Source organism: Juglans microcarpa x Juglans regia, chromosome 3S (genome assembly GCF_004785595.1).
Source record: "Juglans microcarpa x Juglans regia isolate MS1-56 chromosome 3S, Jm3101_v1.0, whole genome shotgun sequence".
In the NCBI taxonomy this organism is placed as follows: Eukaryota; Viridiplantae; Streptophyta; class Magnoliopsida; order Fagales; family Juglandaceae; genus Juglans; species Juglans microcarpa x Juglans regia.
In genome coordinates, this window is record NC_054599.1 from 6,035,020 (window position 1) to 6,093,468 (window position 58,449).

At 33.1% G+C, this 58,449-nt stretch overlaps 4 protein-coding genes across 4 annotated transcripts; 2 read left to right on the forward strand and 2 right to left on the reverse strand.

The window, feature by feature from the left end:
- Positions 1-1,980: 1,980 nt before the first annotated feature.
- LOC121257079 lies at positions 1,981-2,950 on the reverse strand. Its single transcript, XM_041157955.1, has 3 exons — positions 2,713-2,950; positions 2,181-2,575; positions 1,981-2,150 (listed from the first exon to the last, which is right to left on the reverse strand). Exons 1-2 carry the CDS (start codon positions 2,827-2,829, stop codon positions 2,246-2,248), a joined length of 447 nt encoding a protein of 148 aa, XP_041013889.1. The 5' UTR covers positions 2,830-2,950; the 3' UTR covers positions 1,981-2,150; positions 2,181-2,245.
- Positions 2,951-18,134: 15,184 nt separating this feature from the next.
- On the forward strand, positions 18,135-18,949 carry LOC121257806. Its single transcript, XM_041159046.1, has one exon. It carries the CDS (start codon positions 18,342-18,344, stop codon positions 18,732-18,734), a length of 393 nt encoding a protein of 130 aa, XP_041014980.1. The 5' UTR covers positions 18,135-18,341; the 3' UTR covers positions 18,735-18,949.
- Positions 18,950-19,821: 872 nt separating this feature from the next.
- LOC121257805 (stomatin-like protein 2, mitochondrial) lies at positions 19,822-27,720 on the reverse strand. Its single transcript, XM_041159045.1, has 9 exons — positions 27,274-27,720; positions 26,929-27,172; positions 26,624-26,773; positions 22,506-22,563; positions 22,319-22,411; positions 22,025-22,123; positions 21,434-21,525; positions 20,577-20,636; positions 19,822-20,434 (listed from the first exon to the last, which is right to left on the reverse strand). The coding sequence occupies exons 1-9, from the start codon at positions 27,498-27,500 to the stop codon at positions 20,168-20,170; spliced, it is 1,290 nt and encodes a 429-aa protein (XP_041014979.1). The 5' UTR covers positions 27,501-27,720; the 3' UTR covers positions 19,822-20,167.
- Positions 27,721-39,838: 12,118 nt separating this feature from the next.
- LOC121258641 (WAT1-related protein At5g64700-like) lies at positions 39,839-41,205 on the forward strand. Its single transcript, XM_041160184.1, has 5 exons — positions 39,839-39,942; positions 40,106-40,343; positions 40,514-40,672; positions 40,821-40,972; positions 41,067-41,205. Exons 1-5 carry the CDS (start codon positions 39,839-39,841, stop codon positions 41,203-41,205), a joined length of 792 nt encoding a protein of 263 aa, XP_041016118.1.
- Positions 41,206-58,449: the final 17,244 nt, after the last annotated feature.

Below are 58,449 nucleotides of genomic sequence, written 5' to 3' on the forward strand. Positions count from 1 at the left end.
ATAGTGCCATAAACATAACCATACAACTGATGGCTTTTGAGGAAGGGAGTGATCTGTGCTTGCCATAGAAGGTAGTTGTTGATGGTGAGCTTGAGAGTGACAAAATGAGAGGCATATGTGGCTATGGAGGTGTTGAGGGGCAGTGGGAAAGAAAGTGATGATGTTTCTAAGTTTTGACCGTTGAAATCTATTTTGTATTGAGAAGGAAGAATGAGCGTGAACTTTACTAGATCTGTGATACCATAAAGAGTAAAAGAATGAAAATGCAGAGCAGGTATTTGAGGAAAGGTCTGAAAGACATATTTCTATTGAAAAGAATTTACAAGTATACGAAGAGCTGGCTTTACAATAGTCCAGTGGACTTATTTATACAAGCTACTCAAAATGAAGATGAATCTCATTTGTATAGAATTCCATTGTAATTTAGTAATTAATTTTGGGACCACTAGTATCAATTCTGTTAGTGCAGAGGGTGTTCAGATGCTTCCAAAATTCCATTGCAAGATTCCTTTTGAGGAGATGAGTCAGCTGCCTTAGTACAAGGAAGTCAAGGTATGTATCTTCTCTAGATTATATAAAATTTTCTATTGCATACAAAACAAGATATAATCTTAGATAATTTGAACACAAGCAATTAATATAAATGGTATAGCATTTCTTTAACATTTGAATGCCCTGTGATATAGTATTAGAGCATTGACATTGGCTTAATCAAATGTCAGTTCATTTTCAAAATTTGAAGAAATAGAGATGAAATCATCTGCATTGGAGTAGTCAAATATTAGTGGTTTCAAATATGAGCTATAGTATTTCTAAGTGTTTCTTCATATTTGAAGATATACTCATGTTCATCTTCAAAAGTGAAATTTTATTCTAAAATATTATCAGACCCGGCCAACTGTTTATAACTGTTTCGATATATTAAGATCTGCTTCTATATTATACTTGGTCTTGTATATTATACTTGGTCTTGTATATTAGGTTCACATATCAGGTTCACATGATATCTGTTTTCAAGAATAAGTTGGTTTTGTAAATTAGGTTGAGGAAAAAAATTAGTTGGAAAACTATAATTCAAGTAAAAATTAAATTATTAATTAAAATATGGTTAGTGTAGTTGTAAAATGTGAAAAAAAGTTATAAATATTATTATTAAAAAAATAATGTTATATTATTATTTTGACTAATCCAATGTGGGGTTATGACTTAAATGTTTTTGAATTTATGGAAAACACGTACTTTTAGCTAAATTTTAGATATGATTTTGATGAAACCAATACTAATACTTTTAGAACGTCAACTACTTGACGTACAATTGTAAATTAATAAAAATTTGAACATATATATATATATATATATTAATGTGTGAATGAAATTAATTTTTGTTTCAAAGTCATTATTTCATTTACAAAAATAACAACTGTCATAGTGGTAGGCATTAATAGTCGTAAAGTACTGAAAAACAAAATCGTCATATGTATGCTAAACAACATGATCTATATAAGGTCATCATAATCCATTTGATATGTAATTGAAATATATACCATATATAGATGTGCACGTATTCTAAATTTTTTCATATTGATCATGATTTGCTGTTTGTATGGCTCAAATGACTCTTATCTTTTCTGCATGCCTTTTATACTTGAGACGATTGCTAGCTAGCTAATAGCCTTGCTATCAAAAGTTTAAACAAGTCTAGCCTAGTATAAGACACCTCATCAGCATATAAACAAGCTGTAAGCTGGATAAATATTTAATTATACTAGTCAAGGTAATCAATCATATATAGGATATGATTTGAATATTGGGGTTTTTCTTAAAATAATTATTCTTTATACAATTTTTTAATATATATTATGACCTTAATTTCTTCTCTTCCATATATGCTCATCTCTCTTTATCTTTAGAAGATAACATTCTCTTTATTGTCTAATATTGCGGCGATGGCAATATTTGAAGGAAGGGAAGCTGGATCGATGGTAATTGTCCAAATATTTTTGCATAGCATATTTGATTTCTAAAACTAGATACATGGATTAGAAGTAGAAACATGAACAAATTACGAAGAACAAATACATTATCTAAACGATCGATAAAAAATAATGTCAATTCCATGTCCTTGCATCATGCACTCCCAACAATCCAGGTTTAAACCAGTCAACCATCATCATCACCCTGATAAATTAAAGCTTGATGGCAACTTATAGCTAGCTTTATTTTTTTTGTTAGCTTTGAGGCGTTATCATGCGGTAGTAAGAGGTGCATCACTTTTTTCTCCAGAGAGCGGAGCAACAACATCTGATTTGTCAATCTTGGCCTCAGCTTGCTCCTCCTTTGCCGGCTCATTAGTCTCAATATTATTAGCCTCAACCTTGACGTCCTTCAATTCATTGGTAGGGTCTTCAACTGTGTCTTCTGCTATCTTGGCGGTTTCTTCATGTGCCTCAATAGAAACTGGTGCTGCTTTGACAATAGTATTCTTTTGTTCAGAGGATGAGTCTTCATCCTCCTCCTTGGAGAGGTCTATCAAAGGTGCTTCGTTCTGAATCTCATCTACATTGTTAATGGTCCCCTACAATCGCATATAAGAGAAAGGAAGAGAAAAAAAAGAATAAGATACCATTAAACATTATCATAAAAAAACCCAGTTTTTCTGTAATGAAACTCAAGACTGTGCAACAGGATCAGAATCGTAATGCATATATGTACTTGATCAGCATGAACAGTCTCGCCCTCGGCCTTCTCAGGGGCAACAACATCATCGGTAGGGAGTGACACCTTAAGGATATCAGACTCCTCCTTGGGCTTGCTCGCACAGCCTCCCATTTATTGATAAAGGTGGGTGGCTGAAAGACCGAAATAAGATTGAGAATGCTTGAGGATGAGAGCGTTTGAAGTTTGTAAAGGACAAAGGGGAGGAAGTGGTAGCTATTAGGGTAATATAGCCAACAAGTGCATATATTTAGGAGCTATATATGGTTATGCAATAGCACGTTAATGTAGCAAATCATAGGCCAACAATCTGTGTGTGACTTATTCATACCGACAACAATGTTTGCTTTAGGGCCTCTCATGATCGTTGCGTAGTAACTGTTGTTTTTGGTTAATTATAACAGTCATGAATTTCATGGTTGGCAGCCTAGCTAGACTAAGATGGTTAATGCTCTAAACTTAGAACCTTTTTCTCGAAAATAAGGGAAAATGGTTTTTCTAAAAGTAATTATTAGTTGGTCTTAGAATACAAATATATTGTCCTTTTTTTTATTTTTTATTTCTTTTATTTTTAATGTTGAAAACAATTTCATTAAGCAAATTCAAAAAATATTACAAATAATTATCAATCCAGATGACTTGCCAAATAAAATATGGGATTGATTCCCACCATACATTGATATCATCCACATTCTAAACATATATAGCAAGCTTATGAGCTGCTTAATTGCACATTCTGTTAACATGTTGAGTCTTGCATCTCGAGAATGATATATATTATATACTCTTTTAATATTATAGGATATTACTCAATTAGTCATGCTTATAATATAAAAGATTTTAATTATATTGATATATTGTACATGTGAGAGAATGATAATACGGAATAATCTATAATCTAATAGTACCTCGTGATCTTCTATGTAGAATTAAAAGATTTTATTAGTTCTATTTGTAAGTATCATTAATATTGGATCAATTTCTTTTTTTTTTTTTTTTTGATTTGATTTGATTTGATTTTCAAGACTAGCCAAAAATAAAGCTCGGGATCGAGCTAAATATTTAGTTTTAGTTTGTTTATTTTTCCATCAACTTACTCAAATTTGGTACATTTATAATGTGCATGATTAACTTTATAAAATAATTTTTTTCGAACCATCATATAAAATATATTTAGTGGCTAAATTTTGACTAAATAATTTGTACCGTTTCATAAATTTATACTAATGTTTAGTTATTTTTATTGTAGCCCATTCTATTATTATTAGAAAAATTCTACTCATCATCTGTACACCACACACTACCTATGATTTTTTATTTTTATTTTTTCCCTTATCTAATATGTGGTGTATGAATAATGAGGAGAATAATTTATTTAGTTTAACAGGAATAAAAATATAAAAATAAAAAATAAAGTATGGTGTAAAGATGATAGTAGAAAAACTCTTATTATTATTATTATTATTAATAGGGGTGTAACCGGTTCAGTTTTAGATAAAATTTAGGACCGAACTAGTAAGTACCGGTTTTGTATTTTTAAAAACCGATTACACACCGGTTACCCTCCTAAACCGGTACTTCCGGTTTTATTGGTTTCCGGTCCGGTCTAGTTCGATTTTCTGGTATTTTTTTAAAAAAATATTTGAGTATTTTTTTTTTTTTTTGGTTCTTACTTCTTATGATAAAATGTTATTAACAATTTAATATATATACATATATATATATATATTTTATGTTTAAAGCACATGATCAATTAAATTTCATCTTTAAGATTAAACTTTTATTTTATAAATTATAATAACATTATCTTATATATAATTATATTAATAACATATGATCAAAAAAATTACAAATGTTCATGTTTAAGATTAACATTTTATGCTATAAATTATAAATTATAATATGAAATTATTTCATATATGATATATAATTATATATAAAAATTTAATATATAATTATATATTATACTTAAAACTTATATAAAAAATATTTTGTATAATATATAAAATTAATTTTTATATATATATTTTTCCCAACCGGTCCGGTCCGATCCTGGAAACTATGGAACTGAAACCGAACCTGGTCCGGCCGATTTTCATAATATAAGAATTGGTCTCGGACCGGACCGGTTCAAAACCGGACCAACCGGTCCGGTCCAATTTTCCGGTTTATATTTATACCCCTAATTAATTTACTAGGAAAATTTGGCCAATAACCTCCTTGTGCTTTATTTAGGAATAACTTCTTGTACTACAACAAACTTGAAATCTAATCCCTTTTATTACAAATCTCATCCATTTGGCTTAACAAATACACATGGCAACATATAAGATTGCCAAGTGGAGAATTCTATCTTTTAAAACATTAAACTATACTATAATTTTTTGAAAACAACTTTTTTTTAAGAAACCAAAATCAAAAGGGAAAAAAGTTATTGTTTCTCTAAAAAACAAAGAGAGGGTGGCGCAGAGGCAATTCCTCCACGTTGTTCAGCACCCAATGGTGGCCCTGGCACAAATCCGTGGGTGGTCAAGAAAAGGGCCACCTCCATGGTATTTTTTGGCCCATTGGTGGCCTGAAACGACCACTACTTTTTTGGGCCACCCCATGGGGGCCCGAGGTGCTGGGTTCGGCCCCAAGGTGGGTAAATAAGAAGAAAGATATTCTTCTTCATTTCAAGTGTCATGTTTTGTGAAACTTCATAGCAATAAAATCAAGTATGAAGTTATATTGTACAATTAATATTTGGGTCATAATTAGGAGTGTAAATAAGTCGAGTTTAAGTAGGAGTCAGTTGTCAAAATACTTTTAATTAATTTTTATTCGAACAGGAGTCAAGCTCAATTTGTTATCGAGATGCATTTTAAATTCACAAATAGCTTATTTATTATTCGAGCAATCTCCAACTTGTTCATGAATTATTTACTTTTTACAAAATGAATTCTTGATATTATATATTACAACTTTATCTTCAAATTTTAACAAATAAACATTGAGTTTTCATGAATATCTTCACCTAATTTGTATTATACATACATACATACTAGTAAGGGCAACATGCACTGTACGTATGCCTAGATGATAGAAATAAAAAAAATAAACATGAACTTTACATACAAGTCAACGTCCTATTTAACTATATAATGACAATAGTTAGAAGTTTATATGAACTTAAAAGTAAAGAAACAAACTTAAACTTTACATACAAGTTAGCGTCCTATTTAAGCATATAATTACAACAGTGAAAAGTTTAACAAAAAGAGATTTAGAGTGTTTATGATGTAGCTTGATTTATAGATTCGGCGGATAGCATGTTGAGCTTATTCTGGCATAATTGACCATGTTGATTCATTTCTACGCGCAAGTGTATAATCCATTTATTTTCTGAAATTGTACTTGCAATGTTTGCTGAATATGGTAGGTGCTCCTGCAATAATGAAAAAAATATAAAACATAATGCAATAAGTTTTTTTGAATAAATTTATAAACATATATTTTACCTCGCCTGAGTGTTCGAAGAGATCAACAGGTGTAGAATTCAGTATTTTTTCTGTAATCGGTCCAAAGACAACAACTGCTATGCAGTATCATCCTTTATTTTTAGATAGACTCGACAACTATAATTAATGAGAATATTATTATTGCGTAATTTTGATAATTACTATGTTATATTTATTATGTAAAAAATGATCATTTAAAATGATGAGATAAAATGCTTACCGTGGCTGTCTGATGCTCATATTTTTGCAATTATAACACAAGAGTTTTTCATTATAATCATATCCAATTGCTTTATTACAATTTGCACATGACATGTAGCAGAATGACTGATATAAGTTGAGTAATAAAAATTTTCCTTTAACTGTGAATGTTGATTTCTGCATTAAAAAGTGAGAAATAAATGTATAATATGAATGTAGTAGTAAGGTGAATTTAAATAGAAAGAAATAATTTAGTTTTAAAAAAGAAAGTTACATCGTCATTGGTTCTATGGAATCAATAATCTCAGCAATCTCAGAAATTTTTGTTATCGTCTGCATGACACTGGTTGAAGTTGATTCTCTTGATGTATCTAAATTCTTGGCAATGATTTCTACTAACAATGCACCATTTTGTGTTGCCCTAAAAAAATTGAATTAATAATTAAAGTGACGTAAGTAGTAAAAAAAGCGATAATATATAAATGTATATGATATTATGTTATAATGAATGAAGCAATAAATAATTTATATTTTATAAAATTAATTACTGAAAGAAATTCTTTTAAACAAATGATTTACCATGTACATAATGAAACTGCAAGTGCTAGAAGAGGATCGATGATAAAAACACTTGTGGTTTTGAAGATAAAGAAAGACCTACATTATAAATATGTGTTAAAAAATATATAAATATATGATAAATAATTAAGAAGATTATTATTTTCAATGAGAAGTACCATTATAAGAACCAAATTTAATTCATCTTCCAAGAATTATTGGTTTTGCTACAATAATATTTGAAATTTGTTTACACTCGTCATGAACAAATCGAGCCCACATTATTAAACGCAAAGGCTTCCGGCTATACAAGTTGGAAATAAAATTAAATTTGTAATAATAAAAGTATTATAACCTATTAAATAAAAAATGCTATAAATGTAATTGGGGATGTGTTTAAACCTTTCATCAATAACTTGTATATCTTGAACTGTTATCTTTCCATGGATAGTGTTGACTTCGCTTGGTGGGATAATTTGGATTGCAACAGCTAAAATATCTATTTCATCAAAATGTTTGTTGTTAGTTCATAAGGAAACAAAAGTATATAAATATATATAATAGTTACCTATATAACAATGACCTATTTCAGAATCAGTATCCTTATAAGCGTCAATCTCATTGAAAGAGATGATATTGTACTCTGGAAGTTTTAGCGCTGGTTCATCATCTTCAATATTTTCAATAATTGTCCCCGAATTGATTATCCATTGATATTGATGTGCTTTTATCTTGTGTCTTGGATCTATTGCTTTCACATATGCATTGCCTATATAATAAGATTGAAAAACATACACTGTATCGTTGCGTAGATCAATGTCTTTATCAAATATTACTGTCTGCAATCGATTTGCCTGCAAGAAAATAAATGAAAGAGCTAATCATTTAAATTTAAATAATTAAATATTTATGTATCAATAGTAAATACAATATAATAAATACAATAGAATAAAATATTTATAGAACGAAATGTATAAAATATAACAAATACAAAATGATTGATACCTGATGATCTATCAGTGTGAGGTTCTGATTTTTTGTTGGCGAGTTCTGTGCTATTTGTTTTGGTATTTTTTTTGCAACGAGCATCTTTATTTTCCAATTTTTGGTAAATGGAGTGATGTGTTTGATTGATGCATAAATAGTTTGCATGTTTGCTGTATTTACAAATTAGAAGACAAAGAAATATTACTATATCTATTACAAACTCTATAATATAATTAAAAAAAAGCAATAAAACACATAAATAATAACAACATTTGAAGAAAATTAATTGAGTAGAATAAAAAAAATATTAAATTCGACTATTTATATAGCATCGTAATGAGTTTGTTAATTTTAAAAAATTTTTATACACAATATTTTTTGTGCAATTTCTTTCGTAATTATCAATTGTAGTTGGTCTTATAAGAATATTTACTGAATTAACAGTTTTGACTTTTGATAATGCCACATATAATTGTCCATGAGAAAATATTGGTTCAGGTAAATATATTCCAATAGAATTTAATGCTTTCTTTGTGATTTATTTATTGTCATTGTAAAACTTAATTTGATGGAGAATTGCATTCGTTTAAATAGAAAACCATTATTCTCATTTGCATATGATAAGAATGGAATTCTTGGTATAAAAACCATTTTTCCTTTGTGATGACCAACTGAAATTTTGCATGAATGACATTACGATTAAAATTGCAACAAATCAATCGTGTGCCATTGCATAAACTTTCTGAAGGATTTATATTTCTAAGTAACATGATGAGACAATTCTTTTTAAGCAATAATTCATGTGGTGACAATCCATTTAGTGTTAAAGTATTTAAAAAATATTCCATAACACATTGTTCAGATGTATCAATTGTTTCATCAAAACTGTAATATCGCACCATGTCACAAGGAAATTTTTCAATGACTATGACATTTATTTCGTCAATTGATTGATTTTTTTGTATTAATATAGCTCAATTTTTCATTTCAACTAAATTATTTGAATAATTTGATATATCTCCAAAAATAACTTCTAATAAAGAATTTAAAAATTCAATATCATTGTTGTAAGGAATAAACATTTTTGTTGGACTTTTGATTATTTCATTAACAGTAATTGGTTCACTACCATTACCAACTTCAATCAAATAACGGGAAAAATCAAGATCTAATCTAGCTCTCATATTTTCTGTTAATTTAATTTTAATTAAAGAAGACCATAAATATGAACATGCTAAGCTTGTATCAAATTGTTCTTCTCTTTTGTTTTTACGAATTACAGGTAATACTTGACGAAAATCTCTAAAAAAAATAATAACTTTTCCACCGAAAGGGAGGCCTGTATCATTTATATCTCGCAACATTTTATCTACTACCTCTATAGAATGTTTTCCCAACATAGACGCTTCATCCCATATAATTAATTTTGCAAGACATAATAATTTAGCAAGATTTTCTTGTTTGCTAACATTGCATATGCTATTTTCTCTACATTTAATGGAATCTTAAAGCGTGAATGTGTTGTTCGGCGTCAAGGTAAAATTGATACAGCAACACTAGATGATACAATTACAAGTGCTACTATATGTTTCGATCTAATTTTAGCAAAAACCGCTTTATATAAAAATGTTTTTCCAGTGCCAGTAGGACCATCAATGAAGAATGTAGAAAATATGTCGAGAAGTAAAGTTTTGAGAATCAAATTATATGTGTGTTTTTGTTCAAAATTTAGATGGTTTGATGCAAAGAGATCTTCTTTTGGAATTGTAACAGTTAATTTATCATCAATTTCTTGATATGTAAATTATTTATCATCAGAGAACATATCAATGAGAGCAAAATGATACATATTTATATTTTTCCCCATTGATTCGAGCTAAAATAGATGTTTTGTAATACCATTGTTTTAATATTTGTTGTTGTTGTACTTGTTAAATGAAAATCTGCAGATATTTCTTTTTCAAATTGTTCCCAAAGTTCTTTTGGACTTGTAAGATTACAGTACACCAAAATTATTGCAAAAAAAAAACGCTTTAAGCTGTTTGGCATTTGGTATAAATATGGTTATTCTAAATATTCTTCTAAACTACTATCTTTGTTCAATAGACCAGTAAATAACTGCTTCATGAAATGTTGGTACAGTAATACCATTAATTATTTTTAAATCTTCAAATGATTTTAGTTCTCTAATGTGATTCAGTAATATTTGTAAGTAATATATTTCACATTCAATTGGATTTGCAGTGACAATTCGGCCTATAACATTTTTTTTTCTTGGAGTTCAAATTTTATATTGTTGATTCCAACAAAATTTTTAGGAAATTCTCTATACAATAAATTACGTGCATTTTGATCAATTTGATTTGTTAAAAAAAATTTAGTTAACATCAATTTTCCTGATAAATCTAAATTTAAAATATTTTTTATATTTTCGCGTGCACGAAAAGCTACTAAATGTTGATATTCAAAATGAAGATGTAAAATATAAACTGATGGATACATTTCATTAAGTGTAAAACTATATATTCTCCACATAGTTTCAGATGGAGTAATTCATCTATCTGATTAAAATTGTTCGATTTCATCAATTTGTTGATTATTTTCGTCGTTAATTAAATTGAAAGTAATATGATCATATCCTTTGTAAATGTATTTATACAGATATTTAACAGTTTTAATTGTAGAACAAATTTTAACATTTATATGACAATTAAATTTTGAAAGAAGGTATGAATTATATCGTACAACCCAACGGTTATTTAAATTTTGTTTTCTAACTTTCACAATTACTCCATCATTAGAACGTTTATATAATGAAAAACAATCGATTCTAACAGTTGTTTTAGATGTAAATTCTTTGGGATGTTGATTTTTGCAAGTTCCATTTTTCTTCATACATATATTAGTTGGATTTAATATTCCACAAGGACCATGCATCATATATTTAACAACAGTTTTATATAAATGTAAGTTTTTTGTTTTATCAGGTATTTCTGTTGAAACAATTTCATCGAAAGATTCAAGGGTATAAATTCGTCAATCTTTTTGTAGTATTATTAAGAAATGAACATGTGGTAAGCCCATTTTCTGATGCTCAATTGTGTAAACATATGTTTGAACTTTATCAAAAATTTCTCGCTTGAATAACTCATTTTTTAAATCTTCTAATTTTACTCTAAGGATTCGCGCGATTAAATTAGAACAATTTTGAACTTCTTCATGTGGCTTTAATTCATTTAAAATTTCTTCCCAATTTGGATTACATATCATAGTTAAGAAAATGTCAGGTTTGCTAAAACGTTGAATTAATGCCTTTGCTTTCATATGTCTTTTGCTTATATCTCTTGGGCCTTCGATAAAAGATGGAGGTAAGATAATACGTCTTCCAATTTTAGAGGCGTTAGTTTCTCCAATTGAAATACTATCGACAATGCCTTGATATACATCTGATCTAATTTCCTGTTGTTTTGAACGGAAATAATTTAATCTTGAAGTTTCAATTTAAATGTACATATCAACAACAAATTGTTGTAATAAACGACCAGATAATAATAGAATTGATTTATTGTGTTGTCTAATTTGTAATTTGAAATAATAATATTCACGGCACAAAACTATTGGTTGTTTCCTCTTCTTCTTCAAAACTACAAAAATTATGGGAAGAGATTTAGAAATATAAACATATGAAAGTTTATGATATAGAAGTTAGAAGAGTTAAAGTTATTGCTACCTTCTTCTTCAGTTCGAAATAGTTCTTCTACATTATTTGACTGTTGGAGATCAGTTAGTGTTACGTTTGATTGTTTAATAATATTGTTCATTTTTAAAATTTTTCAATTCCTTCATGCCAACCAGAATCACCAAGAGGAAATAATAATGATATTGAAGTGGATCATAACAACCAAAATAATATTGAACAATATGATTTCCACCTGTATGACTAAAAACAATAATGTTTCGACCTATTTCTTTTGTATAATTGCCAGATTTAGTCCAAATAGCTGCAACTTGTGATACTGATAGGGCATTATAAACACGTTGATTCAACCAAACACATGATCTTATGTGAATTATATGATTTTCGAGATTTGAAATGTTGCTCAAACTTCAAAAGAAACGACTATATGGATTAACCCTGAGTATAGACATAAGTTGACTAATAATAGAAGGATCTAATATTTCTACATCATTAACACAATTTTCTAATTCGTGTTCAGTATCATAGAAGTATAGCTGCAAATATGAAGGACATCCATCTTCAGTAATTAAATCATTAATGTAATGATAAATCTGTCTTTAAACTTTAAATGTGTAAATTCATTTGTTTCTTCTATACAAATTTGTATCGAACTTAACTCCAAACAATATGAAGGCGAATTTATTATTATATGTACGCACATATGTACGAAAATTTTCAGATTCACTTGAATTAGAAGCAAATAACTGATAAAGTTGATCAAGAATTTGACTAAAAGCTAACGATATGGTTCCATCAAAACAACAAAAACTGATTGGTTCATGATAAATTTTTTTTTACTCCATAATATTTACATGACGGTACTAATGATAAATAATTTGGTTCAAGAATTGTAGTGTGTAATATTTGTTTAAAATAAGGAGATTTACCTTGTCATTTTCCTATGTAAAAATAACAATAAAATAATTGAGGATAAAGTATTAAATATTGATGTAGGAATTAATGAAAGAAGGTGTTAATTTGTACACTACCAAAATCGAACTCTGACGTGCTTTCAGAATTGAATTCCTCTTCATTTAGATAATTAATCTATGGAAGAATTTTTTTTTAATATTTATTGAATAGAATGAGAAAAAAAATGAAGGAAATGTTTTTTTTATAAGAAGTGGTTATGAATAAATCTAATCGCTCTACATTGAAGTAGAGGTATCGTTATGTACGTTAGTTTCAGAAGAATTGATATTCGAAGACGATCTAATTTCTCTTATACAAATGACTTCATTGTCGTTTGAACAAAAAGAGAGAGCATGTTGGGACTGTGTTTGCCTTTGCATTTTATTATTTGGAAGTTTTTTCAACTCATTATATCTCTCTCTTCTTTTTTTTTTTGATGGATCTCTTCTTTTTTCTCTTTTGATTGAGCATTATACCAATTTCTTCTTGCTGGATGTTTTTCATGCTCTTCAAGGTTTATTCATAGAAGAAGTTAGATACAATTGAAAAGATTTGGTGTTAATAATGTTTAAATATATTTTTACATTTAATAATGTCATCTTATCAGTTGGCATAAAGTTATCGAAGATTATAAATTATTCTGTGTCGATTTCATAGCGTAATCTAAAAAACATTTAAAAACATATCAAAGATGTGAGTAGATATGTATATATGATGACATATATGCATAACAAATATTATAAGCATTTATAATAAAAGAGAAAGAAGAAAATAATTAATTCAAAATAATTTCATACAAATCATATTAAGTGAACCAAATGCGATAGTAGATCTTAGAATAGAACAAATCTATTAAAAGAAATCAATATCATGAGGAAATGAAATATTCATACAACAAACATATAATGTTAACAATTTATCTTGACTACAGGTGCATTTATATAAATATAAAACAATTGAATAACATTTTTTCAGATGAGATATAAGAGAACATACCAGAAAGTAGAGGACGAACAAAAAAACAGTGCAAATAGAGGAAATTGATAACAGCCAGATTGACGAACAGTAAAGTAAGAGCAAAAGCAGCAAATCTGTAAAACGAAAAATACATTAGAAAAAAATAATCTAACAATAATAACAGATGAAATAAATAAATTTAGTAGTTATAGGAAAAAAAAAATTGGAAGGAAAAAAATAATACATTAAATGAAATTTATTATCAATACTATTTTTAATAAAACATATAAGAAAAAAAAAAAACAAATAAAAGGTTGTAAAAGAACAACAAAAATGAAAAACATTGGAAATGCTACTTTATTTTTTATTTTTTTGGTTTTCGTTATAGTCTTTGTACTAATAAGCTACTGTTTATCAAGCTTTTGGAATTTTGCCACCAAAGTTTGGAAACAATGGTACTAAGTACTGGACTCGTGTACGCAAAGAAATGTGTTTTATGTCTACGTCGACCTTTGGTTATTTATTACTAAACTTACTAATTAAAGCAGCTTGTGATCATATAATACTGTACTTACAACGGTAAACATGCATGCATGTACTTCCTCATACTTCAGTGGCTAGTTTGGACCAAAACCATAAATTTATATATCATTTTTCTTGGAAAAGTTAACACGAAGATGCTTGATTGATCGGTTTTATACTCTGCACTTACAATTTATTAAACACAAGGTATTATAATATTTCAATTAATTATTTTTTTTTAAATATAACTTTCATGTTACCATATATATATATATATATATACGTCTTATTATTAATTTTTTCTCACGGAAGTTATTATCAATCATTCTTGATGATAATCAATATTTGACTGTTGATAATATAAAAAAAAATCATTTTATTTTAAATATGTAGAGGTTTTCCTTCTAAAAAACATAAATAAACATATTATTAAAATAAAAAAGGCAGGTGTGCTGGTTCGCTTATTTTTCTTTTGAATTTGTCCCAAGGCAAATACAGAACACAAGATGAAAGAGGTAATAACAACATCCAATCAAATCATCCAGAAACAATTCATGGCATTATTATTTTTTTTTTTTTAGATCGAACTACTACATGCAACCAAAAAATTGAATACACGATCAGAAGTATTTAATTCAGGAGAAACAATACGAAAACTTTTATACTAAATCGCAGCTAGAATGTAGGATAAATATGCCAGAAGATATTGTCAACAATAATGTGAATAATCAAAATAATTATTAAAAAACATAAACACCAGACTTTTTTTTATATTAAAAGGGATCAGGACATCCCGAAAAGTAGGGGACCAATAAAAGGCAGATGAAAATGCAGGATGCCAATGACTGCAATGGGCACAACTGAAATAAAGATATAATCAATAGATATGTTTTAAAAAATATATAAAAAATAGAATATAATAAAAATATAATTATATTTATTCAGCTTAATTATATTAACATATTAGGGATAATAATCAATACAATAAATTGGAACATATTATTTACTTTGTAATAGATATATGAATTGATTTGAATTATCAATAAACTATATTTCCATGTGTTATTAGGTTCCATGTACAATTCATATACTAAGTGAAAAAATTTAATAAATCATGTGCTAGTAGCTAGGTCCACAAACATGTAACAATGTGTTTTTTTCTCATTTCAAACCCAAAAAAAAAAAAAAAAAAAAAGATTTCTTGTCCTCCAAGCCTAGCAGACGCCTTCATCTCCTTCCTTCCTCCTCTCTTTTCTTCTCAAGAGATCAAAGCTTCCTCTTCCATTTTTCAAGCCGTGCGACCCACAAGCAAGAGAGGAAATGGTTTCCTTCATTCCTAGCCAAATGATGCTCACTTCTCTTTACCCATTTTCAGTTTGTTTCCAAGTTTGAATCCAAAGTTTTGTTCACATCTTTCCAAAGTGAAATCTTTGGAGGTAAGACCCTTTTGATTCACTTTCTATTATGGTTTTGAATGAGTTTCAATTTTCTCCAAGTAAGGTTACCTATTGATGTTCGGTTTGGTTTTTTTTTTTTTTTTTTTTTTTTTTTTGTTGTCAGTACATCGGTTCGTTGCTTGTCTCCCTCTCTCTTAAACTGCGAGCAAATCGGAAGAGTTCCCTACTGAAGTTATGAAAATCAAAAGATTTTATTCACTGTGATTGAGTTGTTTTTTGGTGTCATGTATATCCATATGGATTTGTTTGATTTTGTTGGGTTTATTTTCTAAGAAATACTAATTCACCTGATCAGATGCGAATATGCAAATATGATTTTTATTCTATTTAAGTTTTTTTTTTGTCATGCATATGCATATGATGTAATTATAGTGTAAGAAATTCACTCATGCAGCACTGAGAGAAGAAAGAATAAGAAGCATACCCAGCACTACCAAGATTCAGGAGGAGGAGCAATTCGAAGCACACAGAGATTTTTTTTTTTTTTTTAAGAAAGCGAGAGTAGAGAGAGCACAAGCGGAAGGAAAATATTAAGTTTCATATTTGAGTCGATTTCAGCCTGTCAGAGGAAGTGATAAGATCGTAAATGTAAAAAGACAATAATATTTAGGCGGTGAAGTAAAATGAGAAACAAAAGTGGTTGAATTTGGATATAAAATTAGGGATAAAACTAGAAAGAATTCAGCAGCAAAAACACACGCAGAACATAATTTAAGAATATAAGTGAGGGCAAAATTGAAAACAAAAATGTTAGACGAAAATACTGTTCCTCTAACATTTACATTTATATATATAGTAGATATATCTAGTGGTGGAGCCATTTTTCTTTTTTATTTTGGTAGTGGAGGCTATGTGTATGATATATTTCTTTTCTTATATGAGAATGTAAAAAGGGACATGTAATGATGATATAATATAGATAAAAAAGAAAAAGAAAAAGAAGAGTAACTTTAACTTAAGAAAATGCTTTAGCTATAAATGAATTTTACAAAAGTAAACTAACAAATTGATGTGGCTTAATATAGTACGTTAGATTGTAAAGTTATTTTTATTATAAAATAGATCTAACGAATTTCATGAAGTACATCAATTTGTGGGTTTGTTTTGTGCAATCTCTTTGTGTCTGTTAAAGGCACATTATGACTATAATATATTATAAATCATAAATTATTCTCTATAACAAAAAAAAAAAAAAAAAATCAATATTTCCATTCAAAATCATAAGCATAAAGGAGACGCCCTCCCCCCTCGTAAAAAATAAGGGCTCCAGATTTTATTTTTGTTTGAGGGGTCCCCCTCCTCCTCCCTCTTCTTCACTCCTTCATCCATTCACCTACCTTGTCTATCAAGATTTTTTTTTGTTTAGTTTTTTTTTGTTTTTTTCAAGGCCAAAAAGGAAGATCTGTAGCTTTCCGGCAACTCCAGAGTAACATGCGTGACACAAGTAAATTCATAAGCTGAAAATCGTTCGGTGGAAAATGGTGATTTTGTAAAAAACACCACTTACAAAACACCACGCGTGGTTCTCACACGCCATCGACATCTGCGCATGGTCTTCATGCGCCATCCATTTCAACTGCTTTTTTTGACACACACGCCAGATTACCTAACTCGCCACACCAGACCTTTGACTTTTGTAGTTGAAAAGAGACATGTGTGTTGCCTTCATGGGCTGTCACAGATTTCAAAATCTGCTGGAGTTGGTTCAAACTGTAATCCATTATTTTTCGCATCTATTTTACTATTTTTTTCCTTATTGTTAATTAAAATAAAAAAAAAAGTTTGTCTCTCGGACGTTTGTCTGTAGAGGATGAGTCTCTGTTTAGGTAGAGAGTGTTGTCTCTTATATATTTGTTTATAAAGAATATCAGTAATAGTGAAGACTAGACCAGTGACAAAAGGAAATAGTGTACTGGTGGAGCTCCAAATGCATTATTTTGATTTATGATGTCATGTTTGATATATAGACATCCTATAATATATCCTGTCATGGATGTAAGTTTTTTTGATAAATGAATGATGACAATTTCTCTTAAAAAAAAATCATAGGCATAGAGATAAGAGAAGAACAATAATAAGGTTGAATGGGAACAATAAGTGATAGAAAAAAAAAAAAATTTGTGCGTTGGTTGTTGGTTTAAAAAAAAAAAAAATACATCTTTTGACTTTTAGAAACTTACTAAAATCAAATTTTGAGTTAAAAGATGATGATTTATTAAAAATTTAAAACCTTAAGCTGAAATATTCGTTTTTATATAAAACGTCTTAATAAGAATTTTTGAAAAGACTTGTGAGTGTTAGATTTTTTGAAAAAAATCTTATTTCCTTTTAAACAAATTTGTAAGAAAATATTTTTAGACAAAAGTAATTTCTTAGTTAGAAAATTACTTACTTTGAATTTGCTAAAGGCATTTTGTTAATTTTAAATTATCTTTACAGATATCTTTTTCTAAAAGGAATGTATCTTAATTTTCTGAAAATAATTGTCAAAATTAATAATTTCATAATTTGACTGGTAATTTTAAGGGATTTTTTAAATATATATTTTATTTTTAAAAAGAATGGACCGAGTCAGGACCCAAAGAAGTGACGAGCCAGGCCTCAGGACCTTTTCTTTTCTTTTCCTAATAATTGCACGTACCCTAATTTGGTCAATTAGGGTTCATCTTTGGGTTTCAGCTAATTTCGGATTCGAATAATTTTCCAGTCAGCTTCAAAATCCATTGGCTTCTCATCTTTGGGCTCTCAATTCCCTAAGGCGCGCCCTCCGAAGGGAGCTCGCCTTTCCGAATCATGGCCCCATTCGCCAAATCCAGATCCTCTCTCATCGTCGTCATGATCACCTTAGTCTTCACCATCGCCTCCTTCCCCACCGTCGGATCCGAGCACCACTCCTCGGCCATCCGATTACCATCCGAAGATGACGGAAATAACTGCGCCGGAGGATCCATGCCTGCCTCCTGCCCCATCAAGTGCTTCCGGCCCGACCCAGTTTGTGGCGTCGACGGCGTCACCTACTGGTGCGGCTGCCACGAAGCTCTGTGCGCCGGCGTCAAGGTCGCCAAGTTCGGATTCTGCGAGGTGGGCAATGGCGGGCCGGGCCCTCTCTCCGGCCAGGCCCTCCTTCTGGTCCATATCGTATGGCTGATTGTGCTCGGCTTTTCCGTCTTGTTCGGGCTTTTCTGATGGGTTTTGGGCTCTTTAGGGACTTCATATCATGGATTGATTGCTCAGGTTTTTCTTTTTAGTAATTCTTTTGTGAGAGTTCGTGGGTGAGAGGAGCGGCATTCGGTGCAACTTTTTTTTTTTTTCTGTATGATAGAGGCGCATATACGGCTATTGTTTGTCTTCTCCTCAATATTCTTTTTGTTATATATAAGCTCCATTCTTTTCTTTCGTGATGGATGTGGGTTTGATTTTCCTTCTGTGTTTCTTATTATTAAATTCGTAGGAGTTATTGAGATTATCAAAACGTTCTTATTATGGATTAACGGTGAAGAATTGAAGTTAATTGACCCAGTCTAAGATTGCTTTTTTGTTGGCAAAATAAGGAAAATTATTAGTTTCCGGCAATGGAGTATTCTTAGTTCTATCCTATCTATTAGAGGAAACTACAGAGCATATTTTATGGGGCTGTCCTTCAGCTGCAGATGTATGGAACGTTTGTTCAAAGGCAATACAGAAATGTAGGTAGATGTTTCTTTGATGTTTTCTCACAATGTAGTGAAGAGGAGAGATGGCACTGATGGCACTGATGATGGTAATCTGTAGGTTATGACATAATAGATTCATATTTGAAGGTGTTTTTTAGCATCCAAGTACGCTTGTTAAAATGGCAAGAGAGTTCCTTAAAGATTTCCATAAGAGCATTGCAAGAAGAACTGCGTAAGGGCCCTGACAGACAGACTACCCCACAGATGTTTTCTTTGCTGTCACGAAGGAACAAAACATGGTCCACAATTGATATCTAATGAGTGACTTGCAGTAGATCGAACATGCGTCCCAGTTATGATGCGCTTGAGGCTTGCTTATAATTTAATGTTTTTATATGGACAACGACATCAGTTGTGTACCACGTAGAACATAGGCATTACGGGAGATGATTAGAACTTGGGAATGCAGCAGAAAGGTAGCAATTCATAGCAATTCAGGAAACTGAGCATCAAGAAGAAGAAACTGCGACTGTTACTACTCAAAAGGGTTTGACTTTGATCCTCCCGTACTACATTTTGCGTGCCATGTGAAACAAATTAGACTCAACCAATTTCAATCATGTTGAATAGGAACTTTTATAGTCAGAATCAATAAAACATAATCCATTTGCAGGCACATGCACAGACTGACGCAGAAACGACAATGCGAAATGCATGTTCCACAGCTTCTGACCAAAAAATTTTGAAATCCTTTGATTTCACCAAGGAAATTTTATCCTAATTGGCCACATGGCATGGCAAGTGATCTGCCTAATGAGTAGGCATCCTAGAATCAGTCTATATAATAGACTTTCCTCTCCTCAAATCATTTAGAAACTTCGCCAAACAGATTAGGGGAACAACCACAAAATTGACAAAACCAAGTATAACACAGTTTGGTTTAATTCCACAAGAAGTTTGGTGGGATCAACTATGTGCTCCTTTATCAGGGTTCTGAAGTGAGAATGTTGGTTTGCTATCGCCAAGATGACCTTTATCAGCAGTTTTAGCAGTGACGGCACTCTCATCTCCAGAGGAAGCATCGCTTTTTACACCTATTGTCAACGCAGGGGAAGATGTTTCGTTTGACCCGTCACTGGAAACATTTCCGATCAAGCTTTTGTACATGGTGAGTGCTTGAGCCATCATGCTGGAAGGATTGGCAACTCCACTAGGAAGCAACATTGTTGTGCCCTGTTAAAACAGAGGAAAACAACAAAAAAGGAGAGAGAGAGAGAGAGAGAGAGAGAGCCAGAGGAAGGGAGAGAGAGAGGTTTAGTAAAAGAATTGAGCATATCAAAGAATATACTTGCATATTATGAAGTATGTACATCACCTCCTTGGCAATATTACTGAATGCATGAATATATTGTTCAGCAATTCTTAAACTCGCTGCCTGCAAACCACACCATAGCATTAGTTGCCAACCGTCTTTATAATATATTTTCATGTGCCACAGACCAGCACTTTCATTTATGAGCCAAATATGCCATCATTGGAAGACACTATTTGGAACATGCAAGCAGATCTTCATCCCAATTGGTGTCACTTGAAAGCTATTGAAAATACAAATGAACATTGCTATCTATCTCAAAGAAGTTCTGAATGCAGCCAATGAACATTGAAGAAATCAAGATCTTATGCATCTCGAATCGATTTGGATAGAGAAGAAAGTTAAGACTTGTCAGAAACATTTTTCTCGCCAAAAAATGAAAAGAAAACCCACAACGCCTTGCCAATTTAGCTCATATGCTGAGCGCACAGGCAGGCACCTTAAAAATGTAGCATGGGACTTTACAACTACTACGCAAATAAGTTCTTTCCGAACCACAGCAAATGCCAGGACAAGCAAAGGTATGAGATATTCAGTTGTAAAGCTGTATCTCGCTCAAAGAGTAGAATGAATTAATTGCTCTAAAATTTAAAACATTCAAAATGAAGCATTGTAACCTGAATGCACCATAACTAAGTGCAAACCAACATATTGGCAGAACTAGCATCCATTGGTGGAAACCCAATTAAATAAAAATTCAAATGGAATGGGCAGTGCCTTTTGAACTCTCAAACATATATGAGTTCCACTTTTTCCATTTGGAAGAAAACAATATCAAACAATGTAGTTGGCATGCATTAGGTACAATGTCTAGAATACCACCCGAAAGGCAAGAACTCAAGATCATCTAAGGACCTCACCTCTACTCCTCCATTTTCCTTGAGTGCCTGTGACACCATGGCAAGTCCTTCAGCTGTTGCTCTGGCTTTAGCAAGGATGGCTTCTGCTTCACCTGATATAGAAGTATTGTTGGTAAGAAGACTGAAAAATGTCTATGGGGAAAGTAAAGAAGGTTCATCATCAAGATTTAGGGTGTCCCTTCAATTTGTGCTGCCTACATTAGACAAGTAGATAGGTCAAGATAACAATGACATCAGCATAGCACTTCAAAAAATTGATATTGACAAGCTATACAAGAGCACATGAACAATCCCCTTCAGTCAGAAATGGTTCAACACATCCATAACTTCCTTTCACAATGAAATACATGGCATAATGTTTTTTAATACACAGCATACACGTGTTTGTGACAACCTCTAGTAACTAAAACTCTCTAATATAAACCAAAAATCTTCTTATTTAAGAATCCTATTATAGGACATGCTAAAATTATATACTTGTACATAATAGCAGATAATGTTTTGGAGACATCAGAACTAACACTATTGGGGTGTAAGGAAACAATATTTTTATATTGTTGTAAATAAATATGTATTGAAATAATGAATAACCTAGTGCTCTGTTAATTTGATCCATCTTTGCTGCCTCTGATTGTAAGATTACAGAACTCTTCTTTCCATCAGCAATATTGATGTTGGCCTGCCTTTCTCCTGTAAATCATAAAGAGGGATTAATCTCCAAGTACGCATCAGGCTACCTACTTCAGTGGTGAATGGTGCTAAGCTAAATCAAACTCACGAATAGGGAAGGAAAAAAGGGCTAATAACTTGTCAGCACACCCCTAGAGGTTAAGTAAATTATTTAACCACGCAGAAAAAATTTACACATCAAACTGAATCTATTACCTTCAGATTCAAGAACTTGGGCTCTCTTTTTGCGTTCTGCTTCTGCTTGCATCTCCATAGCTACCCTCACTCCACGAGGAGGGGATATATCTCCTGAAAAGAAGAATGAGTGAAGCATTTACAAAAGAATCCATAGACATATTAGCACAAAGGTCTGATACAATAACAAAAGCCAAACATGACTTACGTATTTCATAACGGAGGCACTGCAGGCCCCAGTCTTTTGCAGCCACATTTATAGATTCCTGCAATAGTTTTACCATTACAAAGAGCTATTACTCTTTTCTCCGAAGTAATCCATGAAATTATAAGAAAATATAGAAGCTCCAGAAAACCCAAATTTAATTCAAATCTAATTTAAGATAATAACTGTGATAAAACATATTAGAAAGCACTAACACCTCTACTTAAGTAAGGGAGAAAGCAAACTGAAGGGAAAAACCACCATATTGTTGAATAACTTGTTCTAGCTTTCTCCCCTCAGTTTGCTTTCTCCCTTACTTAATTCAGGTCAAAACAATGTTGAATTACCATGTCTATGCCAGGCATATCCATGGTTATTAAAATCTCAATTCATATCTGAAGATTTAATTGTTGTATCAAACTAGAAACTCAATATGAGGTAACCTTTTAGGATGAGAATTGATAGGAATCCTATTAGAATCATGGGATATATTGGGATGGGTACCCACCCATTCTACCAATGATCTTGTTAGTGCACAAATGTTCTTGAGTTGTTTTTCATTTATTTTTGGAGAAGGGGATAAGAGGTTGGGGTAGTAAAAAATTAATTTGAACTTGATCAGGATAATTGCCTTCATCCATATATCAATTTGTTAAAACATAGAAGATATTTCATCATCGTAAACCCACTTTAGGTTTTTCCTAGTATAACTTCAACCATATTTCCACCATACATTGTGATTGATAACCAATGATGTTTTATAACACATGTTTGGACATGTTTGGTTTGCGGAACGGGCATTCCTATTCTTTTGTTTGGTGACAAAATATGAATATCTCAATGCAATTGAAGTGGAATTCCTAAAATATCCAACTTTTCTCACAAAAATACCATTGTTTTCTTACTTTAAAGTTTACATTTAAAATTTGATTTAAAAAAGGTTTAAAAACATAATAAAAAAAATTAGTGATTATAAAAATAGATGGTGGCCGGCCACCCCAAACAGCCACAATGGCGGCCACCAAAAATGGCGGCCACCAAAAATGGTGGCCCAGTTCGCCAATGAAGTTTTTCTAAAAAAAATTATGAAAATATTTAAAAAAATTTCACTAATACTCTGGAATAGTCATTCATTCCATCTTTGGGAGGAACAACTATTCCTCATGTTGAGGAATGTCTATTTATTATTCTAGAAAGAAAACCGAACAAAAGAAATAGCTATTCCTTTCCAGCACCCTATTTCATCAACCAAACGCACCCTAAAAGGTATGAGTTCGAACAAAATACATTCATAAATTATTTGCAAAAGATAAATAATTTATCTTCCAGCGCCCTATTTCATCACCTTCCCACAAAAGAAATATCATGCAATCTGAAAGGAAAATGGGGAGAAAAGATAAAGGGAGAATGTTAATTACGTCTCTTTACATCTCTTGTATCATATGATTAAATGAAATATTTTTCTACAATCTTTGTGTATTATTCACAAGTACATAACAAAACTAGGAATGGGCATGAACTGTTGAGTTTGCTCCTTTAGAGTCCCACATCGGTGGAAGAGAATTAAGGAGCAGGCCTCAAGGCCTATAAATAGGGTGCTTGGCCTCTTAGTTAATTACACCAAGTCATAAGCTTAATTAGTAACTTGTGACTCTAAGAAAAATCCTCTATTAGCTTTTTCTTGTAAAAAAGAAAAGAGGTGAGAGTTAAAGTTTTACTAGTGGGAAAGCTTTGCGGGTGTCATTTGGGGTGAGGAGAAAAATTGTGTGATTATAATAATTTTTCACATAGTGTATTTTCTTCTCTGGGTCTGGTGGTTTTTCTCCTGTTTTTGGGAGTTTCCACGTAAATTCTTGTGTTGTTATTATTTCTCTGGTTTTCTTCATATTTCACCAAAAAGTGGATCCTGGGAGTGAATTTGGTAGGTCCAAATTCCTAACAAGTGGTATCAGAGCTACTAGGTTCTTTTTGGTGGGTGGAGCTTTGGTGTGGTAGTGTGAATACGTACAGTCTAAGGAGGTTCTGTCTAGGAGATTGGTATTTAAGTGGTCTAGTGTGACCCTCCAATCTTTCCTGGGAACCTTGAAGTTCTGTCTAGGAAAGAATAATCTTTCCTGGGAACTTACTTAGTGAGTACTATTCATTTCTACGGTAAAAATTCATCGAAGCAATGTCAGGAAGTAAGGCTTCAAATTCTATCAGATATGAGGTGGAGAAATTTGATGGAAGAATCAATTTTGGCTTGTGGCAAGTTCAAGTCAAGGATATTTTGATTCAATCAGGATTACACAAGGCGTTGAAAGGCAGACCAATCCCTGAAGTCAGCAGTGATACTAGCGTGACTGATGAAACAAAGAGCAGATCTGTAATGAGCGATGAAGATTGTGAGGATCTGGATTTGAGAGCAGCAAGTACGATACGTCTGTGCTTGGCCAAGAATGTTCTTGCAAATATTCATGGAATATCTACGGCAAAAGAACTCTTGGAAAAGCTCGAAGAATTGTATCAAACAAAGGGCGTCTCAAATCGAGTGTACCTGAAGGAGCAGTTTCATACACTGCAGATGAGTGAAGGTATGACTATTTCAGATCATTTAAGTGTTCTCAATGGCATTGTCTCTGAGCTAGAATCTATTGAAGTTAAAATTGATGATGAGGATCAAGCCTTGAGGCTCATCTGGTCTCTTCCATCTTCCTATGAACATATGAAGCCTATTTTGATACATGGGAAGGAGAAAATGATTTTTTCAGAAGTTACCAGTAAACTCTTTTCTGAAGAGAGAAGACTAGGTGGTGGAAGAAATGGTTCACCTGGAAACTTAGCATTGGAAGTAGCTGGTAATAGGAAGAGGAAGAACTCCATGAAGATGAAAGTAGTCTGCTGGGGGTGTGGACAATCTGGGCACGTCAAGAAAAATTATCCAAGAGCAGGAGCAGGTTCGGCAAGTGCCTCCAAGTCAGTAAATGGAGATATTGGTAATGAAACTAACGTTGTGTCTCTCTCCATGGAAGACGATGTCTGTTAAAGGGACATGTACATCCTCATGGCATGCCGCTAATTCCCAAAGTTGCCATGATAGAGGATGTGTTAATGTTAGTGGGTCCACAAGTTTGCACACATGCATTGGTTTGGTATTAATGCAGGATGTGTGGTGGAAATTTATGTCGATGGCTGATGAACTTCCAGGAAAGCCAAACGTGGAAGTTGCACCATAATTTTTCAGCAAGGTTATTTTCGACATGGGCCGAAATTGAAATGCTTGGAATTAGTTTATTCTGAGTGGGTATGCTTTTATGGTGGAGCATGATAGCAAAAGCTATGAAGATCTTCATTGTAGTGGAGCGTGGCTGTGGGACCAGCCAAAGTCGCAAGGTGGAGATTGTTGAGTTTGCTCCTTTGGAATCCCACATCGGTGGGAGAGAATTGAGGAACAGGCCTCAAGGCCTATAAATAGGGTGCTTGGCCTCTTAGTTAATTACACCAAGTCATAAGCTTAATTAGTAACTTGTGACTCTAAGAAAAGTCCTCTATTAGCTTTTTCTTGTAAAAAAGAAAAGAGGTAAGAGTTAAAGTTTTACTAGTGGGAAAGCTTTGTGGGTGTCATTTGGGGTGAGGAGAAAAATTGTGTAATTGTAATAATTTTTCACATAGTGTATTTTTTTCTCTGGGTCTGGTGGTTTTTCTCCTGTTTTTGGTAGTTTCCACGTAAATTCTTGTGTTGTTATTATTTCTCTGGTTTTCTTCATATTTCACCAAAAAGTGGATCCTGGGGGTGAATTTGGAAATTCCTAACATGAACTAGGTACTTGCTTCCTTCATTCCTCCTCCCTCCTAATTTTGTTCCCTAATAGAATATCAGTCATAAGATCCAAACTGCAATGTGTCCTCAGATTGACTGGGGGTATCAGAAGGAAGTGTTGTTAGATCTCTGTATATGTCGTACTTGGCAATTGAATCAGCAGGTATTCTTTGCACGTTTGATTCCATTTGAATCAAAAGTTATAAACCAAAAAGACGGAAAAATAGGGAAACCAAATTAGAATATTTGGTCTAAATACAAAGTAGAAAAATGCTAGTTTTCATGATAAATCTACGGAACAACTTGAGCAAATCAAACTAACCACTATCTTTTCATTCAGCGTGTCTCTTTCCTCAAACGTCTTGTCGAGAGTGATCTTACCAAGTTCACTACGCATTGTTGTTTGTGCAAGCTGAATCACAGCAAATATGGGATTCTCAACACCATAAGAGGCCAGCTTAGGGTCCACAATCTGCATCAAAAGCATTTGAACCGGGAAACCCATTAATCAACAAACAAAACAACACAAAATCGGATAAAATATTCAACACTGATACACTAAAGCCAGTAACCCGTTGACTGAAACACATATGAAAAAGACCCAGTCAAGAAAATCTCAACAGGTACCTTGATGTAGAGAACCCCGTCAATCAAAATATTGACATTATCCTTAGTGATAGCAGATTGGTCGGGAATAGGAATAGCCTCCTCCTTCAAGGAATGCACGTAGGCAATCCGATCAACCAACGGAATCAAGAAATGGATTCCCGAAGGCAGAGTCTTCACATATTTGCCGAACCTCTCGATGACGTACGCCTTCTTCTCCGGCACTATCCGGATCCCCCAATTCACCGGCGGCGTAATCTCATAACTTCATCCCCCAAAAAATAATAACCCAATTAAGCAAAAAAAAAAAAAAAAAAATCCAAAATCCAACAAGTAGATATACACACATGTATGTATACGCGTTACCTGATGCCTGGGTCGCGACCAGTGCGGAAAAAGCGGACTGGAATAGCGGAGGAGAAAGGGGATTGGGGAATCGGAAAAGACCTTACAGAAGAAAGATTGGTTTGTTTGAGAATCAAATATGGGGAAGATGAAGTAGAGAGAGGTCTAGAGATGGAGTCACTAACGTTAATGGCGGACTGGCGGAGGTATCTAAGGGATCTCAGTGAATTTGCTTTCCACAAACTCATTTTCTACCTTTCTGGGTTCTCAGGGTCCTTGGGATTTTTGGTGTTTTCCTTTGGTGGGGGGAATGGAAGGCGTTGAGGGTTTTTTCCCTGGGAATGTAAATTGTAAAGCCCTAGTAAAACCTTTCCTCGTGGTTTTCTTCTTGCTCTCACTGGCCACCCTCTGCAAAGTCGTGCTAATCTTGTTGTCCAAGCAGTTTTGAGCCGAAGAACTGTACACGTGCGAGGTGTGGGTGGGCTGGCTTTTTGTTAAATAAGGTGGGCTGGGCTGCCTTCGGCATTTGATTTCAGGCCCAAATCCTGTCAAGTTCTGTTCTATGGACAATTCTTAATTGATAAGTGCCGTTCTTATAGTGAATTGAGATGAAAATTAAAAAATTAAATAAAATATTATTTTTTAATATTATTATTATTTTAAAAATTAAAAAAGTTAAATTTTTTATTATATTTTATTTGAGAATTTAGAAAAGTTATAATGATGAGATGAGATGAAGAAACACTTTCACTATCTAAACAGGGCCAGAGATAAGGTTTTCAGTCTTCCCATAGAAAAATTGTATTTATCATTCTCACACTACACATAATTTTTTATTCTTTTATTTTTTTCTTACCAAATGTGTAGTGTTGGGTGATGAGTAGAAGAACTCAATTAGTTTAAGAAGAATAAAACAAAAAAATAAAATAAAAATAGATGTAGTGTATGGTGTCATGTGGAGATGACGAGTATCAAATCTCTTTTCCACATGCATTTTGGATTTTTTATTGGCTGGGAGAATGAAAAGTCTTGTTGAAGATATCTCTTATTTGTTTTTTTTTTTTTTTTTTTTTTTTTTTTTTTTTTTTTTTTTTTTTTTAAGAATTAAGAAATCTTACTTGGAGTTAGCCTCACAAATTCATACAAACCAAGGCGTTTGTTTCTTCGGCATCATTCGCATATAAAATTGACAAGTGTTAGATCTACAAATAATTAAAATTATAGAAAGAAAATTCACAAATTAGCTTGGTTTAATGCAATAGGTTAAGAACTACTTTAGGGAATGTTCTAATTCAGGTGAATGTATAAATTTTTTTTTTATTTATTTACAAAAGGACATATATCATTTATCATAAAAATTCAATTATAATCAAAAGTAATTACATTAGTGCATCTATTAAACTTTAGCAAGAATAATATTTGGACATTGATATTTTCATTGCACTGTCTTCCACTTGCCTAGCATTTCTGGCAAGCAAATGAGTTGTTTCATTACCTTGTCGACAAACATAGATTACCTCAAAGTCCATAAAACAATGTAATAAAACTGAATTTTGGCAATCAAAGGCCCTTATCTTGAGAGATTATCACCTCGCGATTTAATAGCATCAATAACAACCAATAAATCCCCTTTCAGAATCAAACTCGAGATCGTTAAGTTTAAAATCATTTGTAAATCCCTTAGAGCAGCCATAGCTTCAATATCTTCAACCTTCAAAATATTCACTTCCTTTCTACTCATAGCAAACAATACTTTGCCTTTATCATCACGTAAAATAGCTCCAATCCTTGAGGCATTAGAGGAATTAAACACAACACAATCAAAGTGAAGTTTAATTTTATCTTGTGAAGGTGGTTTCCACAAAAGCAAACTCTCCTTGTGAGTAACAAGCTGGTTATTCTTAATAGTATTATAACTATCTATAAAAGCGAGATAGTTATCAATGACTTCCTTAAGAACGCAGTTTGAATACTGAAAACAACAGAGGTTTCTATATTTTCAAAGACCCCAAGAGATAGTTAGGAAAGTAACGACTATATCCAATGCATCACCCATTAAATTCCAAACCATAACATCAAAACCAAATTTATTATCCGAACTATTAGCACCCAAATTACAATGTTCTTACCAAATTTATCGAACAACAGTACATCTACAAAACACATGGCCATTGTTCTAAACTTCCAAGTTACATTGACCATATATCCTTGTGGATATAATACCTCTCTAGAGTAAATTCTGTTTGGTAGGTAAAGTTTCAGACAAGCACTCCAAGCAAGATTTTTAACCTTATTTGACTATTTCAGATTTCACAACTATCTCCAAAATGCTTTCCTTCCTCCCAGACTTGAACTTTAAGATTCATAACTAAGTGATAACCTGACTTGATTGTGTAAATACCATTCTTTTGACTACTCCAGATAAGTAGATCTTTTGTCATATGTGGGGACAATATAATTTGTAGTATATTTTCAGCCTCAGAAGGAATAAAAACACTCATAACCGTGTGGTGCTTTCTCCAATTCTTACATACTTGTCCATAAGATCTGCCATGACCCCATATGCGAGCATCCTAATTGCTGCAGTTATTTTTTGAAGGGAAGACAATCTAAGTCTCCCACTAGCGTCTCTTTTTTGGACAAAATAATCATCATGAGCTTCAATTGTAGAATGTATGCATAAAAAAACATTACGATGCATTTGAAACCTTCTCCTAAAAACGTTTGGCGGATATATTGACGGCTCAACAAACTAATCATTCCAAAGACGTTCATGACCTTCTAATGGATTACGTCGGATGAACATGCGAGGTTGAGAATTACGACGACGTGAAGCAGATGCTCCCTTGGCTGCATGTTGTTGTCTATGTAGGGCCATTGGTTGTATCATATACTCCTCGTGATCAAAATAAGCTTCATCTTCCATATGATCAATCCTCTCAAAGGGATTCATAGGGAATTGGGAGAACAAAATTTGATGGACTGGAAGAAGAAAGATTCATTTTTTTATGAGTGGGAAGTAATGAGAGGATGGATCTATTTATAGGGCTTAATCCGAGACTATTAGTTACAACTAAAAATCTTAGCAAAAGAAGAATGGTTGGCTACATCTACTTATTGGTTTCAAGAATTATAGTTATGAATGTTTGATATTGTGCTAGGTGGAATGAATGTGTTTGTTAGTTTTTAGAATAGTAAATGTGAAGTTTGGGTAGAGAAGAAGAGTTTGTGAAAGTGTTTGTTAGTTTCAAGAATTTTAGATGTGGCAATTGGGTAGAAGAAATATTGGTAATATTTTTGTTGGATGAAATAATTGTAAATGTGTTTGTTAGTTTCATAAATTCTATATATGATTGTTGGGTAAAAGAAGGGTTGTCAAAATTTGTTTGTTGGATAATTAGGTTGAAAAAAAAAAGTAATTGGAAAATAATAATTTAAGTATCAAATTAAATTATTAATTAACATATGATTAGTGTAATTGCAAAATATGAAAGAAAAAATGAAAAATAATATTATTAAAAAATAATATTATATTATTATTTTGATGAATCTAATGTAGAGTTATGGATAAGGAGGTTTTAGATATATGAAAAACATGTACTTTTCATCAAAATTTGAAGATGAATTTGATGAATCCAATGCTAGTGCTCTTAGCATTTTGAATAAGAGATAGTACGCCTTCGGTACACAAAACAAACAAATGAGGAGATAAATGGTTGTCTTGTCGCAAACCTCTTGATACGTTAAAAGATGAAGCAGGGAATCCATTAAGCATCACTTTATACAAAAATAAAGTAATACAAGACATTACTAGAGACACACTTTTGATAAAAATCCAATTTAATCATAACCCTTTCAATGAAACACCACTCCACTCAATCATAAGTTTTACTAATATCAAGTTTAATAGTCATCAAATCTTTTGTCCTCACCTCTTTCTCCTTAAAGAATTGATAGTCTCATAAGCTACAAGCACATTATCCGTTATAAGTGTACTTGGTACAAAAGCACACAGATTATCAGAAATTACTTTAGGCAAAACAAGCTAAAGGCCTTATTTCGTTACACAAATGAGATGATAAATATGTAAATAGTAGTAAGATAGTTTGTGAATAGTAGTGAAATGGTTTGAGTTAAGATGTTTTATGGAGTTTTGGGAAAGGAGAGAAAAAATTGAATAAAAATATTATAAAGTTAAAATATTGTTAGAATAAAATTTTTTAAGATGATTTTTTTTAGCATTTGAAAAACTTGAATTGTTTTTTATATTTATTTGAAAGTTTGTGAAAGTTGTAATGACTAGATGAAAATTTTGAAAAATTGAAAATTTAAAATTGAAAAGTATTTATACTTGAATGGTGTTTGAATGTTGAGACTAGATGAGATGGGTTGAGACCATCTGTAAAACCAAATGAGGTTTAAGTCTATTGGCATTTGGCAATGACTTTAGCAATTATTTTATTAATAACATTGCACAAACTTATACCTCGGTATTTAGTGATATTGTCAGGTGTCCTCTTTTTGGGATAAGGACCATAAAAGTTTCATTTAGTTCAGAGGAACAAAACCATAATTTAGAGAATGAAAAACCGTCTTTGTCTTTGTCACCAAAATTTTGTAATACTTTCGAAAGAAGATAAGAGGTATACTTTTGAAACAAAGCTTACCTAACTTCTTCCATTGTATAAGCTTTTATAAGATCTGAGTTCATTGAATCTGTTACTATAGGCTGCAAAGTACCAATCACATCCTCCAAATCCCTTGGATTTGAGGTCGAATGCAAATTTGAAAAGTATGTAGTGACAACTAGCTCCAACTCTAAACCCTCTCTCTAAATACCTGAATCATCTCGAAGTCTACTAATAAAAATTTTGGCCCTTCTTTGAGATGCTTATGGATGATAAAACTTTATATTTTTATCTCCTTCATTTAACCATAAAGCCCTAGACCTATGTTTCCACTTCAATTCATCTCTCTCCAACAATAGGTTAATATCATGACGAAGTATATTTATTTTAGAAATCAATGAATCATTACACTGAGCTTCCATTAACCAATTTAAATCTCTTATTCTATCATGCAACTATTTCTTAAGATTTGCAAAAGAATCATTTTTCCACACTACAAGATTACGTTGACAATTAAGAAAAGCACTACTTAACCCAGCATCACTAGCAGATTGCTCACTTTGTTTCCATGAATTATTATTAACATCCTGACAACCACTAGCCCCAACCCACATTGTTTCAAAACAAAAAGGCTTCTTACCTCTAAATGTCTCATTTGCAAAATCATTTGTAGACATGATCAAACAATTATGGTCAGAATAGGAAGTAGGAATATCCCTAACCTTATAATGCATATACATCGCCAACCATGCCAAATTAGCCAAAATTTGTCTATATAGCCTTTCTTTAATATGATTACCCCCATTGGGCATATTACTCCAAGTAAAAAGAGACCCATCAAAATTCAAGCCCTTAAGTTGACAATGATCAAGAACATATCTAAAAGCTTGAATCTCCCATTCCATTGGTAGTCGACCTCCCCATTTCTCCCTATTCGAAATTATCTCGTTATAATCCCCAAAACATAGCCAAAGTCCTTCAAACATATCAGAAAGACATTTTCACAAATCCCACATTTCCTTTCTCCTATTAACTTCCAAATGGACATACACAATTGTTACCATCCACTGACAGTTATCATCTTTATCACCAATTCGTGCATCAAAATGATGTTTTGAATAAGATAAATCTCAAAATCTACATCTTTGCTCCATAACTACCCAATCCCACCACTTTTGCCCTTAGGATTCATAGCCAAGCACCCCATAAAATCCAATATATAATTCGGCATCTCCAAATGATGAACATGTACCTCAGTTTCCAAAATAAATACCACATCAGGAACTTCTATTCAAACCAAGTTACGAAGAACTTGAACATCCCGTGGGTTCCCAAACCCACGAGAATTCCAATTTAATATTTTCATGGTTGTCTAAGAGTGTAACCGGTCTGATTTGATTTGGTTTTAGACAAATTTTGAAATCGAACCGATATGCTTCTGTTTTGAAAATTTAAGAATTGATACAGACTGATTTATTACCGAAATAGGAACTTTTAGTTTTTTCTGATCTTAGTCCGGTTTAGTCAGATTTTTCCAGTTTACCATTTACACATATGACACTTCATAAGTTTACTATTATAATTTTTTCAACACTAACTTTAATAGTTATAATTTAGATTTATTAATAACAATTATTAATTAATTAGTGTCTAATTATACTAATATAGTATAGGTAGTGTCTAACTTATTAGTGAGACTAATAGTTCGGGAATGGTGTCTGTTCTAAAAGAACCGGTACCACACTAGACCGATTACGAACGAGACTAAACTCACCAGTTCGGTACGATCTTGTTCAACCGGTTCTTTGATTTTTTTACACCCTTATGGCTTTTAGTGGGGCTGAAACTCAGCGTCTACTGAAACCACTTCAACCTCCACCAAATTTTCATCATCAGAGGATTTCTTCCTCTTAGAATCAGTCACGATGGATTTATCTTTCGCATAAACAAACTCCAGAAAGCGCTTAGAAGGAATCAAACTCTATTTCGAATACTTATTTTCCTTTCAAAGCCCCTAAAGCAAAAGAATTAATACAATTCAGAATTTTGTTTTAGGTTAGGCCTAGTGAATAAAAGAGATGAGCCCAGACTCCCCATTCCACATGGCCCCAAAACATTATCTATGGGTTTGATAGTTACTACTAAAACCTTCTTGTTCAAATCTAGGGATAAACTGGGTAAAGAAACTACCTTTTGTTTCAGCGGTTAAAGCAATCGTTCTGGCAATGTTGCTCAACAGCTTGTCTTTCAAAGTGACTGGTTTCTCTATTGCCAGAATTTGATCAGTAGATAATCTCTCACCAACAATTGGAACACCAGAGTCTCCCTACACTGAACCACTCTTGGATTAAGCAACTCTTGTTTCTATTAATACCACCATTAGCCCTCAACCATTCTCCATATGGGAAACCATCTTTTTGAAAAATAGCCCGACTAGTAGACCATAATGAACAATCACGATCAACATGACCCAATTTACCACAACAATAACAAAAAGTAGACAATTTTTCATATTTGAATCTAACCCACAACACATTTGACTCCCTAAGAATACCCCTCTTGGACCTTGGCAAAAGATTATTTATATCTACTTGGAACCGTACCCAAGAGAACTCACTCCACCCTGCCATATTCTTAGATAACTCAATATCTTCAACCTCCCCAATTGATTCACCAATCATTTTGACAACGTTAGTAGTCATCCCCCTCAAAGAAAGATCAAATAAATGAATCCAAAATTAAGCAGAGTTCATAACAATTTTAGAAGGCTAGATATCACCATCATACTCCTTCAAAAGTACTAAAGTTCTATCAAAGGACCAAGGAGCATTACGTAACACCTTCTCTTTGTCACTTTACTCTGAAAATAGCAAATACTCCCTAATTCAAAAAATTGAACCCCTTTCACTGGGCTCCAGGTAGTGCACATCACCATCTTAAAAGCTTCCTTATTATAAAACTTGGTAGTGAGAAGCCTAAAAAGGAGACAACATTCAATGGGAACTGCAGAGGGCATCTAGAAAATACCTGGAATCACAATCTCATTGGTCTCTATTGTTGATAATGTTAATTTCCTCCACCATTTTAACAACTCCTCATCCGTTACTATACTTGAAAAGTACAAAGCAAAACCCTATCAAAGGGAATCAATGCTTGTAATAGAAAAGAAACAAGAATTCCCAAGACTGAAATTCCAGAAATTGATCACCGAAAACATCTTGGAAACTTTGAAATGAGACACCCCTATTGCTTATGGATTCGCCATTGAAATTGCCATGGAATCGCCAAGGAACCCCTTATTGAGAGAAAAAAACACTAGCCCTCGACTGTATAAAACTTTTGCTAGTAGTATGGAACCTCAAATTTCAAAACAAACTTAAAAACCTTGTATGGAGGATTTGTAATGATATTTTGCCAATAGAATAGCTAGGGTTAAGTAAAGAGAAATATCCTCCAAAATGATGTTTTTAATATGTGTAACAAGAGGAATTGGATAATTGTTCTCATGCTTTGATTGCATGCGTACATGATTTGGAACTTTTGATTGGGGCTTGAAGAATCGTAACAAAGTATGGCAAACAACATACCCATATGATCTCTTCTTCCACTAATTAATCAATTAATTTTGAAACTTTTGCTTGAGATTTCAAGAAATGCTGTCCTACTTTGGACTTTGCTATGACTTTCATGATAGCATGGGGTTTATTGTGTAGAAAATAAATTTTCGCCCATCAGATTAATTTCTTGATCCAAGAATAGTGGTTCAGGGAGCACTAAACTTGGTTGAAAATTCAGAGAATTAAAATACATTACCAAAAGAATAATTTGGAGAAGATTAAACTATAATTTGGTAGAGGACATAGAGCTTTCAATTTAAATGCGGATGGGGCAATCTTCAAGGAACTACAAAGAAAGGAGTAACAATTGTCTTATAGGATCAAATGTGCAAACCTTTATTGGTTTCATGCAGTTATTAATCAAGAATGTAAGAGGTGGAAGATGCCGAAGCATTAAGGATATTATTGGCAGTTGATCTCAATTAAGTACTGGTCATACGGGAATACCTCAGATCGTTAGAGAAGGTGATTCTATGACAATGGTTGGTAGCTAAAAATGTATAATGCATCCACAAGTACTTATTTTACAAATTGTCATTGCAGAGCAAACTTTTGTATTTTTTGAAGAATTTGCGACTCTAGCGAATGGCACATTCACCTCTCATTGTATTAGTTCCATATCTAACTTGTTACGTTTTTATATGTAGATAGTTTCATGAACTGGAACTTAATTTGGTGGCTTTCTATAGATTGATACGTAGAGAATAATACATGAGGAGAGTGAGTAGAAATGTTTAGAATGAAAAACATTGAAGAATCTCTCAAGAAGAAATAAGAAATTGTCTTTCTAGCCTTTTGGAAGTCTTGGTTTACGAGGATTCAAACGGATAACGAAAAAGAAATAGTACAAAAAAGAGATTCATGAAATAAACATGAACATCGATACTTAGAGAAAGTAGTAAGATAAACAGTAACAAAGGGTCGAACTAACCACAATTTTGCATATACTCAAGAAGCTTAGAGAATTGTACCAGCACGTGAGGCTCTTATGTCAGCAATGGAAAGGCGTGGATGGTTGGGTCTGAGGCCAAGGAATCTATATATTGAAGTGGTGTGGTTGGCACTATGAGTTTAGATAGTGGGCACCGCTTAGGGCTCACGTGCCACTTTGAGTAAAGGATACAACACAGACACCGATTAGATTAATTGAGGTGTGGCTCCTTTGTCATGTATCATTCCACATTATGTCCTCTTTGAATCTTGTTATTTTTGTTTTGGATGAATGGAAAGTGTAATATTAAAGGTCCATTTTTTTAGGGAAGTTAATTCCTTTCACATGTTATACTTTAGGTTGTGTTTGGATGTTAAACTGAGTTGAGTTGAGATGATAAAATATTGTTAGAATATTATTTTTTAATATTATTATTATTTTGGGATTTGAAAAAGTTGAATTATTTATTATATTTTGTGTTAAAATTTAAAAAAATTGTAATGATGAATTGAGATGAGTTGAGAGGAGTTTATGATCCAAACGAAGTTTCTAAAATTGGTTTACCCCTCTTGAAATATATTGCCTTATAACCTACTCTAGCTCTGTGTTATTGTATACTTCCTACTTTAGTTGTGTGGTTGTATATATACTTTCAATCGTTAAGGGAACCCGTTAAGAAATCATAATTTATTATATCATTTTGTTCCATCTAGTTGTTATGATCTCAAGTTTTTTAGGTAAGTTTATATATGTAAAATCATTACTTTTCCTAAAAGCTTAAACTGATAGAAAGATGTAGATTTTATTATTTATTTTATATCTTAACACTCACCCTCACTTGTGGGCCAGACTTCCTCTCAATGAGTAGGCTCAACAAGTGAAATATTTAATTAAATTGGGTAGAGTGTAAAGTCAGGGTTTGAACTTAGTACTTCTGCTCTAATATCATGTGAATCACCATTTTTCCTAAAAGTTTAAGCTGATGAGAAGAAATAGATTTTATTATTTATTTTATATTTTAACAATATATATATGTTTGGACAAAAGTAACATTTATCCCAGTAAATGGCTGTAGAAGTCATACGATAATTAAAAAATGATCAAAAGGAAAATAAAATTAGAAAAATGAGTTGTTTAGAAAAAGTAGTGAGAACTACTGATCAAAGACACAAAATGCGATTAATTTCTCCTTACCAATTCAGAATTAATAATCAAATGCTTAATTCAATCTCAATCTTTCTGGTCATTATTAGAGAAACTGTCAATATTTACACATAAAACCAAAATTCAAATTAGTTTTATTTACGGCAAAAATATGCATGCATGGGATATATAAATATACAGCAAATAAATTACCTAGCTCTATCGATAGTGTCATGATCATCAGTCTTTAAAATTTTCCAGTCTATTCATGGAAGAAAACAAACAATCAAATAAGTTTTATATAGAAAATTAAGAAAAGAAACAGAACAGAACATGAAATGAAAGGAAAGTAATAGGACATTTTAAGAAGAAAAAATATATATTTGCATAAATATTAAAAGCCCTATATATAAATTTCCAGACGGTAACCAGCTAATTATTCTTTCCCACTAGATGCATAAAATGCAGATAGTCTCGAGCCTAATATTACAATATATATATATATATATATATATATATATATATATATACATACATTAAAAGAAAATTGCTTAATTGTGACAAATTATTTTTTGCAAAAATGATTATTTTCTATCAAAATGAGTACATTTTTGTCTTAAATAGTCATTTTTATCACAAATAATCTGTCACAAATATTTTTTTTTCTTGTAGAGATATATATATATATATATATAAGTATCATGATGATTAATTTAAAGTATAATAAAAACTAATTAAAAAGAGGTGTTAAATTTCAAGCCAATTGGACTAATATTTAATATGGAAAATATTATTAGGTAAGAGAACACCGAGATTTTACCAAAAACTAGCTACCTGCTGAAAAAAGAAATGAAACTGAACACTTATGAAGTTATTAATGATCACTAATTAATTCAATATTCCCCATGCATGCACGCACAACCGCAAGCCATAAACAATAAATTGATTTTGCAGAAGTGTACCTCTTCCTTTTCCTATGCTTAGCTTTATGATGATTAAATATAAAGAAAATAATTCCAATTCAATAGTATATTCGCATGCAGAAGTAATATTTAAATAACTCCAATTCAATACATATTTGCATGCAATAAGCTGTCGATATTATGCTTAATTAATTAGATTCATAAATATTTGTAAATACCTATACCTGATTTTGAGGAAATCAAAGGTCAAGGCTGATCAGACTAATTACAATTAAACTTTAATGGGGCCTGATCAGTGTGGCCCTGGAAACGCAACCTCATGAATTCACAAATCATCAAAAAGCTGTTTTACAACTCATATTACTCAAAGAAGAGTACGTGTAAAAGTAGGATTTTTCTGCTGTCAATTAGCAGAGGAGGCCGCGCCAATATATGTATATATATATATATATATATATGTGCATGTATGTGTGTAGTGTGTACACACACATATATATATGTATATATATACATATTGAAAGGCAAAACATATATAGAGAGAGGGAATTATTTTGTAGAGAGAGAGAGAGAGAGGGGGAGATGGAAAGAGTGAAGAAATGGTTTGCAGGGTCGAAGGTGGGGGCGGCCATGATAATGGTGCAGCTATTTTTAACAGGGATGCAGCTGCTGATGAGGGCGATGCTGGGTGAGGGCACCTTTATTTTCAAATACGTTGCATACCGTAGTGCTGTTGCTGCTATATTTGTTGCTCCTCTTGCTTTGTATTTCGAAAGGTGCATGCATCGTCAATTAATATTTTAGAGTTTTCTTTTGTGTTTTTCCCCCCTACTTACCTACCTACGTACTTTGAATGACCGTCTGTCTGTCTTGAATCGTACTGCAATATGCCATGGTTGCTGCTGCTGCTGCAGGGGAATTAGTCCAAAGAAGTTTAAGTGGTCCGTTTGGTTCTGGCTCTTTCTTAACGCCTTGGTCGGGTAAGCCAGCCATGCCGTACGTGTATCCTTCATTCTCTGATCTATATATCAAAGTATCAAAAAGGTTCGAAACTACTTAACATGATGACCAGTTTGGGAGCTTCAGGCATTAACATTCCTATGACACTATATATACATACATATACTTATATATACTTATTGAGGGATGTCTGGCCTCACTGATGCTACTAGATGGCTTCATCTCTGCACAGCATAATATTTTAATGCTAATATCATTAGGGTTTTCTTTATCCTAGCTTATATTAATTGTCGACTTTCTTCTTGTTCTTGTTCTTTTTTATTATTATTCCTAACTAATTGAATTTTCCAAAAAATAAAAAATAAAAAATACAGGATAACAATGTCTATGGGATTGTACGCTTATGGTCTTCGAGACACGACAGCTACATACGGTACCAACTTCTTCAACTTAGTTCCAATAAGTGCCTTCCTCTTTTCCACACTGGCAGGGTACTAATCTATGAAACTTACTCTATATATATATATATATATGTGTGTGTGTGTGTGTGCGCCTCTGTTCTGTATAATCACCAAATTATTAAGCAATTATATATATGCAGAGACCTTTAATTTGTTTCTGAATGTGGTGTCATTATACTGTGCATATGTGTAGTATTGAGAACTTGGGGCTGAATACAAGGGCAGGTAAATTGAAGGCAATGGGGGCAATTGTTTGTGTAGCAGGAGTACTTATTGCTAGTCTTTGTGATGGAAAAGCTTTCCATATCAGGCATCTTAGTCCTCACTCTCGTTGGGCTCATCATGCGAAGTCATCCAAGGATCATTGGGTTCGTGGCAATCTCCTGCTGACTGGCTTTTGCTTGTCCATGGGTGCTTGGTTCATTGTTCAGGTATCTATATAGCTATCTCCCACTATAATTATTAATTAGTTTCTTCGAATAGAAATCGTCTTTGATTGTCTGATTAATCATGATCAATGGGATGATCCAACTAATTTATATGCGTGTAATCATGATAATCATCATGTATACGCAATTATATGTTTGCAAACTGCATGCAGGTTAAGTTGCTCAAGGTTTTTCCATTCAAATACTGCGCAATAATGCTGACATGTGTCATAGCAACAATCCAAGCAACGGTGATAGGAGTGTGCGTTGATAGAAGTAAGGATGCCTGGAAGTTAGGGTGGAATCTCGAACTTCTTACAATAGTTTACTCTGTAAGTACTACTTTAAATATTACTGATCATGACCATCTGATCATGATCATCTTCATCATATAATATATATATTGATCATGGTCATCATCAAGATCATGGTTTAGAATTATTAAGTCATTCAAGCTGCTAATTATTTTTATACGTGCAGGGAGCACTCAACACAGCTGCATCATTCTGCTTGATGGCATGTGCAAGTGCAATCCGAGGCCCCACATATCCTCCAATCTTCATCCCATTATCACAAATACTTGTGACCATATTAGAATCCGTCATATTCGGTGAAGAGATCAAACTCGGAATGTACGTACTACATATAATGTGCATGCTGAATTTATAATTAATTTTCTAATTAATTTATTTTGGCTGAATTATTATTATTATTATTTTATTGCAGCGTTCTAGGCATGATTGTGATTATTATTGGGTTGTACTCCTTCTTGTGGGGCAAAAATATGGAAATGAAACGTGATTCGCTAGATCAAAATATTGCCTCAAGTTCAATGAGAAGCGAGGGATCAATCACTATCATTTGAACATGAGAAATTGCAGCAGAAGCAGCAGCAGTACTGGGAAATTAGATACTTGTTTCAGATCATCATGCCCAGCCATATGCATGCACGGTTTCAAATATCGATGATGGGTTCATGTTCATCATGTAGTTGCATGTTTTGTAATTTAGATAATACTATCGATCGATGAATGATCTTGCTTTTGTAGGATTAGTTTGTTTGAGTTTGCACGTACGTAATATTCAAATCTCCTACTGACTAATTTACAAAAGTAAGACAATTTATTAATTCTGTTTTTTATTTTTTATTTTTTTTAATGTGATCGTCTTCATGTACTTGTCATGTATAATACATATATACAAATTTAAAATTCATGGTTGATCGGTACTTGCAACTTATGGACGATAAAAGTAAATCTTTTTCCACGTACGTAACAAAGTTACGTTTTAACAATTCGATCGGGACTATCATATAAAATTAGGTGACATTCCAGATTTTTTTATATTATTTCGATTCTTAATTACTATGATAAGTATTGCGTATGCGCAGTACTTAATTAGGTACGTATTTAATATATATGAAAAAGTTATTATATATGAAGGTGTTTTTTGTAGCTAGGTAGCAATATCTATGCCTAAGTATAGTACTACATATCCATTTATGAATACAAACACCACAACAAAAGTTTGAACGTTTAAAATATGTTTGAACGTACTGAGTATGTTAGAATGCACAGCGGAAAAGTACCTCAAGCTCAGTTTAAATAATTGCTCTACAAGTTTTTCCAGATTGATAAACTCCAAACGTTTCCTCTTAGTGGCGAAAGTGTATTACGTAGTATGAAACTAGAGTAACACTTACAAATCCACAGCCTAAGTATTTTATCAAGAGAGAATAAAAAGAGAGAGAGTCTTTTATCTATTTTTTAGATGGGTGCCAAAAACACAATTGAGGAGGACTATATATAGTCCTCCTATGCACGGCTGGCCTTAAAGGCCAGCCTTCAATTGCCTTGTGTAACGGCAGTAACGCATGGCTTTAAGCCATGCGTTACATACGTTACAAGTAACGCATGGCTTAAACCAGCAGGAGGGGATCAGCCCCACGTGGGCGCCCCTCCATCTAATATCTCCCACTCGCACACAGTGGGCATGACCCCAGGTCAGCATTTCTCTAATGTTCTCAATCTTGTTCATACAAATAAATAGGCCGTGCGACCACCAAGCACATCTGTAGAAAGGAGGGAGTACATACACCAAATCTCTCCCAGAGAAGACCAGCATAGTAACATCCCTAAAGTGTCTGGTCATGTCCTAGACTTATTCGATCGCATCAAGATCAAGCATTTTCGAACCCTCTTGAGTTAAAAAAACTCAGAACAATGCTTGACTACCTCCAAATATTTCAATGTGTTCACAACCTTTAGCCGCTACCAAGATGTAGCGTCATTTGTATGACGTCAGCAAACACTATCGAAGATACGATATCGAATAGTCTTCCCTTTACACTCATATCACTCAATTTTGGTCGAACTGCTTTCCCAACAATGCCTCTTTAGACCGTATCAATCATGGCCATAGACAGCATGCCAAAGTAGCAAACATCACAACCTCCATCTCGTGACATAGTCAAAAGTAAAGGACATTTTTTAAGAAATGAGACTCACACAGTGAGAAAGAGGGAAACATTTTACTCACTTACTCATATGGTCGTATAAGCACATATAGTATGAAACACATGCTACGGTGGATTTCTCTTTCTCAAAGAGCATATGTCTATATCAACACCGTATAGATCTCAGTCTAGCCGTTCCTTAAGCGTCTAACCCGAATTCCTCAATTTGCACGTCTCTAAGGCGTCAAAGAGGAACTCGCATCTAGCTTACTACAGGTTACATGGATGGTGGGGTAACCCATGCATAGTCCTATCAATGGACCTCATCTTAGCTCCCACTAAGGCGACATAACTTTGTGTCAACCAACTTATCCCTTTGGACAAGTACCTAGGGACACAATGTCTCATCTCTACTCGCTACTTAAGCGCTAGAGGCGATCGCTCGTGTGAGTGAGCCGATCTAAGCCTGTTGACATATCTTGTGTATGTGTATTAAAAACAATACGATAAAGACAAGAACTGAATCATATTGTATTAATATCCCAAAGGAAATGTTACATCTTTATGTCATTTGAAACACAAATTACATTTATAGTCTACGCAGTCCTAGATTCCTAACATGAGCCTCGAAGACATCTCTTGCTATAGGCTTCGTTAAGGGATCAGCAACCATGCGACTCGTAGAAAGATGTTTCAGAACCACTTCCTTTTGCGCTATTATGTCTCTGATGTAGTGATATCTGATATCTATGTGTTTGGTTCTTCCATGATACTTTGAGTCCTTAGCATATGCGAGAGCTGCCATGCTGTCGCAGAATATTGTCACCGGATCTGAAGTATCCGTGCCAATGTCTAAATGCTTGAGGAACCTCCGTAACCAAACAGCTTCTTGAACTGCTGCAGAACAAGCTATGTATTCTGCCTCCATGGTGGATAAAGCTATACATGGTTGTTTCTTGCTGTTCTACGTAATGGCGCCTTGGTTGAGCAGAAAGACATACCCAGTGGTTGATTTGCGCTCATCTAGGTCGCTGCCCCAATCGGCATCACTGTAACCTCTTAGCTGCAAATCTGAACCCTGATAGCACAGCACATAGTCTGCAGTTCCCTTGAGATATCGCATAATCCTTTTGACCGCTTTCCAGTGAGCTAGTCCGGGGTTTGATTGGAATCTACTCACTAAGCCAACTGCATAGCATATGTCAGGTCGAGTACACATCATTGTGTACATCAGACTACCCACAGCATTAGCATAAGGGACACGAGCCATCTTTTCCTTTTCTTTTTGAGTCTTAGGACACATCACTTTAGACAAGTTCTCGCTCCTTGCAACAGGGGTGTCAATGGGTTTACATCCATTCATTAGGAAGCGCTCGAGGACTTTCTTTATGTAAGTCTGTTGAGACAAACACAAAAGTCTCTTTGAGCGATCTCTGTAGATCTTAACTCCCAAAATGTATTCTGCTTCACCCATATCCTTCATCTCAAAATTGAAGGATAACCACTCTTTTGTGGCGACTATCAACCCTTTATTATTTCCAGCTAGTAGTATGTCGTCAACATATAATGACAACATAATGAAACTCTTCTTAGACCTTTTGACATAAACACAATGATCTTCTGTGATCATCGTAAACCCATTCGAGAGAATGGCTCGATGGAATCTGAGGTACCATTGTCTAGATGATTGCTTTAGGCCATATATAGATCGTTTGAGCTTGCACACTTTGCGCTCTTGACCTTTGACCACAAAACCAGTTGGTTGATCCATATAGATCTCATCATCTAGTTCTCCATTGAGAAATGCTGTCTTAACGTCCATCTGGTAGAGTTCCAAATCCATGTTTGCTACTATAGCTAGAATCAGGCGAATTGAGGCAAACCTCACCACTGGTGAAAAAGTCTCCTCATAGTCTATATCTTCCTGTTGGGTATATCCTTTCGCCACTAAGCGAGCTTTGTACTTATCTATTGATCCATCCGACTTGCGTTTGACCTTAAGAACCCATTTGTTCCCAATAGTCTTACGTCCTATTGGTAGATCAACCAGATCCCAGACCTGGTTAATCTTCATAGACTCAATCTCATCATTAAGAGTTTTCATCCACTCATCTTTTGTAGAAGATGAGAGAGCCTCATAAATTGTCCTAGGCTCGTCATTATCATGCGGAGCTACCATAAAAGCTTCCCATTCAATCTCAAAACGACGACGAGGAATACTTTCGCGTGTGCTTCTACGCGGCTGAGGATGTTGTGATTGATTGACAAGTGATGTGCTCCTACTCGGATTCAAATAATTTGTAGGAGCTTGAAGAATTTCTTTCTCATTCTCAACTAAATTCCTTGGAGCACTTTCTTCTTGTTCTACAATCACATGAAGTTCTAAACTCCTATCAACCTCACCTCTACATAGAAACTCATCTTCAATGAAATCCACATCTCGTGACTCAATCTCAGTCACACTTCCATCAGATTGTTCACCTATTAATACATACCCTTTAGAGTGTTCTGAGTACCTTATAAAGATACAATTCTTCCCTCTAGGGCCTAACTTCCCATACTTATGAGAAAGATTGTGAACAAAACCCGTTGAACCCCATGGCCGCAAGTTACTCAAATTGGGTTTCTCGCTGGTCCATAGTTCATATGGGGTGGAAGTTACTGATTTGGAGGGCACTCGGTTAAGAATGTAGGCAGCAGTCAAAAGTGCATCCCCCCAAAAAGAAATTGGTAGGTTTGCTTGCGCCATCATTGACCTAACCATCTCAAGCAGTGTTCGATTTCTCCTTTCCGCCACGCCATTTTGCTGGGGCGTATTCGGCATCGTCAACTGTCTTTTGATTCCTTTTTCATCACAGAGCCTTTTAAATTGCTCAGAGAGATATTCTCGTCCTCGGTCAGTTCTTAGAGCTTTTAAACTCTTGTCTAACTGATTCTCAACTATTCTTAGATATCGCCTAAAGCATTCCAATGCTTCAGACTTATGGGAGATTAAGTAGACATGACCGTAACGTGAAAAATCATCTATAAATGTGATGAAGTAGACACCTCCGTGTCTTGCCCTCACACTCATTGGACCACAGATGTCTGAGTGGACTAATTGTAGTGGAAAAGATGCCCTTGTGGCTTTTCCAAACAGTTTTCTCTTAACTTTTCCCATTAGACAATGTTCACATATGGGTAAGATGACCTTAGCGAGATTGCCTATAAGGCCTTCTCTAGCTAACCTAGTCATTCTATCTTGCCCTATATGGCCAAGCCTAGCATGCCATTTATATGAATCCAAATTATCAGATGTAGAAAGAAAAACAATTGACTCATTTATATTTGAATAATCTAAATTCAATATCATAAAACCGTCTTGTAGAAAAGCATTGCCATAAAACACATGGCCCAAATAAAAGGAAACATAATTGTTTTCAAATACAATACGAAAACTAAGTCTTAATAGAGTGACTACAGAAAGTAAGTTTCGTCGGATCTCGGGAGCGTATAGCACATTGTGAAGGAAAAGAGTGTGGCCACCCCGCAAGTTCAGCTTGTAGGTACCAAGTCCCAGTACCTCAACGCACAAGTTTTTTCAGATTGATAAACTCCAAGCGTTTCCTCTTAGTGGTGAAAGTGTACTACGTAGTATGGAACTAGAGTAACACTTACAAATCCACAGCTTAAGTATTTTATCATAAGAGAACAAAAAGAGAGAGAGTCTTTTATCTATTTTTTAGATAGGTGCCAAAAACACAATTAAGGAGGACTATATATAGTCCTCCTATGCACGGCTGGCCTTAAAGGCCAGCCTTCAATTGCCTTGTGTAACGGCAGTAACGCATGGATTTAAGCCATGCGTTACATACGTTACAAGTAACGCATGGCTTAAAGCCATGCGTTACCAGCAGGAGGGGGTCAGCCCCACTTGGGCGCCCCTCCATCTAATAGAGTAAAATATTCAATCGGACTATGATACGATTGAACGATTTGCTATGAGATGTAATTCGAATGTTATGTATCAATGTTTGAATAGTTTTACTAATTTTGTTCGAACGTTTTTAGGTTATTCGAACTGTAACTATTTTATTTTACCTAATATTGAAAAATCAAATAGATCACATACATAACATACATAATATTTTAAAAAATACGTTATAATTTGTTCAATACTCATAAAAGTAGTCTCATAAGTGCAAACTAAATAAATAAAACAATAGTACTAGCATTCTTCGTACAAAAATAGATTACAAAATCTGTATGTATAATGTAAATCAGTTAGATCCCAAAACTATTGCATAAGCATTTGCATTGGAATTGTATCTCTCTTCTGAACTCTTCGTGTTGTTTCATGTGCATCTTCATGTCTCCTTGTTTCGTCAATTGAGCCTCTAACTTATGCTACCTTGTACTTAATTCCTCGATCTTAGAATTCGCTTCCTCTAACGCTTTAGAGGTGTTGGAGGCATACCCAAACAATGAGAAAGAGTTAGAAGGCTTTACATAACGATTCAAACCCCTCAAATATTTTAAACGTTGACCTAGAACTTGTGTAAAAATTTGAAGATACATTGTTGATGAATTTTGATCTGATGCAGATTCAGCACGTAAGACAACTATTTTTTCCTACACGCAAGAGAAAGAATTAATATCACTACAAATATTCAAATAAGTTAAATTAAAATATATAATAATACTTCCATAATTTTTACGGGCATCGAGATAAGCCCACTCTCCATTACGATCAGTATGTGATGCAGCATATCATTTTGTCAGATCATAATTGGTATCTGACTTTTGATACAAGAGACATTTGTTGAGATATAAAGTCATTACAATACATCCAAATAACAAACTATATATAATAAAAAAAAACAGTATCAATTTCTTAGAGAAGCGATGGAAAGATATTGAGTCTGCATGATGATGAATTTTTAACTTCAATCTATTTGTTTTGTTTATAGAACTTCACTCTTGCATAAAAATTGTAAATATTAGGAAGTAAAAATTATAAATAGGATACGTAAAAAAATTCATTTAATTTATCTTATATGATAGATCCTGAAACATGTCTCCAAATTTTTTTCCAATCGGAAGGTCAGACATATTGAAAAAGATGTTGGCGTGCCTTTTGTTCTCGAATTTATTGTAATGCTCATAAAACATCGCTTTATATTTGAGGAATGCATTACACATAAGCTCATCAACAGATTTACAGTCCTCTCTGTAACAAAAATTTAGTTCGAAGTCATCATTGAAAAAATATATGCACCAAGAAATTGTCACTTGCATATTCTGCATTTTGCATACATATTAAATAATATTATAAATCAATTATTTAAATATTACCAAACAAAACTTCTTGATAAGCTCTTTCACATCTTGAAGGACTTTTTGCCATGAATTCGTAGCCAAATGTGTATAAGTTCGTGCAAGAGCATCCACATACGATGCAAGCCAAGCTGCTGGTTGCACTTCACCACCAGTATGTTTGTTAGGAATATTAACTTTAATTTTACCCACTTTATGATATTTTTCCAAAGTTATTGTTAACTCTAAATAATATAATATTTGCTGTAGATGACTCAGTCTAAAATGTGCTTTCAAGTGTAGAAGTGTCAAGTTATATCAAGGATAAGTCCAGGATAGTATTACACAGGGATAAAAGATTATCAAAGCATTTGTGAAATTTAATTGGAAAGTATGATGATGTATGTGAAGTGTGAAGAAGTAAAATGAAGTATGAAATTTTTTCATTTTGTATTTTTTTATGTATGTATAAACAATGAGCAAAATGGATTTTAATATATTCACAAAGAAAGATTTAATGAAAACGGAATATATAGTTGTGCTTTGAGGATCTCGATTTTGTAAATCTTAAAAGATGGATTAAATCATAAAAGGAATAGCTACTAAAAATTTAGTATTCTAAACAATGAAAAACTGTAATTCCAATTTCGACAAGTAACAAACAAAATTTTTAATATAAAGCTGAAAATAACAGTTCCAAAGAAATGATTTGACAAACACTTGGGTTGGGTATGAGACTCTATTTGTTTCGGTTTCTAGAAAATCTCCTCAATTAACAATCCAGTCAAGGCATTGATAACCAGAAGATAAAAAGTTATGATCAAGTTTTGCAATATTTCCTTAAGGGATTCACAGCATTACTAACCAAACACACACTAACAATCAACTAAGAGAAGCCTTGATAATTTTCAAGTTTTTGTTGTGCCTTACATCAACAACAAATCAAGAGCAAGAGCCGCAATCTATTCTCAACTCAAATTCGACTAGCAACAAGTGAAATTAGTATTAATCAATAAAATATTGCATTAAACTAAAACCCAAAAACAAATCAAGTCTCATTCCACAACCCAAGCAAATGGGTTAAACCCTAAAATGCAAAAAATAGTTTATCAAAGAAAACACTTTGGAGAAATGAAAAAAAAAAAAAAAGGAACTGCTAAACAAAATAACTAGGAAACTCACGCTATCTGAATGCAGTCCAAAAGAAAACTCAGAAAATGTAGACGAAACCGAACTCCCCAGCACACAAAAAAAAAAAAAAAAAAAAGAAAACTGAAAGATAAAGTTTAAAAAAAAAAAGTAAAACTAGAAAAAAATAGTCCAAGCGCCTCATTTTTTTTCTTTCCCTTTTATATCTCTCTCCCCGTACAGTTCGTTTCAGATGTCCCTGCCTCTTCACGCTTGCACGTCCAGCTGCAGAATGCATTCCTCACCTACCGCACGTTCCACTCCCAAAGCGCAGCACATCATCATATTAATTAGACCTTCACGTGGTAGTGAATTGTGTCTATTGGGTCTGGTAGTGAGTTGGTCCTTCACGTGGCCTTCTATTAGGCCTAAAGCAAATCAATTCATTCTCAGGTTACCTTCTCCACATGGGCTTCAAATAAAGTCATGTATGGGCTGCTTGTAACAAACTTGAACTTCAACAATTGACTTGAGCTTCTCATGGGTTGATTTATTCATAGATGTCATTTGTGGGCCACAATCCTGCATGAACCAAAATAAATCTTAACTTTAGTTAAATGTTAGCTAGCCCAAAAAAAACATGAATCCATCTATATTTAATTAGAGGTAAAATATTATTTCACATGCCAAAACCCAATTAATTCATATTATCTTATTAATACACTTATTTTAACAACTAAAACTCATTTAACCCAAGATATTAAGAGTATTAATAAAGCATAATTGACCATTTATCAGTAGAAACGAAGTAAATGATGGTTATAAACGATGTAATATGTATGAATTACCTTAATTGAAACAAAATGACTATCAAAATTTTACATTATTTTATAGAGATTATCTCTAATGGTGAGTCAGATGGAGAGCACTAAGAATAGGTGAAGATGGAATGCAAACTTCTTTCTTCTTGATGGCATAATTTCAAAATACTGATACACTCATTATATAAAATATTTGTCATAGAGTGTCATGTGAACACAAAACCGGTCGATCATCTGTACAAGTTTCAATTGACCATTCGTCCTCATTATCTGTAGATACTTCAAATGACTCAGTATTTTGTTCAACTGTCGCATCAACAATTTCAACCTCAATATCTTTCCTATGTAATGGAATCATCTATACTAGTTTAAATCCACAAACAAGTTAAAGATGGGTTGAATCTCTTGGTATGCTTCTTGAGTTGAAGGATCATCTTCTTCTTCATCTTGTCTTCTGTCTCAGGAATAACATCATATATATTTCTTAGAAAAAATTTCTGTACCATTAGCCATTGATTTCCTAACTAAGGATCATCTAAGTAAAATACTTGAGATGATGCTTGAAAAGCCAAAATAAAATGATCATCTTCATACCATTTTTTTGATATATTAATACTGAAGAAATATTTATTATCACACCCACCCCTTCGAGGATTGCTTAAATCTCACCAATCACATTTAAACAGATACACCACAAGCTCCCCCAAATATCTCATTCTAATTATATCGACAATAACCCATAAAAATCAATGCTTTCTTCGTCATGACTTCCTTCGACTAGGACACAACTAATTTGTGTTTTCCTATAGCGTTCTTGATCCATTGTGTGATACTTACTTTTTCGAGAAATACATACAGAATATCCAGCAGTGCGTCTTCAGGAACCACACACAATGCATACAATTCATCTGATATATCGTTTGGATTGCTCGCATGCATTTGTACAACCACATTTTGCATAAAGCAAAAATATACAAAAATAAATAATCATAATATTTTTTTGGCAATTAAAACTCGCATATGTAATATCAATACCCGTTGTTCAAACCATTTCGGGAACTCCTCTTTATGTTTTTGGTTTATATCATTTACTTCCAGTTCTTTGAGCACGTTAATATGATCATTGAAATTGAAGATTACCAAATAATTTATAATCTTATAATTTTTTTAAGTAAATTACAATATTAATTAACAAATAATAACAACTTACTTCAAATGGATTTCTATCTTAAAGCAATTGTTTAGCATATACCATTAAACTTTTTTGAACTCTCCTCCACACAAATTATAATCATGCACTACACAAAGTGGACGTGCATGCTAAGAGAATACAAAAAATCCATTTCATTGTCTGGTTTGTTCAACATTCAAGTTTCTTTGTGACAGATCAAACCTCGTGTCAACTCCATAGAAGTATTTGGAATAGAATATATGTCACTTATCGTCAATATATGTTTCTGTAATTGACTCTTTTGGACAGGCCTTGTTATCCACTGTGCGTTTCAACTTCTCAAGGAACCGTTTAATAGGATGCATCCATATATACTGGATTGGTCCTGCAAGTTGAGCCTCACATGATAAATGAAAAACTAAGTGAACCATGACGTCGAAAAATGACAGTAGATAAATACTATTTAGCTTACACAATGTTATAGTAATTTTTTATTACATATAATCCAAAACTTCTATATTCAACGTTCGAGCACATAAGCTTTTAAAAAACGCACCCAACTCTGTCAAAGTCGCGCACACATCTCTCGTCAAGTACCCACAGATACCAATAGTCAAAATACGATGTAAACATACATGACAATCATGACTTTTTAATTCAATAATTTTTCAGTTATTTGTTCACACACACATTGTTAGATTCGAGGCAAAACTGTTCGACAATTTTATCTTCATTAGCCACTCACAAAACATAACACTTTTGTATTTTGACAATGTATACCATCCAATCGGCATGTAGACAGATGAACCATTTTGTTGCAAATGTATTTTTGGTCTTATTCCTAACCGCTTCAAATAATTTTGTGAGTTTAATGTATCCTTTATTTTGCCTTCAATTGACATCAAAATTCCTAACACGGACTCACATATATCTTTCTCACTATGTATAACATCAAAACTATATCGCAATTTTAATGTCAACCAGTATGAGAGTTAGACAAATATACTATTTTTTATCCAATTTAACTCATTCGCAGTTCCTTTTCTCTTCAGTTGCTTTTTACCAAATTTATTACAACCGACATCTATCAATTGTGCAAATATATCTTGGCCAGACAAATATTGTGGAGGATGCCCTCATTCAACAATGCCATCAAACATCCTAGAATTTCCACGCCATCTATGATCATAGGTAAAAATCAATGATGGCCTATGCAGTATAGTTTCATCCCATACATAAATCATTCAGATTATATATGTTTGTTACAAGTTGGACATGTCATTTTCCTCTTAGTATTCCAACCTGACAAGGTTCCATACGTGGAAAGACCATTTATTGTCCATAACATGGCAGAATGCATCTTAAACAATTTGTCTATTAATGAATCAAATGTTAAGACCTAATTCTCCCACCAATCTTTCAATTCTGCAACCAATGGCTGTAAGTGTATGTCTATATTATTTTTTGGTGATCTCAAACCTAGAATTAGCAAACTCATCATGAAATATCGATCATTCGTACACCTTCATGGTAGTAGGTTATACAACATAAGTACAACTGGCTAAGTACTATGACTAGTACTTATGTTCCCAAATAGATTAAATCCATCTTTTGCCAACAAGTTGCACATTATGAGGTTCTTCAATAAATCATGGGTGTTCTAAATCAAATTTTTCTAAACTAGAAAATCAATAGGAAGTGACAAGACACCATTATTCTTGACTCTGGATGATGAGTGTCATGTCATGTCTACAACCATTGCACATGATATAAATAATCGTTATAATTTGGGTATCAATAAAAAGTGGCGTACAACCTTTTGGAGCACATTCTAGTTCTCAAATGTCCACCTTGATTTATGGCAAATGAGACACTCATTCAATTACTTATTTCCTCGCAAAAATAATACACAATCATTCTTATATACATGCATTACGTTGTTATCAAACTTGAGTCATCACTTCAACTGTTTTGCTTCATAGAAGTTGTGAGGTAAAATATTGTTTGATGGAAGTGCATTTTTAAACAGATCGAATAACATATCGACAGTCTTAATTGATAATTGGCACATTTTATGTAAATCTATCTAACTATAAATAACAACTTACTATGCCTTCTGCATTCTGGATATAACTTATGTTGTGAATCATTCCACAAGTGTGCAAAAGTGTTATGCCCCCATCATGTGAATTTGATGTGTCTGTATTACCTTCATCTATAAACATTCCTGCACCAATGTCACCCAACATTTGCTCCATATCCTCATCGTATTCATCACCAACAATTTCTAGTTGTACATCTTCATCAATGTCTTCTTCTTCATGTAGAGGCTTGAATGATGTTGATATGGTTCACTTTGTAAGACCTAATCAGTATAACCCTGGTAGTTGAAAGCATAAAGCATTAACAAATATACTCTTCAAAATACAGTGGTTATACAAACACAACCTCACAAATCATGGACAATACAAATGGACAAACATAGATATAGATTATAATGAGTAGAAATTAGAAATTTTGCCTTCAATGCAATTCCAAACAATCCAATAAACAATAAAGTACCTATACCACATTTAGGGGATATAATAAAATTAGTAAATATCTAAAATTTACAATAAAGAACATGAGTTAAAGGTGCATAGATATTTACTAAAGATCGTTTCTTGAAACAATTCGTGTGCAGGCTTTTCGCCAACTCTCCCTCAATCTTACTAACTCTATCTCTATCTCTCTCACTCTTTGTCTCTTTTTAAACCCAAGTGTGATTACCTCTCACTACAACATAATGTGGCTTTTGTGGCGACATTTTGTGGCCGCAAAAAATTGCAAAATTGCGGGAAAAGGTAGGGGTAATCTCGGTCCGGTTCAGTCCGGTCTTGGGCGATTTTGTGGACTTGACCGGACCTATTCGGTCTAGGAATTCTCCACCTTCGACCAGACTGAGTAAGGTATAGGATCGGTCCAGTCCGATTTAGGGTCGATCCAGTCGGTCTGGACATGCCTAAAATGGGCCATTCAGCCCAAATAAATTTGATTTTTTTTTTCAAATTTCAATTATTTTTGGCCCACATCAAATTTTACACATTTTTTAGCTAAAACTATTAAAAAAGAACTTGATCTTGAAAAATATAATGATAAAAAAAAACTAATCTATCTAAAAAACTAAATAATAATAATATAAAAGTCATTATAAATTACAAATTACAATCCAAAACTTAACAACTTAACAATTTAAGTACTTAACATATAATAGGTAAAACTAGTTAATGATATTCTAGCCAGTTTTTAAAGATGAGTGACGTTCATATCTGCTTAAGTATTGAGCTCAAGTTCCCACTTCCCATGTAAGAAATCCCTGCAATCAAATTTATGTAATAAAGCAAAAGTTACCAAGGACCCAAAATGAAAAATACCAAAAACAAAATTTTATGGCTTGTCAAATTGTCAATACCCAAAACTTACAAATCATATATCTTATGGCAAATAGACAAGATTCTCTGTATTAAAGTTGCATTATGCAAAACCAAATCCTCAACACCACACATGGGAGTGAAAAACGAACATATGACAAATATCCAGCTAACAATAAACACTTCACATGAAACACAATCCCACATGCATCCCATTAAACAAATATAGACAGATTAATAAATCATAACCCACATAAAGAGATCATCAGAACCTAGTTTGCCAACAATCTTCTCACCCCTTTAGTCTTTAATCATCATCGGGTGTAGGGCCAGTAGGCATTGAATTTGACCCCTCCACAGAATCAAAAAAGTTCGAGTTCCCAACAAGTTCTATCCATAAAAATTTAAAATAAAACAAGTTAAATAAAGTTACATAACATAGAAGATAAAATAAAATAAATCACAAAAGATATCAAAGGTAATTTTATTACATACCTATATCCAGCTGCTTCTCAAATTCATTCACTTCATCCATTAAAGTCCTAAAGCTTATTGGAGTAGAAGAAGAAAGAAGCTAGTTTTGTGCACATATGAGACCCTTAACACTCATTGGATTTAAACTACTTCTGAAAGAGTCAAGTATACGAATAGAAGGTCAAAACTATCATCTTCATCCTCACATCAGAGGCCACAATAGATACCGGTATTGCAAGTACATCGCATGCAACCTTTGAAAGTATGCGATATCTAACTGAATTCACATTCCACCAAATTAGAAGGTCAAAACTATCATCTTCATCCTCACATATTTCAGCTAGATATCTATCAAGCTCTGACTTATTTTCCAAACTATCTTCTGACTGTAATTGTTGCTTAAATTCAGCCATTATTTTTGCCTTTCTACTAGACACCTTGTCAGCTGAAGGAGCTACATCTTCATGTTGGGAACTTGTGTGCTGAAGAGAATGTCCTTCTTCATTTTCCCTGTATGCCTCATATATGCGGATAAATGTATTTTTCACCTTCCAATTGAAATCAATTTTTTCTGCATGATCATGTGCATACATTTTTTCCAACCCAAAATCATGGTATCGCATCTTGTAGTGACGATCAAGAAGAACACCAATGTAGAACAACATATTCTGATTTTCCAAATTCTCCCAATACTTGTCAAACTTTCTCTTCATATTTGTGGCCATTAATCCCACCACGGGTTTTGTTCTTCATACTTCATGTTAATGGCATTTTTAATAATAACCAACTCTGGGAAAAAAATATTTCAAGTTACATATTCACCCCCCGAGAATTTTAAAGTTGCATCATGAAATAATGCAAGGAACCTCACAAACAACTGTACCTTCGCCCAATCGGATGCATTGGGAGGTCCTAACTTCTTTGACTTTCTCGTATTCACTACATAGTCTATATTTTCATCATCGAAATCATCATCATCATCATCTCTAATACTATTAAGGAAGCACGGATCTTCTTCCTCCAACTGATCAAAAGTCCTTTTAAATTTTGAAGCCCTTTTAAATTTTGAAGTCATCTCCAACATAAGATAGGTGGAGTTCCATCTAGTCGGTACATCTAGGCAAACTTGGCTTTTAGATTGAATATCTTTCAATTCCACACATTTATGAAATGTACTCCACCTTTGAGGGGAGGATTTAACATACTTCACAACACCCCTCACCTTTGTAATAGACTTATCATATTCTTTTAAACCCTCACGAACGATTAAGTTCAAAATGTGGGCACAACATCAAACATACAAGAATTCATGTTTCAAGATCGTGTCTCTCCTATACTTTGTATTTTTTTTTCCAAATAAGAAATAACCCCATTATTCGAACTTGCATTATCAAGTGTGAGTACAAGTATTTTTGGTCACCCCTAATCATGCAAACACATCTCTATGCCCTTACCAAGGATATCACCTTTGTGATTTTCAACCATACAAAAGGAAAGAATCATCTTGTGTAACTTCCAGTCATCATTAATAAAATGTGATGTGAGACACATATAGTTTAGGTTTTACACAGATATCCATGTATCCGTGGTGAGAGAAACTCTCTACTCTTGAAGAGCATTTCTCAACTTTTATTTTTCTTTTAAAAATAAATTAAAACAATCATTGGCAACTGTCATACGGGATGGAATCTCTACCCACTTAGGGCAAACAACAAGTATAAACTTTTGAAACCCTCCCCTTCAGCGTGCCTTAAGGGCAACTCATAAAGAATAATCATCTATACTAAGGCTTGCCGGCAAGTCTCAACACTAAATGCAATAGGCACAAGTCCCCCACTACCACTACCACTACCACTTCCTCCCTCCACCTTCCAACTTAGAGTCTTCTGAGATATATCTGTCTTCTTAAATATACATTTCTTATATTGATGCTCAATGTGATACTTCATGTTTTTCATATCATTGGTCTTCGTATCACATGTATACGAAGCACCATAATAATTATATGCAGCCCTAGGTTTATTTGGATCACCTTTTAAAATTTTTGTAAAGTGATCCCAAACAAAATACCTAACTCTACCTCTTTGTGACCCACCAACTGATTGATCACTTACATTGGATGGGGGTGGGAGTGGGGGTGGAGGCATGTTTGGTGTTGACTCTTGCACATCATTTGTAGAAGACTCCATCTATAAAAAGGAGTCAGGATAAACAAGACAAAATGACAAAATAATTAGAAAACAAACATTAAAATATAGTGTTAAAGCCTTGTAAAAAATATATCGTGTGTAAAAAATATACCGTGTGTTTGTGTATAAAAAATTAAACTATCGTGTGTTTGTGTATGTATATATATATTTTTGACAATTTATTTTTTGTAAACTTGGCCGTCACAGACTCACATCTTTTTTTTTTTTTTTTTGATAAGTGACTCACATCTAAAATTAAATAAATTGAAAATTACAAACTTCCATTGTGCTTCGAATAAAATGCAACTACTTCAAGTCTTCAACCAACAAGAACAGTAACTATGCAACAAAGTCACAAACCCCACTCCAACAAAGTCACAATATCAACCATAAAACAGGTCATAAAACCATAAAAAAAAAAAAAAACAACCATAATGCTGGACATTACTTTTAAAAGCATGAATGATGATAATGCTAGACATTACTTTCAAAAGCTAACATTACTTTCAAATGCAAATGCTGGATTGAGTCATTACTTTCTAATATTCATTTTTCCAATGACTTGTATTAAATGAAAACAATATTGGTGGTGTTAGAATACAGTAGTTCAAATTCTCTTTTATTGGTTGAAAACAATATTAGCTTGGTGCATGTAAAAGCATGCGCACATACACACTCATAGTCACAATAACATGTGCACGTAAAAGCACACACTGGCAAACCTACAAGGTGTTAAATTTATCCTGAATTAGTTAAAGGTTTTTGTGGCAATCTTTGTGTTTTTATGTCCTAAATCTGCTCTGTTTTTGTGTCATGAATTAGTTAAAGGTTTTAAGTACACACACTCATTGTGACAGTCTACAATTGAAGTTTTAATCTGTCATGAATTAGTTAAAGATTTTTCTATCCTGAGTTTTAATCTGTCTTGAATTACTTAAAGGTTTTTATATAATAACTAACACCAACACCAAAGTTTTTGGTCATGAATAACTAAATTTATTAAATGAGATATACTAAAATAACTGAGTTATGCTAAATAGAACTTGTAAGAAGTTTTAATGCCAGGCATAAACCTACAATATGCAGTCATCTCCCAGTTTCTATGGCAAAGGTAATGGCTACAACGTCAACTACCATGTTCAAACAAAAAATCAAGAAATCTCTAT

Bases quoted from the DNA above. Each gene is read 5' to 3' on its own strand.
- LOC121257805 (XM_041159045.1), bottom strand. From the start codon at position 27,500: ATGAGTTTGTGGAAAGCAAATTCACTGAGATCCCTTAGATACCTCCGC. The intron at 27,173-27,273 runs GTAACGCGTATA...TGGGGGATGAAG, and splicing joins GGTCGCGACCCAGGCATCAG to TTATGAGATTACGCCGCCGG. The intron at 21,526-22,024 runs GTTATTCATTAT...CTTCTATATCAG, and splicing joins TCAAATTAACAGAGCACTAG to GTGAAGCAGAAGCCATCCTT.
- LOC121257806 (XM_041159046.1), top strand. From the start codon at position 18,342: ATGGCCCCATTCGCCAAATCCAGATCCTCTCTCATCGTCGTCATGATC.
- LOC121258641 (XM_041160184.1), top strand. From the start codon at position 39,839: ATGGGATTGTACGCTTATGGTCTTCGAGACACGACAGCTACATACGGT. The intron at 39,943-40,105 runs GTACTAATCTAT...GCATATGTGTAG, and splicing joins CTCTTTTCCACACTGGCAGG to TATTGAGAACTTGGGGCTGA. The intron at 40,344-40,513 runs GTATCTATATAG...AACTGCATGCAG, and splicing joins GTGCTTGGTTCATTGTTCAG to GTTAAGTTGCTCAAGGTTTT.
- LOC121257079 (XM_041157955.1), bottom strand. From the start codon at position 2,829: ATGGGAGGCTGTGCGAGCAAGCCCAAGGAGGAGTCTGATATCCTTAAG. The intron at 2,576-2,712 runs GTACATATATGC...ATGCGATTGTAG, and splicing joins AGACTGTTCATGCTGATCAA to GGGACCATTAACAATGTAGA.